The 70,932-nt window shown below is 45.2% G+C and overlaps 4 protein-coding genes across 5 annotated transcripts in view; 2 read left to right on the top strand and 2 right to left on the bottom strand.

The window, feature by feature from the left end:
- Positions 1-750, bottom strand: part of LOC144100148 (uncharacterized) — a 3,934-nt gene extending 3,184 nt beyond the window's left edge. The window contains exon 1 of the mRNA XM_077633177.1: positions 621-750. The gene's annotated coding sequence lies outside the window, so the exon portion shown is untranslated. The remainder of the gene's footprint in view (positions 1-620) is intronic.
- Positions 751-10,953: 10,203 nt separating this feature from the next.
- On the bottom strand, positions 10,954-28,921 carry LOC144101139 (uncharacterized). Its single transcript, XM_077634175.1, has 5 exons — positions 28,751-28,921; positions 27,488-27,537; positions 24,777-25,145; positions 16,566-22,207; positions 10,954-11,438 (listed from the first exon to the last, which is right to left on the bottom strand). Exons 2-4 carry the CDS (start codon positions 27,525-27,527, stop codon positions 21,990-21,992), a joined length of 627 nt encoding a protein of 208 aa, XP_077490301.1. The 5' UTR covers positions 27,528-27,537; positions 28,751-28,921; the 3' UTR covers positions 10,954-11,438; positions 16,566-21,989.
- Positions 28,922-29,047: 126 nt separating this feature from the next.
- On the top strand, positions 29,048-37,506 carry LOC144101140 (uncharacterized). Its single transcript, XM_077634176.1, has 4 exons — positions 29,048-29,071; positions 32,978-33,024; positions 33,818-34,186; positions 35,326-37,506. Exons 2-4 carry the CDS (start codon positions 32,988-32,990, stop codon positions 35,544-35,546), a joined length of 627 nt encoding a protein of 208 aa, XP_077490302.1. The 5' UTR covers positions 29,048-29,071; positions 32,978-32,987; the 3' UTR covers positions 35,547-37,506.
- A 3,553-nt stretch (positions 37,507-41,059) lies between these two features.
- Positions 41,060-52,679, top strand: LOC144101138 (uncharacterized). 2 transcript variants are annotated; one of them, XM_077634174.1, is made up of 4 exons: positions 41,060-41,259; positions 42,585-42,712; positions 50,969-51,221; positions 52,251-52,677. In XM_077634174.1, exons 1-4 carry the CDS (start codon positions 41,220-41,222, stop codon positions 52,460-52,462), a joined length of 633 nt encoding a protein of 210 aa, XP_077490300.1. In that variant the 5' UTR covers positions 41,060-41,219; the 3' UTR covers positions 52,463-52,677. The 2 variants fall into 2 exon arrangements, with proteins under 2 accessions (XP_077490300.1, XP_077490299.1); XM_077634173.1 differs by lacking the exon at positions 41,060-41,259 and adding an exon at positions 41,408-41,495 and having other exon boundaries at positions 52,251-52,679.
- Positions 52,680-70,932: the final 18,253 nt, after the last annotated feature.

Genomic DNA, 70,932 nt, shown 5'->3' with positions numbered 1-70,932 from the left:
TGTCCTCTGCCGCCTGTTTAATTAGTTGCGAATTGGATAAGGCCGCCACTGGTTTGTGGTGAAGAGCTGTCAAGAAACCTGGTGGGAGCGGATCGTATATGGGGCAGCATTCGTGCGATTGTTTAAGCTTCATGAAATGCTCTATTCTTAATTTTGGGCACCCACTTGCATATCGCATTTTTTGTCTCCATTCAGCATTGTAGAATAATGATTAGGCATGCAATCGACGACTTTGTACTAATGATAGCGCAAAAACTCTTTCACCTTTCCATTGGATGGTGCCGCTCATTTCGTCTATACGCTGAGTAATCATGTGAAACCGACTGGCCTAATTTAAATAGACCTACCCAAGTATGGCCGCTCTGATAAGATTGAATGTAATGGCCACCACGTAGCTATTGCTATTGCTGCTTCCACCCGGATTATACAGTAATGGTCCGAAATGTTTGTAAACTATCCCCCTTGAAGAGGCGGATATATCGAACATATCGAACATTTCAGACCTTCAATATAGACTGAATCGGGGTTACGGCCAGTAAGCACTTTGATAACTTTTTGCCGCTTTTAGGGTTCTCTGGTTTTTTAAGTATGTCACAAATTAGATGACAAGGAAAACTTACTTGGTATTGCCAAAATTTGTCTTATGTATCTCAACAGCACTGAGATGAACACGAGGCTTCATTTTCAGTCACCGTGTACTAAAAGAGTTGTAAGATTCACAGAAACCACGAAAATGTGCTGGGTGGAGTTATCTTGATGTAAAAAGCCAAGCCCTGAAGGCGAGTGCATGTTCCGGTGTTGCTTCGTTTGATTAAAGAGTAATATATATATTTTTTTCTTCTTCAAAAGATTTGAAATCCAGGCGCACCAGTTGCAAACCGCCAAGGCGGTTTCGCGAAGTGGGATTCACGATCCTACCATCTGGCAGTGAAGCTTTGTGCACGATCACAAAGCAGACCCGACCAAGAGGCACACGGAAACAATAAGGCTGTATTTTTCGCCGTATTGAGCGAAGTTACGACGCGGTGAGCAGATTGCGAAAAAACAAACGCACAATTTTTAGCGTTTGAGTCAAAGCTGATGCAACGAAATTTTCATCATGATGCAGTATTTTTAACTTTTTCCTCATGTTTACATCGTCATCTGCGAGCGTCACGAATATGCTGAATACAATTAATTTTTACGTGTGTTGTACTGACAGAGTTTAGGGCAGCACTCTTTTTCCTGCCCAGGGAACATTTGAACACAGAACAGAGAACGGAGATGGGCTATCGTAAAACCTTGATTAGATTTCAGACCGCTTTTCTTCAAATACATACATCAAAATGGGGAGGGCAATGGGGAGTTATAGACACTTGGTGTGCTTAAACAAGTGTCAGTTCCCAACGGCATCTTAGAAAATCGGCCTCGCCGAGCTTTCGATACATACATTCGCATTATTTATTTGGTTGTTGTTTTCGGCAAACAACAATTTGCGCTCGCAGTCTGAGCATATTTTTTGTTTTTGGAAATTTGTGAAGCCTGCTGAGCTGGCCCTACAACAAAACACAACACAACGCAACACAACAGAAAACACAACAGAAAATTTTGTGTTGTAGAAACAGATTTTCCTGTAGTATTTTGGGACCTGAAAACAAAAGTTCTTGTTGCAATAACACGATTTTCTGTTGTATTGAGCAGTCTCCTGTCGTAACTCCAGAGCCAGTTCTGTCGCAACAACAAGGACGACAGAAATATTTTTTGTATTTTGGCACGAGCACTGTTGTATTTCAGTGACGTTTCTAGTGGCTCACTTGAGGCTTGAGCATCCGAATTCACGCCTGCGTTGTCGTAACACATCACGTGACTGTTGTGGATTCTGTAGCCGTGACAGAGTCGCGTGACCGGCTCCATCACTTCAGGGGACTAGTAACGTGACGAGGTCTGTCACGCTAGGTCATCGGCAGTGAGAAGACATCCGGGAGCGCTATGCAAAAATGTTAAAAATCCTAATTTGCAAAAGTCTAAAACAGTTGCGCTAGTAACGCCCATTAATGAGAAAGGGTAATCGTAAAGGAATTTTTGGCCCCCTTTCTCGGTACACGGCAAGGAATCGCCGCGCTGATCCGAGCTCTTTTGGGCAATCGCCTTAACCAATGCTTTAGGTACCTCCCAGAAAATGACTTCTAGAAAATGACTTCTATGGATATTACTTGCTGTGGGCTACAGGCCTCTCATAATTAAAGAGCCTAACAGGAAAGGTTATTATATTTAATAATTAATTTATTCATTCATTAATTTATTTACTTTACAATACCTCCAGTGCCCCGATGGCATTATTGTAGGGGGAGTGCAGAAAAAGCACGGATCAAGAGTAAATCGTACATACATAGATACAGACCCTGCGGTCATTGACATGGTCAAAAACACTTCACTTTAAACATCTAATAAAAGAATAGATTGCTATTAGATATATTTAATACGCACGCTGTGCACGACATAATAATACATGTTAAAACTAAAGCAAAGGAAAGGACCATGCAATCTGCACCAACGCTTTCATCACAAAAAAACAATTAAGAAGAATTTAACAATTAAATATTAGCTAACCAGCCTACCAGATAGGATGTCTTAGCTGCATTCTGATATATTGCACCGCTGACAATCCTATGCCGAAAAAAGCGTTCTTTTAACTCAAAAAGTCTATTTTAGAAACTGTGTGAAGTGCGTGTGAAACACCTTGTAAAGCACTCAAGTTGTGTACGAATGCATGCCACCGGATTCACCACAAGTCTAGTTCAGGAAAACTCTCAGTTGAAAAAAAAAATACGACAAAAATGTTTTCAGTGAAACGGCCGGCAGTTCGTCCAGTCGTAGACTGATTCTTCTGCAGTACTGCAGTATTTTTCTGCAGGTTGTTGCTGTATATCGGTCGCTACGACAAGATAAAATGCTGTACCACAACAAATTCTGATTTTAATACAAAATTTCTGTTGTTGCTTCAACGTCATGCCCCATAATACTACAACCTTTTGTGACAACACGAAATGTTCTGTACTGTTTTTCAGTGGAAAAATGACTCTTACTGTGGAAATGAACGTTCTATAGTAACTGTCTCCGGTTCCAGTAGCGGCTATCTTTTCTCCGCGGACGTCCTTTTACATGCTTCCACCCACCCAAAAATACGACAGAGCCGGTCCCGAAATACAGCCGAAATATTGGTCGTCCTGTCGTTAATACAGATATTTCTGTAGTATGGCGAAGTTATCTATTGTACGACAGAGCTGGCTCTGTCGTTACGACAGGAAACTGCTCAACACAACAGGAGATCCTGCTGTAACTACCGGAATTTCTGTTGCCAGATACAAAATACTACAGGTAACTGCTGTGACAACCGAAAATTTTTTGTTGTGTTTTTCAGTGGAAAAATGACTCTTTTACTTTGGAAATGACTGTTCTATAGTAACTGTCTCATGTTCCAGTAGCGGCTGTCTTTTCTCCGCGGACGTCCTTTTACATGCTTCCACCCACCCAAAAATACGACAGAGCCGGTCCCGAAATACAGCCGAAATATTGGTCGTCCTGTCTTTAATACAGATATTTCTGTAGTATGGCGAAGTTATCTATTGTACGACAGAGCTGGCTCTGTCGTTACGACAGGAAACTGCTCAACACAACAGGAGATCCTGCTGTAACTACCGGAATTTCTGTTGCCAGATACAAAATACTACAGGAAACTGCTGTGACAACCGAAAATTTTTTGTTGTGTTTTTCAGTGGAAAAATGACTCTTTTACTTTGGAAATGACTGTTCTATAGTAACTGTCTCCGGTTCCAGTAGCGGCTGTCTTTTCTCCGCGGACGTCCTTTTACATGCTTCCACCCACCCAAAAATACGACAGAGCCGGTCCCGAAATACAGCCGAAATATTGGTCGTCCTGTCGTTAATACAGATATTTCTGTAGTATGGCGAAGTTATCTATTGTACGACAGAGCTGGCTCTGTCGTTACGACAGGAAACTGCTCAACACAACAGGAGATCCTGCTGTAACTACAAGAATTTCTGTTGCCAGATACAAAATACTACAGGAAACTGTGTTGTGACAACAGAAAATTTTTTGTTCTGTTTTTCGACACACCCTGCCGCCTTATGTCGCCCTCTGTCACACTTCATCTCTTGGAATCATCGGTGTGTAATGCTATTTTAAACAGAGAAAGAAGCAGCTACCAAAGCAAAATTAGAGAACAGGTGAGAGGCGTCAGCTTTAATTTACGGGTATCACACACACGAAAGAATGAAAGGTCAGTCTTGCGGTGCAAATGGTTCTCGTATTCCCTTTCAACTAAAAAATAACAAACAGCGAAATAAACTAGCCGCCGTATACGTCTAGATGTTCAACTGAGTGAGCTGTCACGGTCACACTGAACATAATTTTACAAAGCGCGCCTATTTGAAAAAGAAAAAAGAAATGTACATTGAATTGCAGCGTTTTAGCCCAAGTGTCTGCCGCATATGGAAAGCCTTTTCACCAGTCTCCTTCCAGTGGGCAGTTGCTCACAAAATGCTGCTGTATAACCACGAAAGCAGATACTCTACGTGTCTTCTTCAAACTTGAATATGTAAGCCGCTTAATGTAGCCGCCGCAGTATTTTTGCAGACGCTTGAAAAAAAAAGATTTCTTTCTGTTGCTTTTAAACATGTGCGTCATTTTTCCTTTGCACAACGAGACCCAGACTCTCCGACGCGTCGCCGTAATTTTTCTTGCCCTCCAGTATTTTTAAAGCCTGGTTCAAGTGGTGTTTCGCAGAACATCCAGCACATAAGAGGCGGCGAGCAGAGAGGTTTCGCTCAAAATGCCGTCGTTCTTACTCTAGAGCATAAAACGAAATTATGTTCACGCCAAAAGGTAGAACAGCTCGGAGATCGCGCTGTGAAGTATATAGGCCCCAAGATTTCCCGAACTACCGTTTTTTTGAAAAGGGAACACCTTTCGTGAATTCACGAATCTGAGAAATTGGACGGCGATTTATTCACATTTGTGTTCGCAATCGCTTCAGAGGGCCTCTAAATCCTAGTCCACACACAGAGTGCCGTAGAAATTTTTTTTTGTAACCGCATTTGCCATTCGCGCTCCTGATTCGGGCCGTTTTTCGGACATCTGCACAAAATTTGGCAGTAATGCTTGGGAATAAGCCGATAAAAGCAAGGAAGGAAAAGTGTGAAGTGCGTTTGCTGAATGGCTAAAGGATTGCTCTACTTGAAAAACTATTTTTCCGTCCTAACATTTTTTTTTGTTTTATTTTAGTAGGTAGAATATATTCAACGTCTTGTGGCAGGAACAGCGCAGCACGAGACAAAGAAGGGACAGGTGGGACACGACGCGGTCCATGTACCAACCAGCCCAACTTTTCACCTTGCTAAAGATATGCAGCGTACTCCGATTCGTTCGTGACAACGACAGTGACAGGAAGAGGAAGACTTAGCGTACGAAGATGAAAGAAGGTGAGGAGAGCGAGTGATGTATGAGAAAAATGAAGGATGAGTAGTCGACTTAAAGCGGTCTTCAGGAGTATTCCCAGTCCCCCCTCTAAGCAGGGCTATGTAACAGCAGGCGCGGGATCCGTTCTATCTACCCAAGGCGGTGAGTTGATCAACTCGTCGTGTCGTATATATAAATGTGGCAACAATGTTTAATTCACTAGAAACACTTGTCACCTCAATCTAAACTGCGTTGAAAAAGACAACAGAGATTGTTTACTACCTATGAATCATTGCGTAAGCACGGGTTTTTGTTCTCTAGAAAACGACGATGAGAGGCAACGCCGCGGGACGGAGTGCTCGAGCTAAACGAACAGACCACGCGAACAGGCAAGGGACGATTTTGCTCGGAGGTTGGTACCTATCGGGTTAGTGCTTAAGCACTATTAACAGTCGGGCACCGGCGATTGCACAGAAATAATAATCGGGCGATTCCGAGCACATTAGACTAAAACGTTGACTAAAAAAATATTGACTAAAATATTGACTAACACGTTATTTAATATTTATAATTAATTACATTTACCGATTTCAAATATTACGCGGTGGTGGTCTGTGCTACCACTCCGAAGCGAACAATATTAAATTTTGTAATGACAGCCATGCCATAATACTACATGAACAACTGACAACCTATGAGATTTGATTTCTGTGCAGTACGTCAGCATTCTTCGCTGGCCTCGGTAATTCGTATTTTTCGCTATAGCTAAGCTTTAGATGGCAGCCTTTAGCCGAAACTAATAGCGCGGCCCAGCAGAGATAGCTTGTAATGTAGCATTAAATAAATAAGTTGGTTTCGATAGAGAGGATGAACAAAACTGGCGCCTGTGCGCTGTCAGTGCGCGTTAAAGATCCCCATGTGGTCGAAATTATTCCGGAGCCCTCCACTACGGCACCTCCTTCCGTTTTCCTCAATTTGCTCCCTGGGTCGGAATCTCATGCCGGAGGTGCTGTGTTTTGGAGTAGTTATGTGGAAAGGAAAGATACAGTAATTGCGTCGCTGTCGGCGAACACCTCAACTATCCCGAGAGGAACAAAAATGAAGCAGACAGTGGAAGGAGGAAGAGAGAGAGAGAGAGAGAAGCGTAGCTTGCACGACCGTTGAAAAGAATTTCGGCCAATGACCCGCCGCGGTGGCTCAGTGGTTAAGACGCTGGACTGCTGATCCGGAGTTCCCGGGTTCGAACCCGACCGCGGCGGCTGCGTTTTTATGGGGGAAAAACGCTAAGGCGCCCGTGTGCTGTGCGATGTCAGTGCACGTTAAAGACCCCAAGGTGGTCGAAATTATTCCGGAGCCCTCCACTACGGCACCTCTTCTTCCTTTCTTCTTTAACTCCCTCCTTTATCCCTTCCCTTATGGAGCGGTTCAGGTTTCCAACGATATGTGAGACAGATACTGCACTATTTCCTTTCTCCAAAAAACAATTATTATTATTATTATTAATATTATTATTATTGGGGTTCTTTCACGTGTACTGACATCGCACAGCTCACGGGCGTTTCAAGGCGACAATTCCAGTACCTAAGATGTATTAAAAATAAAAGCTAGAGTATCCCGTACTAGTGGTAAGTCTATGCGTGGTGCTATATTAAACGCATTTTTCTTTATATTCCGCAGGTTTCCGTGAGGTCAGAAAAAAGAACACTTGGCAACAAAACCTTTGAAAGGAGAAGGCAACAAGAAAGCGAGGACAGATGCTGTCATCGAGGGTGGCCAACGGCCGACATCTCGCCTCCGTACCCAAGGTTGCGACTATGACGATCGTGGTTATTGCGATCATCACGCTTCAAGCGCCTTCGCTGCTGGCTCAGCCTGGTGCAGCCATCGAGTGCGACCCTCGGTCGTGCGATTGGTACTGTCGGCACCAAGGTTTCACGCACGGCATTTGCTATAGGACCGAAGATCCGAACAGCGTCCCTTCATGCCACTGCCAATACGACACCGTTGAGACTGATCCGGAGGCGGGTGGTTTAATGTAAATGTTCGGCCAAAAACACGACACCGATTCGATCGACCATGTCTATCCTGCCAAAGCTGTGAGGATTATGTGAGCCTGGCAGCCTTGAGAAGAGTGGTTTCTTATTGGTTAGAGTAGGGATACTAATTTCCTTGCTGCCTAATGAAGCGAACAATACTAATCAGGCCTAATGAAAGTCACTAACCGTAAGCCACCCTATTGCTTGGTAATAAATGGAATCTGTGAGAGCGACTGGCTCTAATGAAAAAAATTTATGGTGCTCATCACCCCTCCTTCCTTTCTCTTTTCAATCCCCTCATCCCTCCTCCCCAGTACAGGGTAGCCAACCGGGACACCCTTCTGGTTAATGTTGTTGTTTGCCTCAAAAAATGGCACATAACGTCCCTGCCTTCATTCTTCCTATTTATCCCTATCTCTTTGGAATGTGACTTCTGTTGCTGCAAGCACACAGTGAACAAAGGGCAGGAGAGAACGTTTTGACAGCAGGTCTTGTCTTGGCGTCAGATTAGGTGAAGACAAGTGCCCTGGTAGAAGTATTGACTAGAAAACTGAACTTTCCCTGCCATCCATTCTTCTTTTTGTTCCAATACACTGTAGCGCAGCAAAAGACGAGGACACAAGAGACGAGAGACGAACACCACGTCTCTTGTGTCCTCGTCTCTTCTGTCTCGTCTCTTGTGTCCTCGTCTTTTGCTGCGCTACAGTGTATTGGAACTATGTACCAACAAGCCCAAAAAGCCACGCTTCTTTTTGTACTGTCAAGAATTCCCACATACCTGCACTCTGTCCACTGCTTTGTTGAAAGCGATACTGGCCATTTGTGAAAAACTTTTATTTCATTGAACGGAAGGGGGACTGGAGGACCGGTACTCGTGGGCGGGGTCCTCAGTCCAGGACTCCGGAAGCTTCTGATATACTTGGGGCGTCGTGGCTGTATGAACGGCAGAATGACGGGTACCGTGAGGGGAAGAACGTGTACTTGTATGGTGTCACTTTTATGTGCTTGGAGCGTAAAAGCAAACGCTAGAAATGAACCAAGAATTAGGCTGTCAAGTGCAACTGAAGAAGTGTAATGACGGCGTGGTCCAGACAAGAAGGTAAGGGATGAAAAATGACATAGAAATAGGGAGTATGTAAATAAGACGCTGCGTGATGACACTTATAACATGACAGAGAAATGCAAGGCGCGCTGAGAGCACTAATAGCACCTAGGTATGTAGCATGAAACGTGGTGCCAGTAGGGTAAACATTGTGCAAATCGCATTAACTCGATCAATTTTATGTGCCTGCAAAGCCGTACACCACGGTGGAAAGGAAAAATGAAAGTTATTGCCGACCCTATGACAGGGCGTTGCTCTATCTCACACGATATAACGAGGATCGCATTGTATCTATGTGAACGACGGAAGGAAGGAAGGCCTCAGAAATTGCTGGCACATGCCCACTACGGGGGAGTGGCCAAGACACAGGCGGTTAATTGCTGGATACAGGAAAGTTTTGACGGGAAAAGGAGTGGTAATAGTATGTAGTCTGAGAGATTGGAAGAGGGCAGGACAGGGGTCCTGTTAACTTGGAGATCGAGGACGGTACAATGGCTTAATGTGCATAATAGTATACAATGCCTGTAATGTTGCAATTTCGAACTGACTGATAGCGGGAAAAAGAAATCTACGTAGCTATGAGTATTAGCGATGGTAGCTGATTCGTCTTCTATTTATTTCATTGTTTTGAGAAGAAACTCTTTTCAGTATTCGTTTTCAGCGTGCTTTGTGAATGTGGAACCCACACTCGACCAGTCGTCGAAATCCGCTACTTACATTAGTTTCGGATTAGCGAAACTGATGCATCGGTTAAACCGGTAACTAGTAGGATCGCACTGTCAGTTATTGTGCTTTACTTTCTTCTTGGGCATCAGAAAATAATGTTACAGACGTGACGACGACTCCGGGAGCTGGGACGAAGACGAGGACACAGAAGCGCAAGTTGGTTTTGGTGGGTTAGTGTCTTCCAGCTAATGGCTGCCGGTCTCTGTACGTGTGCTGTCTCACTTATTGTAACGTTTCGTACGTTGCATTTTGGTGGAAGTGCACGTCACAGCCATCATTCGCTTCCTAAAACCGAAATGGGAAAAAAAATTGGGGGTGGTATAGCTTTCGTTAATCCTGAAGTGACGATATAGCTACAGCTGGGTGTGTGGAACTTGGTCACGGGACCAACCACGCGACGAACCACGTGATCAGCCACGGCGCCGCGCCGCCGGCAGCTGCTCCGCACCACGTGACCAACCACGTGACAGCATGGGGGCGCAGCCACGCTGAAGGCTCGAAAAGTTACCGTATAATGTAGCTATCGCTACAAAAGTATCAAGAAGAAATTAGTCGAATGCCACGTCGAATACCAAGAATGCAGTCGAATACCACGAGGTGAACCACGCATTGTAATTGCTAACGCGTCATTTGAAAGAAGAAAACAGGCAACTTAAAGCCTGCACTAAAGAGGAATCTGAACTGGCCTTTTTACCACGAGAACTCGATCTACATGTTCTGAGAATTCTTATAAAAACTTAGAATTATTGTCCTGTGCGGCCGATTGTCCTAACTTAAATTGGATTAAACGTCCCGGCTCCCGCCTTTTTTTTTAATTCAACGCTGAAGGTACGTGTCAACCAACACGGTTGAGTGCCTTTCAGCCAGTCCCGTGGCGGCTTCGCTTTCACTATTATTTTGTTTTCTAGGTTCCCGTGAATAAATAGTTTCAATCGCAGGCAACGTAGCCGCAGATTAGGCCTACGAAAATAAAAGCACAGGTGGACTCTTATCTGCGTATCACTTCGCCGATGGCAGAGCGGCAAGCCGCCACGGGACTGGCTGACGCGTTGGTTGGCTCCTCCTACCTTCAGCTAGAGTGAACTAGAGGCCTCTACTTCAGCGTTGGGTTACAAAAAAAGGCAGGAGCCGGGACATTTAATTTGATTTAAATTAGGGTCCCGCCGCGGTGGATCAGAGGTTAGGGCGCTCGGCTACTGATCCGGAGCACCCGGGTTCGAACCCGACCACGGCGGCTGCGTTTTTATGGAGGCAAAACGCTAAGGCACCCGTGTGATGTGCGATGTCACTGCACGTAAAATATCCCCAGGTGGTCGAAATTATTCCGGAGCCCTCCACTACGGCACCTCTTCCTTCTCTCACTTCCTCCTTTGCCTCTTCTCCTACGGCGCGGTTCAGGCGTCCAACGATATATGAGTCAGATACTGCGCCATTTCCTTTCCACAAAAACCAATTATTATTATTATTATTTAAATTAGGGAAATCGGCCGCACAGAACAATGGTTCGAAGTTTCTAAGAATGCTGGGAACGTGTAGATCGAATTTCCGCGGTAAAAAGACGAGTTCAGATTCCTCTTTGGTGCACCTTTAAATTTAGCGTCTATACTCCCTTAAGTGATAACAGCACGGTGTCATGAGCAAGATGCTAATCCATTTATTCGCACAACCTCCTTCACTCCATTCATGAGGTGCAATGCGCCTTCGTTTCTCCGCTGTCGTCGCCGTCTTCAGTACCACGGAGTCTGTGGTCTCTGCGGCGGCATCGGCGGTTGTGTCTTGTGGCCGTAGTCGAACGACATGATTGGCGCCGTATCGACGTACGTGGGGGGACCCGAGCAGGTGCACATCGTGTACCCGGGAGCGTAGAAGCTGCGAGGCTTGCAAATGCCCCAACCGAGACCCTGTCGTCGGCACCAGAAGTTGCAGGAAGATCCGGTGCAGGTTCCCCGGGCCAAGGACAGCAACCCCAAGAGAGCCATGAGAACCACAAGCTTCGCCGCGGCGGACGGGCGCCGATGGACAAAAGCATGAGCAGTCTTCTCGGAAGGCATGGTGGAAAGCTTGAGAGCTTCCTCTCAGAACGACGTGGAAACTTTGAGCAAGTCTACCCTTTCACCTGTAAAAGGGAATGTAGTGCAGATATACACACCGTAAACACTAAGTGCAACCACTAATAATAATATTAATTGGTTTTTGATAAAGGGAAATGGCGCAATATCTGTCTCATATAGCGTTGGACACCTGAACCGCGCCGTAAGGGATGAGATAAAGGTGGGAGTGAAAGAAGAAACGAAGAAAGAGGTGCCGCAGTGGAGGTATCCGGTATAATTTCGACCACCTGGGGATCTTTAACGTGCACTGACATCGCACAGCACACGGGCGCCTTTGCGTTTTCCTTCCATAAAAACGCAACCGCCGCGGTCGGGTTCGAACCCGGGAACTCCGGATCAGTAGCCGAGCGCCCTAACCGCTGAGCCACCGCGGCGGGATGCAACCACTGCAGAAATGTTTCCCCACAGATTACTCGTAGAAACTTACGAATTCTGCCAAGACAATTTTCTGCTTGGTCTATACTTCTTCCGCGTTTTCATAATCTTTCGAAGTAACCCTAATAACGTGGATAATCTGCTATCATTCTGCTAAATGACCATGAATCTAGTTGACAAGGTCGCCAAGTATAAAAGGGAACAATGCAGCGCGTTACTTTAGCGCTTCGCCAACCGCTCCTGTCGACAATCGGCGAGAATTTGCGGCACCAAGCGCATGCGCGGGAATTGAAGCTGGTCGTGCTAACTGCGCATGTGCCTTTGCCGCAGATTCGCGCGGGCTGTCGGTGGCAGCTTTTCGCGAAGTCCCGGAGCCATGTACTACTGTGTTTCCCTTTATATTGAGCGACCCTGTACAGTTTCTAGTAGAAAAACGTGTGGTCTTTATTGCTACCCTGTTAAGCTGTGCAGTAGAAACGGGCACGTGCTTAAACGAAAGGCAGGTGCGAAATTAGGTCCGCGAAAACTGGGGTGTAGTTCCCATAATGCTCTGATGCATTACAAATAAGAAACTTATAATTTAGGCTCCCTCCTTCTCTGAAGACGAGGTAGGTAAATTTTAGTTTGTCCTTCGTTTCCGGAAAGGCTATCTCAATTGAAGGAAGGTATCGTGGAATGTAAAAAGGGTTCTGCCCCGTATAAAGTGGGGGATGCCTTGACGATGAAAATGGAAAGGAAGTAAATACAGGGCAGTTGGAGGGAGTAGTCAAGTAAGGGAATCAAGGAAATCCCGAGATAAGACTCGATTAATGCCAGGAAAAAAATTCTCTCCAGGAGGCGAAAGAAAACTCAAAGTCGAAAGGTGGAAAAGGGACTAAGGATGGTGGTAATAAGAGTATAGACCCGTTGGTGAAGATATAAGCGAGGGGTTCGAGTGAACTGTTTCCCGGCAAAGACACCTGCTTCAGTCAGTGCGATCACAAGCGATGAGTTTGGTGGGTCTTAATTTCGATGGCTGCCTCTCGGCCGTGTACCAACCCATCTTTCAGTTCCGAGTCAGGAGTGTCAAGCGTGCACATTACTCGTTAAACTTTGTTGAAGAAGTGCCGCCAGGCTGTCTTGAGGTTGTGCACGTACTCCATCACATCAATCGGCGCCCTCCAGAGGGAGTGAGGCACTGGAACAGGGGCTCAAACATCTCAGTAAAAGGGGGAGCCGGAGGGCACATCCAGGCGGCGGAGGCCGGCTCATGCCCTTACAAAAATTTCTTTATATAGTCTATGACTGGACAGTCTATAGACTGTCCAGACTGTACAGTCTATAGACTGTCTATAAACTTTTGTCTGTGAAATCTATAGACATTCTATCGAATAGATAAATCCTACAGATAGATGCACAGTCTATAGACAGACAGATAGTCTATAGATAAATCTTATACTCGGTAGGTAAGCAATACAATTCCAGATTTCTGCCTACCCAGAAAAATGTTCAAACGTGAATTGCGGGCAATTTTGTTTTCTGTTGAGATTGTTAAGTAACAATAATAAATGTAAATTTTGTTTTCAATTGATGACTTCTTTTTACGTGTTTTTGTGATATTTGAGCGAATCGTGAATGTGATTTAAAAAGAAAAACTGTCCATAGTGCTTAAGTACAGCCATGTTGTATAGGATGCATGCGTGTACTATCTGTAACGATGCTTCTCTTTTTTGTACCAGCTCTGTGCTGTACTGCTGTAGGTTGCTCCTTTTGTTGAAGGGGCAGATACCTCCTCAGGCAACCATGCCTTTAGTCTCTGCCACCCGCAGGATGTTGTGATTTTCCTGAAAATAAAAACTGACTGACTGACTGACTGACTGACTGACTGACTGACTGACTGACTGACTGACTGACTGACTGACTGACTGACTGACTGACTGACTGACTGACTGACTGACTGACTGACTGACTGACTGACTGACTGACTGACTGACTGACTGACTGACTGACTGACTGACTGACTGACTGAGAGACAGTCTATACACAATCTAGATTCATGGACATACACACTTAGTAGACTATTGTCTATAGAAAGTCCAGAGTCTATAAATAAACAAGGAAATATCTGTAGGAAGGCAATAGAGTCTACAAGAAGTCTATAGACAGTCTATAGACTATTTCGATTAGGATGTGACGTCCCAACTTTGACGAAAGAAACTTCGCAGTTCATCCCAGAGTATTGACGCTGCTTTGCAGCGCGGGAAAGCGTGTTCCGCTGCCTGCAGCTTGCCACTCAAGAGGAAATTAATTGACACCCCACTGGAGAAAGAAACTCCGACCTCGTTGCCGCGCCCGCACTGGCAAGACTTCAGTGCGAAAGTAAAATTGAAAGCACGTTGGCACTGCGTGCATTCAACCACGTCTCAAAACGTCGGTCGGGCCCAAACCTCTAGGCGTAACCAGAGAACCCGAATTAACACGTTTCTACCCTGTGACTTCTTGATCTGTAATTTAAAGCTCTTTGTTTCTCAGTTCAGCTTTCGTGCGTAAACTTAAGAGGTTAGCTTTCCAGTCCTTTTTTGCCACTCTGAGTGGGCGCTCTATCTGCACAAGTATGCAAACACCTTAGTCGTACACTTGTTACCATCCAATTTCCTCATATGTTCTTCGCATATTTTAATCTCAGCATCCTGTGCTTGGAGCGATGCCGAGCCGATGTCCCCCTTTATTGCCTCATTTGTGGTTTTGCCGTGAGCCCCTAGTGCTAACCTGCTAACAGCTTTATGATTTACTTCTAGCCCCAACCAAGATTCGGCCCTTAAGCACACAACCACATTCCCAAAAGTAAGACCTGACACCTTTATACCTTTCCAAACAGCTCTCAGTACTTCTTACCTGTGTCGTTATTATGCTTTAAATGCTTCATTAGTAATACTTTGGTGCTATTTCATGTATACCTGTCCTTCTTTTACCCATCATCATCATCAGCAGCGGCATCAGTCTTACAACGCCCACTGCAGGGCAAATGCCTCTCCCATGTCTCTCCAATTAACCTTGTCATTTGCCAGCTGCACCCACCTTATGCCCGCAAACTTCTTAATCTCATCCGCCCACCTAACCTTCTGCCGCCCCCTGCTACGCTTGCCTTCTCTTGGTATCCACTCCGTTACCCTTACGGACCAGCGGTTATCTTGCCTTCGCATCACATGCCCTGTCCAACCCCATTTCTTCCTCTTGGTTTCGACTATGATGTCGTTAACCCGGATTTCTTTCCTCACCCACTCTGCCCGCTTCCGGTCTCTTAACGTTACACCTGTCATTGTTCTTTCCATGGCTCGCTGCGTTGTCCTTAACTTAAGCTGAACTCTTTTCGTTAGCCTCCACGTTTCTGCCCCGTAGGTGATTACCCATACTCCTTTTACCCATATTCCTAGATATTTCCTTCTGCCAGCCTGGTCATCTCATTGTCTTGTATTGTCAGCATCTGATCTGTGGAATGGATAAATAATATAAGCCCTTACTTAATGGCGCTAAAATTGAAGCCTACAGCATCTCCTTCTTCACCAAACTTAACTGGTAGCTGCGAGTATTCCTGCTGATCAGCTCATACTGCAATATCATCCACATACATTAAACACGGCAGCCTCTTATCTATGCTCATACCGCTCCTAAATGGCTCAGCTAGAACTGAAGTAATGTATCTCAGAGCGTCGTCGCGCTCTGAAGAGTTTTCGTTGGTCTCTTGAATTAGTTCCTGCTTTCCCTGATTCTTTTTTCCCGGTCAGATTTTATGGTTGCAGATTTTCCTTGGCCCACTTTTAGTTGCATCGCTAACTGCGGCCATACAGCGAACAGTTCACTCCTCTTTTTTTTCTTGACCCTGGACGAGGATCCGTATTTCCATTTTGCTTTCTCGACACGATTCCCATTTATCGTGTTTCATCTTGAGAAAGCTGCGAATCTTTTGCCTCTCTGCGTTCTCTCGAAACCAGTCGTCGCCGTTTGATTGCCTCTTTAATTTCCTTATTGCTCTAGCTTTGTGATCCCCTCTTTTTATTTCCAGAGGTTTGAAAATTCAACTCCTTTCTTTTTCGGATGAATTAGTCGTTGTAGTTGATTATAATAGTCCCCTTTCCATACCTCTCTGCGTTGTAAGCAATTTAATTTCAAGCCTTTTCGTTAGCATTCGAGTTTCTGGCTCATGAGTGAGAACTAGCAAGATGAACCCAATATACTGATTACCTTTGCGGGATAATGATAACCTATTACTCATGACTAGCACATGTACTGCCTCTACATTCAAAGGCAGTAAAGAAATCATGAATTATAATCTTATTTTATGCGATTATATGTTTTTTCTCTTTAGCCGCCGCGGTGGCTGAGTGGTTGCGGCGCCAGCCCGAAAGACGCGGGTTCGATCCCGGCTGCGGTGGTCGAATTTCGATGGAGGCGACATTCTAGAGGCCCGTGTACTGTGCGATGTCAGTGGACGTAAAAGAACCCCAGGTGGTCGAAATTCCCGGAGCCCTTCACTACGGTGTCTCTCATAGCCTGAGTCGCTTTGGGACGTTAAACTCCCATTAAACTAAACTAAACTAAACTATGTTTTTCTTTCTGTATTTTTTTGCTTTGTTCTAAATTTTGGTTGAACAAATGATTATCGGTGGATAAGATTTGACTTCATTAAACTTACCTTCTGTCCGGGCTCCACTCCCTGGTCTCCGGACATATCACACCGCCTATAGCTTCGGGTTTGGGTCAAAAAGACACCCACTCACCTCGAAAAGATGTCCAGTGTTATGCTTCTGCAACTTCAGCTCTTCCCGGTATGCCTCAAGGGCCGCAAAAAAACAACTGTGCAGGTAGGAATGAGATGTTTGCTCGACTCATGCTCCAAGGCACCAGGCTGTGTCCTTTTATTGGATGCGCAAGCGGCTCATACATCATACAACTTTCTTAGAAGACACCGCCAAGGTCACGAATCCCTGAGAAGACACGAGAAATACTTTAGAAAAAAAGAACAAAAAAAAACGAAACAAGACAACTGGTGTTTTGTGTTTGTCACAGACGGCGCCACCTGGAGGGCGAGAAATGCACTTCCCAGCGTCAGAACGTATACTGAAACCTCTTTTCGTGCGTGTATCTTGCCTCGTGACTCCTTTTTTAATAGGACGCGATGAATCACGGAGCTCTTGGAAAAAAAAAATCCGGGGTTAAAGAAAGCAGCACGTTCTCGAAAAAAATTTTGCAGGTTTGGCGCGTGTAACGCTAGAGATGAGCAAGATAAATGATGCATGCTATACCAAGGAGACGAACTGACATTTATTATCCGAAGTGTATTTCATGGTGCAATAATTATAACCATTTCAGAACCCCCTATTTCGCAAAATGATTACGAATGGCTTCAAATTTCAAGAATTCACGCACGTTGGAGCCTTCTACGCTCACGGAATCGCAGACCTATGTTACAAAAACAAAACAAAATATATATGTCTAATTAAGTATTATTGTAAACATCCCTAGCTGTTTCTAGAACGAAAACGCGGCTACAGTGTCCTTTAGTAAAGCATTCCACAATGTTAGCGAAGGAAAAAGTTACAGAACCAGACAGCGCTACTTATAGGCGCAACACAGACAAGTTCCAGGATTTATTGGACATGAATTCTAATTATGAGGAAACTGTGGAATATCGTAAGGTACTGCTACCGAAATTTGAAGGTAATGATTCATTCTTTAGATTCGTAGCAAAATCTTTGTTTTAAAATTTGTCCATCGCTCACAGGGAGTAGTTAAGACTGTCATGGGAAACAGTCGGGAACATTTCTGCGATCTGCGAATAAATTGACTGCTATTGCGGAATGTAACGATGTATGAAATAAAAATTGCGTTCAAAAACAACTTCACATAGAAAAATGTGCTCCTCCAGTATTTTTTGACACGTGTTCGTAGCGTCCATCTGTATTTCTAGTTTTTTAAAAAAAGATCTTTTTCTAGGCACGAAATGGCCCTACCGTTTTGTCCAGAAGGGGATATCAAATGTAGCCGGCATCACAAAGATTTCGAAGACACCCCTAGAAGCTACGAAAAAAAGATTCAAAAGTCGTGTGCACAATCGTACACACCGTGCTGCTAAGTAATATTATGTAAAGTGGAGCAGGATAAGAAATCGCCTTCTTTCTTTGAAGTTGCCGGGGGATAAAATGGGTTTAACTGTGGGACACAGCGTCCGTACTCTGTTTGCATGCATACATAAAAAGCATGTTCTTTTGTATAGAATGCTCTCAGTCACGAAACGTTTTATTTCGGCTTCTCGGGTTTCTACGTGTTACCATGCGTGAATATGCAGTCCCGGGCTAATAACCCGTGTTATGTTTTCGCTTTCCGCGAAATGCGGGGAAGTGAAGAACTGTGGAAGAGTTTTACACCCAGAAGGGCCATACAGGCGGACACAAAAACGTGAAGCACCGTACAGACACAGGAGCTAAGAGTGGTCCCGCTTTTTTCCGAAGATGTGAACGTTTCTAAACTGTTGTATAGGGACGAGGGTACGCCCTTTTCCATTACGCTGCTTGCGCCGTTTTTTTTAAAAAAAATCGTGCCAGAATGCCACTCAGTTATATTTGCAGCAAGGGCAGAAGACAAGAGGACTGGTTTGAGAGTATTACTTGGAGAGAAAGGCACAAAACAATTTTATCATTCGAACTTATTGTCGAGTTACCACCTTGGCAGATTCGGTATGGCTTTTATCCTTTCACGACTAAAACCAGGGGAGGTTTTGGCGAATTCCATGGGTGTGCGTTGCACGGTGTTGTTATAGCCTTGCCTTTTTTGCATACGCCAGCTACCAAGGCAGCGGATTTCCGCCAGGAGGGAGGCAATAAATATTTAAAGTGAGGAAGAGTGCAGAGGTGTGCCGTTGTGGAAACTCGATAGGTTCCTACTGGAACCAAGTGGAGAGAAGGAGAAATACAGATATATAGAGAGAGGCCGAAGTTAAGAGGGAATGCTGGAAGATTCAAGTGAACGTATGCATGCGATGCCGAACCCTTGCAAAAATTGCTTTAGACAGTCTGTAGACTGTCCACAGACTTCTGTCGATAAAATCTACAGACATACCATAGAGAACAGTTTATAGGCAATACAAATCCTATAGACGGTCTAAAGATAATCTATATATTTATGGGCATACACGTCTAGTTTTTTGTCTATAGACAGTCTATATACTATGAGTAGACAAAAATAAATATCTATAAGAAGGCTATAGTTTCTATAAGAAGTCTATAGACTGTCTATAGACCATTTCTATAAGGGAAGAGTGAGTGCACACAGCCTTCATACAGATAGCAAGCTTCAAAGATAGGTGTACTTCAGAAACGGGTGTTCAATCAAGCGCCACACAAGAACGGGAGCGTCTCTTTGTGCCCCAAGCTTGTTCACTTTATTTCTTACCGCCTGAGAAATCGTCCTTGAATAGGGCATTATAGTTCAGGACATCAATATTCCATCAGGTGTTAGGTACGTGGGTAAGGAGGATGGTTCCTAAGAGGACATTGTGTAACTGATTGTCTCTAGAGCCCTTATAACAAGTGTGTTCATTGTACATTAGCGATGTGTTTTGAAAGCATTAAAGGAAGCCTATTCAAAGCCAAAAAGAAATATATGCTTCGCAGTTTACCTATAATGCTTAATGCTGTTTAGACACAGATATCTGAGTCTTTCTTCGTGAACCTGCGCGTCTGCCATTGCGATTATTACTGTTGTGAGACAAGTGTCAGGTCTGTGGAAGATAGAGGTATTCATCGAGGCTGCAATTTTGCCATGATTAGTCAAACGGAAGACGGATTGACCAAGAGTGTCACGAGTTAACAACTGGTGTATGGCATGCTGGCTATTGCACAGAAAGTGCTTCGTCAAATTCGTGCAATCGGTTCGGACCCTTTCTCGCTGCTACAACGCTTCGTGGTTTTAAAGGTAAATAGAGGGAAAGAAAAGGCGTTTTAGCAAAATAAAGTGTGACTGTCTGAGCCAATAAACAAGCAGCATCTTGTTATGTGACTCCATGCCTAACATTCTTGGGCAAAAGTTCTGAATGTTAGAAATTTGTAAGCTAATGTTATGAAAATATCGAAGGTAATGGTCCATTCTTTCGATCAGCAAAATCTTTCTTTTAAAGTTCTTTAGTCGCTCGCATCGAGCAGTCAAGACTGCCTTAGAAAACCAATAGGGAACGCTTTTGATGATAACAAAAACTCTAATATCAAAAACATTCAAGCCTGCCGATGAGAGATCTGCGCAGTGAATTGTTACAATACATGAAAAAATTTATCTCACGAACTTTTTTCCTTTCAAAAACGCTTTTCTCCAGAATTGTTGGAGATGACGACCTACGCGAAGCTAGAGGGTGCACAAAAAGAAACAAGATCTATCCTTTTTTTTCGGAGTCAATTCTCGTTTCTAATGCCCTGAAAGAGCAAAGGAAATGCTGCGTCTCTAAAATTTATTCTGCTATTATAAAAATTAGGAGGTCATTATGGGAATACCTGATTGACATACAAATATTTTAACCGGAGGAAAATTGACCTTCGAAAGAAACTGTCTTTTGTGTAGCTTTATTTGGAAGTCTGCTCAGTATAGACTCCGATTCGCCGGCTGAAACTTTTACAGATGCCGGATCCACAAACCTAATCACCCGGTACAACGTTTCATGATTTATGAGTGCTTTACCTATCTATCGCGTGTTATAATGCTTGAGCAGCATACTGGCGCTGCTGAGTATCTTTTCTAAACATGCGAGGCCTGATTGCCTAATGTCGCCAAGGGCAGGCGTCCGCTTACAAGAAGAAATAAGCCTTGCTATAGCCGTTCAAATATGTTCAGAGTCCGTAATTAACCGTTGATTCGGTGATTGTATCAAATGGTGTCCTTGGTGCATAGGGTGTGTGGTACGGGGTGCGCAGAGATGAGCGGCCAGTAATTTCGAGGTTAGAGTAAACCTGCGGACCGTGTCAAAATAACTACCGCGCTAAGAACAACATGCAGAGCAGTGCACGCGTCCTCAGAGGAAGCCTTCACTTTGCTCATCACGTGGTGTAGAAGAAAACCGCGAATATTTAGTCTGCAGCTGCAGTAGCCCCACATCTTCAGGCGGGATTTAAGAAATAAAATAAGAAATTAAGCTTACGTCAGGATGCCCGTAGCCTGGCTAATATACCCACCAACTCTTCAATTCTGCTATTCCGGTCGGTAATTTGGACAGTAAACTACAGCGCAGAATAACGAGAGAAAGGTGAGTACAGTTATAGAGGCGTTAAGGTTGATTCGAATAACAGAGGGAAGGACAGCACAAGATGAACGCTGGAGGGTTGGAAGCCTCAATCCGTTAGCCAACGTTTCGACAAAAGCACGCCTCGTCTGAGAGGATAAGTCCTGTTAATGAAACTTTTGATAGCGGATTCAGGTTTCCCTGCCATTCTGGGTCTTTTTTTTTTTTTGCTGTGCCATCAAAGACCCCATCTTCCCTTAACGTGTTTACATGTTAATTCGAAGGAAACTAAAGTAAAAAAAAAAAACGAGGAATACCAGACTGCTAATACAGCATCAAAAAAACTAAGGCACACGAAGTGTTCGGAAAGGCAACAGCGGATGTATTACTGCGGTGTAAGCAACGAAATGAGACCGAAACAGGCGTAGAGGAAAGCCCGGAAACAGTACTAAAGAACTATAAACGTTAAAAGGTCATTAATCATTTCCTTCATTTTTTTTTTATTGTTCTTCAATCATGATTGAAATATTACTAGGTAAATATCAATTTATTTCATTCATTTGTTCTTCGATCATGTACGAAATCATCTCAAGCTCAATACATTTACTTCAGACGCACTCAAAAAAGAAAACCAAACCACAGAGATGATCAGAGCTTTTCATATCAGACATGTTTCTAAAACAAAAGCGTTTCAGGTGAAATTTCAGCAACAGCAGTTGCCAATCTGTTACGTTATCATAAGTAGGATTCTTCACGCAATACTGCCTCAAGAAATGGCATTCTTTTCTATCGCTTCATGTATAGCAGTTGTGAGACTTTCTCACACGAGGGGAATGTAGTAGGCCAATACAATGATTCTCAATATTAAAACGTCCCATCGAAAACAACTGGGGCTCCGTAAATGAGAAGAGTGAAACTATGTGACCGCGTAAAGCGGCTTTTACGATATAACGGGGGGTGTTCTTATGCCTCCCACAACTCCTCGCATCATGGCGGCGTAGGAGTCCACAAGCGCCTCCCACAATGTTCGCTCCACATTCTCGGACGCTTTCTTGGCAAAGATTTCGTCGACATCTGGATGAACCAGGACGCTCCCCATTTTCTGCATCGTCACGTTCAAGAACTGCAGCCCGAAAGCAGTCATCTGCGTCCGCCTCCCTGTTTGGGAAGAACAAAGGCGACATCAGAACACTTCCAGGGAAGTAATAATATGTTTAGCATTCTTGGAAAAGAATTCCAAATACTGGAATATTGTATGCTACTGGAATGGAAATATTGAAGGTAATTAAGGGTGCATTCTTTCGGTGCGTAGCAAAACCTTTCTTTTAAAGACTTTCCATCGAACGCAAAAAAAAAAAAAATTAACGGTGCTTTAGCTATGGTTAAGCCGAGTGAGAAGCGGCAGCTTCACGATGGCTCAGCCCAGCAAAGTCTTGTTATGCTGAATCGTTGAGCTCTTCTTTGGTATTTTCCAGGCTAAACTATCGCGAAGCTAACGCTTTTGACTTGGTTTAACCAAAGCTAAAGCACCGTTAGTTTTATTCCTAGGCGCGCCAGCACTCCTTCCGTCATGTACTCGGTTAAAGATGGCGTGACGTCACGCCCTATCACGCAAACACCCCGTTTAGGCTGCTCGGCGAGCCCAACGTCGATCACGTGACCAAAATATTGGTTGACCTTGACGTGACCCTGACGTCACCTGCTTGACCTTTAAATGACCTTGACCTGCCCAACTCCTTGACCAATCACCATCCACCGGTTCTTCAAAGTTATAAACTAGAGGTCTGACTTTGGCTGAGCCTCGAAGGTCATCGGCAACGCAAGGTGATCTCAGCCTGAGACCTACAGTAATACGGCTGCCGCTTGAAAAAACAAAAACAAAAAAAACGCTTGTTTGCAGCAAACACAGCAAAATCAAATAAAAAGGACATTGAAGCAATCTCTCACAGACAGCTCTTGCCTCTATGTGAGTGAGTACTTCAATATATTTGACATTTGCTTTTGCTGTGTTTGCTACAAAGAAGCGTTTTTTTGTGAGTGAGTGCTTTAATAGCGTTGTTGTTTATATTTGCTGTGTGTACTGCAAACAAGCTTATTTTTTGTTCTTCGGTCCTTGTTTATTCATATCTCTTATGTATATTGAATTCTGTACTGTTGTGTTAACAATCACGGAGTTTATGTTCGCTCATTAATAGTACTTGCCCCGATGCTTGTTCATTTGTTTTATACGTTGTGCACTGTTGTGTTTGTGTGATGTTATGGTGAACTGCATATCGTCGGACCAAGTGGTTTCTATGAATTTGTGAAAAGGAGTAGCCGGAGCCACTATGCGGAACCAACCTCTCCTTTAATGTTCATGTAAATAAAAAAAAAACTCATCGAACAGTTGAGACTCCCATAGAAAACAAATGGGGAACGTTTTGAAAATAGCAAGAACGTTAATAGCAGAAAAATGCAATCCTGCTCACGGGAGGCCTGCGGACATATTGATTTTTATAGTGAAATCTTACAACGTATGAAAAAATTGCGTTGAAAAATGCTTTTGCCCTGAATTGCTCAGCAAAATACACCTCCCGACAGATGGAAGTTCATTCTGACACCTTGTCATTGTTTGCCCGTGCCTTCAATAAACGTGGCTCAGTCGCCGGACACCAGCGTTTATTCATGCCTGTCTGTACGTATTTTGCTGCAATGGTATGCGTTATACGAGAACTGCATTTCACAACATTGTTAAGCTTGTGCTTATAATTCTGGAAATGCGTGCTTGTCTTACACGTGTTGAATGCACGTGCATAATTCTATTCAGCTCATTGTTACTTGGTTGTAGATGTAATTTTCATGATGAAATATTCAAATACATTGTATTTAATGCACGTATGAAAATATTAGCGCTGTCGAACAATAAATGGCTAATAACCTCGTCTGGGTGCGCCAACAGCATTTTTGTTCTTGTGCCGGCATTTATTTATTTCTACGCTGAGGGACGCCGAATAAAGGATACTGATAAATGAATTGAGCACATCACCAGTGCTGTTACCGTTGGCAGTCACCCTCTCAACATCACGAGCTGTCTGAGCGCATACTAGACCTGTGAAAGATTCCATTTAGGGATAGATTAAGCTTTACTCTTTTTATGCTTTGCAATTGTTTCTTTTTCTCTAGCGTTAGTGAGTAGACGGACCTGTCAACGAGTCAGCTTCTGTCTGCTTATATAAAGAATCGAATTCCTTGGTGTACTATACGACATTCTAACGTCTTCTAATATATGACAACAATATATGATGATGGCGGTGAAATGTTTAGGGGAATCCCCCTAGGTGAAGTAGATTCGTAACAAGGGAGTAATTACTCATTGGCATCCACCCAAGCGCAGCCGTACGGCTGCAGAGGAAAGCTACACAGCTTTCTCAAAAACTTCGTAGTTAAATAAAAATTCGTCCTAGTCCGAGGTTCGAACCCGGGACCACCGCTTGACCGCACCAGCCGCTCTACCAACTCAGTTAACCAGGACGGCAAGCTTATGGTAGGGCGAGAGCGAATTGATCAATAACTCGAAGTGGGAACAGCGTTGGTCAAATGTGTAGGAGAATCCAATGTGTATGCCAATGAGCAATTACTCCCTTATTAATCTATGATGATATCTTCTCGATACATGAAAAGTGCTTGCATAATAAAGCGTGAAAAAGTATCAAACCCCAAAGTTCGTGTGCCTCTGTACCAAGCTCACCAGGTGTCGCGGCGACCTCCATCTGGCCTTGCCCGTCGTAGACGAAGAAATGCACGCGCCGACTAGCGACACTTGGCGTCTCGGATTCGACGGTGTAAGAGACCGTCAGTCCGGCAAAAGACAGGGGGCAGGTTATGACGTTCGCGCCACCAGAGCGCGCCGTGCGGCAGTCTCCAATGCGCTGGACTCGGCGGCGAAACCGCATAGCCGTGCCGTTGACAAGCTGGAAAGGGTAGAACTCGAGAACGGTGTCGTTCTGGACGTCCACTTCGAAGTCAGCGTCTCGAAGTGGGAACACGTCTTTAGGTGCGGAACGTAGCAAGTTGTCCATGAAGTAGTTGAGCGACGACTGACCGGATTGCGCCCCGTCTGTCCGAAGAAACGACGACACGAAAACGTTAAAAGAGCGTTACCATAAACTCCACAGCTCTTAGGTGAATGTTTGAGAACAGAAAACACAGCGCGTTGTGTAGTCTACTTCTTTCTGGCCCTGTGCTTTGCGCTGTGCGTTCTGTTCTTAATAATGCACCAGCCTGCCCAAGCTCCGACCTTAAGACGGTTCAATGGAATTTTTTTTTTTTTGAAGCGATGTTTATAGCCTCAGGACATAAAAACTATGAAGTGAGAGATGAGTAATATGCTTAAATAAATGAAAAAAGTTGAGCTGAACTGATTAAATCAAGAAGTGAGCGATTATATGGACCCTGTGTCCATGCAATATATTGAATCCGGATTGTCCGGTGAGAGTCCCACTGACGTCAGGTGCCGAGTTCTCGTCGGCTTCAGCGCTAGGCAGTCCCACAACAGGTGGCGGATATCCGCCTCACAGTCTCTGTTCTTGCAGACTGGACACCCGGGGCGGGGATTATAATCTTTGAAATGCGGCCACTTGCGTGTCACAGATGGAGTTAGGGCCACCCCGACCCGTATCCTCCGAAGCGCAACCCCCTCAGCACGGGTAAGACCACAGGGGAGGGTTACTGCACACAGAGGGATTAGAGCACGTGTGCGGCACCGGAGGTGTTCCTTTCTTGTTAAAAGGAGGGTGGTGTCATCCGGAGTGAGTATTCGAGTCAAAGACGAGGTTTCAATGGAATTACTCCCAATGTGGAGTAGATTTGAACTAACCAAGTAATTACACATTACCATCCATCCAGGAAGCACCATAAGGCTACAAAGGAAGTTATGCTCTTACCGCGAGATGGTCAAGTGCGTGCTAACTTATTTCTCTCACAATAAAACACTCATAGTAACCCTCTAAAAACAAAAGCCGTAGTCAGACACTCATGCATGGCAGCACCATTAAAAAATGTGCACCAGTTCCGAAAGCACAATATTAACTAGCTATCTCTAATCGTCCGCACTAGCAGGGGTGCAAATTGTCATTAATTTTTCTTTCTGTGTTTTTAAAACAAGGAAATTGTCAATAGACAAACATGAAATCCAGAAGAGCTGTTGGGCGCTGGGCAGCCTTTTTCCTTTATCACGCTCTGTGTACTCTTATTTATTGCTCACAATTTACAATGCGCAGCCAATGAACTCTCTCGCCTCAAAGGTCATTGTTTTTAATACTGAAAGGTGTATGGTGAGTCGCTACGGCTGCAATTGAAGTTGACGTGGTTGTGGCTCGCAGTACAGTTTTAGTGTATGGGAAATTTACACGCTTTACATCTTTTAAAGGTAACTGTACCGACAAAAATTCCGATCAAATTTAGTTTCCCGTTTATGCGGCGTCGGTGTCGTTACAACTCTCCAAAGCGATAGGTCGCAATTTCTTGACATCATGCACGAAGTCATGACAACCCTCCATGTTGGTTGGCCAGAATGCGAATTACTGATTGGCACGAACGCAATGACATTACAATGAACAGAACACCATTCCCATTTCGAGTTGATCGATTCGGGTTGCCCTTCCATCTGCTAGGCGTCTCGGTTAGCTTAGTTGGTAGAGACTTCCCCGGGTAGTCGGTGGTTCCGGGTTTGAACCCTGGAACAGGGGAATTTTTTTTTGAAATACGAGGTTTATGGGCAATTTATATAGAGCTGTCTAGTTTGTTGCCGTATGACTGCGCTTCGGTGAATGCTAGTAATTACTCCCTTACTACAATTCCATCCCACATTCGACGATTCCCGTAAATAGCTGTCTAACAATGACGTCACCTGTCGCTTAATGCATTTGCTAAAGCTTACCCGTGGTGCTAATGAGGAATCCTACATCACTGCCTGTATAGAGCTACGAATAGCCCCGCTGACAATAGATTTCACCCTACTCCAGCTGTCACAGAAATTCGCCTTACCACAAGGAGAAATGCCCCGTGAATTTTTTAATTTGATATCATTAGAAGCCTAATCGAGAAAGAAATGTGGTGTCGGTTCTAAAATTCGCCCATTGGCTGAAGGGAAATGACATCACCAGACCTCCATTACAGTCGTCCTCCTCCTCCTCCTCCTCCTCCTCCTCCTCCTCCTCCTCCTCCTCCTCACCAGACCAGCTAATTCCTTTTGAATGGAGGAAAGTGACCTTAGCAGATCAGATCATTCACATTGCTTGAGGAAACCGACGTCGCTGGACCGGACTTGACGTCACTAAACCGGAAGTGACAACACTTCCGGCAAAGGCATGAACAGCTTGTAATGCTATCGCGCTGCCAAGACGTAATGTAATGAGGCGTCCCTGTGAACTTTTCTTTGGAAACAAACAAAAGACTCACGAAAGATGAGAACAACGGCCGCTACGACTCGAAGCAGCATCTTCTTAGCTCTGAAAGGAACGAATCAAGATGCATTGTAGTGTATTTAACGCCACGCTTGAAGAAAACTTTTCGCCCATAAATTTTTCAGCCACACTTTAACTGCAACCTTGGGCATGAAGACTTCTGTACACAAGCGACTTCGTCCGCCAAGCCTCACTTTCCTTACGTGTGTGCACGCGTGAGATCCCGGCTACGTTGGCGAAAATATGTGTAAGCATGGCCTCTGCCAAAAGTAAAACGCTTAAAGAGTTCGCTTCTGAGCTATGTAAAAGAAAGCCGGGGGGGGGGGGGGGCGAATGGAGGGGATTGGCTGTAGCGTTCGAGTAAGTCCAAAATTTCTGAGAAGTAAGCACGAGCGCGCATCTCATTTTAAGATTGGAGTGCTAGCCATGCATGACGAGCCACTCAGCATTAGTCAGAAGTGGATCTCTTAGGACTTTATACTTCAGACTAAGGCAGAGCATTATCGAATAATTACGCAAAGATATATTTATTATTTAGGTTGGAGAATCGTCTACATTCTACGTCTTCTATACAGGATTTCTAGTTTTCTGTTTAGGCAACCATAACAATCGCTTACAAGAGGACTTTCTGCTATCTTTGCAACGCAAGCAGTTGCTCGAAATATGCGACGTTTTGGCTCATCTGCTGCCCCAACTGCATTACAGATCATTACGGAGCGGATTCCATGAGAAGGCAAGCGTAGCATGGGCGCCGGCAGAAGGTTAGGTGGGCGGATGAAATTAGGAAGTTTGCAGGCATACGGTGGGTGTAGCTGGCAAAGGACAGGGTTAATCGGAGAGACATGGGAGAGGCCTTTGCCCTGCAATGGGCGTGGTCAGGCTGATGATGATGATGATCGCACGCCGCTAACCGCCTATATATGTAAGGCGCCTATATATTTATTTCATGATCGTATATAGGCGACAAACAGAATGAGATCAAATGCTCATTTATCTGATCGTGTCTGCTGTACTAAAATTTTTTTCTATAGACCATGAAATTAACCTCGACAGTGCACTAGTCACGTGGCAGCGATGTATGGCGGTGGCAAAATTGCGAACCGAGCTTTGGGTTTAGTAGCACATGCTAGACTCTCAGAAACCTGAAATTAGGCTCCTTAAGGACGTCATTTTTCATGACCCCTTTTGTTGTCTTTCGACACATGTACTGGAGACACCGTAGCAAATATTTGGTTGAAAGCACAGAAGACCAACTTACCTTGCAGCGATGAGTTCCGATGGTCCGCCTTCGTGAAACCGAAAGCGAAAAGCGCGTTGTCTCGAATGTTAATTCGTTTGCTTGCCGCTACCGCGCGTGGCGCGTAAATAGGCAGTGACGTCACTTTTCTGGCCCAATTGTCCGCCGATAGGAGAACAGAGTATGAATAAGGGTCTATCTCGCGGGGTAGCTCAATGTCGAGGGCTTTATCGGCGCGCACCTTTGTACGAGGACCCGTGGCCCGCCCTTGTACGAGGATCCGTCCGTCACCTGCCCTCTCCACGAGCCAACAGAATGCGCGTACCTTGAACACGGATATAAGTGAGTAGCGGTAGACTGCTGATAGCGCAGAATATCCGCACGTGCTGACGATGTTGACGTTGTCATTCCGTTGGTTGTTTGTTGTGACTTTTTGCTAGTTTGCTTTTTTAGTCTTTATGTGCGATGTTGTGCGTGCTTGCAACCAGAGCTGAGTGTGTTGCAGTGCATGCATCCACCAACACGTCCGGAAAAACTGGTGCTCAGTAAAACCCCGCGGTTTCGCACGCTTTTGAGAGTTAAACAAAGAAATGAAAACTCGTTGCTGTGGCAAGGATTTCGTATTAAACTCGATGAATGATAGCGCGTAAACATGTAGCACAAGTTTCTGTCATAAATTTCCTGTCTTTTTTTTTTACTTTGGGGGGAAAAGAAAGGTTCACATTCCGCCCAGATGCCGGGAATACGTTTAGGTATGAAACACTGTTTTCTACGCAGCCACTGTTAGAATGTGCAGTATCATCTTCTTGCCGTTTTCTTGCCGTTTTTTCAGACACAGCGTGCGTCACAGTGGCTAACTCTTGTACTAACTTCCTAAACCGAACTCAAGAAGTAATGGCAGTTGTCAGCGATGCTCCAAATTGGGCACTGGCCGATGCACATTTAGGTTCTTTCCTTATTTATTCCTGTTTTTTTTTTAGTTTAGATGCGATTCGAAGTGATGACGTTATTTTTCGGTGGAAGCCAATCCTTCTTTTTCATATTTTTCTTCGCATCGAACTAGACGAAATAGAAAAACTGATGGCCGATCAACTAGATTGATGCGGAGGAATTCTTCTCTACTATCGCCTGCCTTGTGCTATCGTTCGGCCGCATTGAACACTAACTGCACCACTACGACCACTAAAGCTACTTGTAACTTCACTAAGCTACCATAGTCGCTAGAACCCAGCCACTATCACATATCACTGAAGAGTCCTTACCAAGTTGCTGTCTCTGCTATGTAATTAGAATCGGTGTCTCGTTTTTAGTCGCTGCTATAACAGGTGAATGGTGGAGAATGGGAACTTCCCATAAACGCCCCTTTCCGTCTGCCATCTGGTGGAGGCTTCACACAGATGCCTATGCCGCACAGTTCAAACTGTCATGGCCCTCCTAACGCAAAAAACATTAAAAAGTGAAGAAGAAGCTAGGAAAAAGGAAAGTGGAAATGCATCATAATGAAATGGAGAGGACCTTGTCTGCCCGCACGTAAATCAGTGACGTACAAAGGAGGCTTCTCGGCTTCTTTTGAATTTCCTCCAGAACTCGGATCTGGACTCCATATGCTGAAAGCAGGAGTTGACTATTGAATATTGTTAGTGATCTGTGTTTAGCGTTGTAGCTCAGCCGGGTTTCAGGTTTCTGCGGATTTTAAAATATAAATGTTGCTACTGTGGAGCAATTGCCGGCAGAATCCGAAAGGCTAATCCCCCCTGTAGCTTGCATTAACCGCAATCTCAGGAAATGAAAGGCGGGGGGGGGGGGATTTAAAACAAACAGAAGATGCTACAAGTAGGTATGTTAGGCAGTGCTCTGCAAATATAGTCGTACAACGTATAGGCATTACCCATGATCCACAGGTGGAAATGGGTGTTAAGGCCCGAGTGCAAACCAGCATGCTCGTTCTCTCGTCTTGTAAAAAAAGGCGCTGCACCAAAGTGCGGCGTGAGCAGGATTCTGAAGGGTGAGAATCAGTTACGTGCAATCTTTTCACACGAGTACTGTCCCTGCGCATAAAATACTTACACAAATGGGAGAGAATTCATGAGAACTTTAGAAACAGTCTACATGTCTGGTAATGTCAAGGCAAAACACGTACCCCACTTGCTGTACACTGGACATTAAAATCGTGAAATCTACGTATAGCCGAATCACCGTATTTGGAATTCGAAGGGGAACAAAATTTTGTTCAAATTACGTGCAGTTAATTGAAAGGCGCCCAACCAGGTTCCCTTTAACGCACGCAATGTTCACAGATGCAAATCGTCAGTTCGAATGAACTGAAAGCTTGAATTACGCCATTTGGGGTAAAGATTTTCATGTGTATCGAGAGCACACCAAGTTCAATGGTTGTAGTGGCATTAAATTTAGAAGATGGATGCACATTGTTTTAACTTTTTACTTTATTTTTCTTCTTCTATCTCTTACGAGCTTTTTTTTATTTTATTTTCTCTTCTTTCTATCTTCTTTCCGTTCCATGTTCAGCATTATCGGACAAAAATTTGAATATTGAAAAATTGTTAGGTACTGTTATAGAAATATTGAAGATAATGGCCCATGCTTCTGATGTGTAACAAAATATTTCTTTTAACGAGCTTTCATCGATCGCAGCGAGCGGTTAAGACTGCCATACAAAACCATTAAGGAACGCTTTTGACGATAGCAAAAACGCTAATAGCAAAACAAATTCAGGACTGCCGTCGGGTGTGGCTGGCAGGTAAATTATTTGTTATACGTAACTCTTATATTATATGTAAATATTGCGTTCATAAAGTGTTTTCCGCTCAAAAAGCTTTTGTCCAGAATTGTTGGGTATGTTTCTCCCTTATTAGGTGATGATGGTGATTGAACATTTATCGAAAGCAAGAAGCTTCGGAGGAGGAGGTGGGGAGGGGCGCAGGAGGAAGCCTCACAAGGTATAAGTATAAAAAATATAAACGGAGGACGGTATTTACAACCAGTCGTACTGGTTCGCCCAAGGGAGTGGCTCTGAAAGATTGCCGTGATATGAAACCAGAATCCCCCGCTTGTATTCGGCAGCCAATCACGATTCATGATTGGTTATAGTGTTATTTAGCAGGTTACAGCGCTGCCTTCCGTTGCCTGGCCAGAGCCCGCGGGTACTCTTTCCAGCGACAAATGAAACAATCGCAAAAACAAGATATTGTTTTTATTCATGTCCAAAGGGCACTGTGCGCATCACTGCAGATAAGTATGCACAGTATGCCTCGCCACGTGCATTCACTTCAACTGTATCTCTAATCATATACCGCCAGCTTTCATTTACACATCAGTAAGTAGCACCCAGACTTCTTATCAAACAGCGCTACTCCGTAGGGAAACCCCGACCCGTTAACGTCAGGACTTCCAGACCGACAGCTCTTGTTGGCGGCTTCATTGTGCTCGCGGAGGATAACGGGGCCGGGCCCATTATCTACGAGTCATCCGGCTTTATCTGCTTCCACGTCCTGAGCCAAAATGATGGCAGATATCAGTGACATAGGCACCGAGTGTTTGTTTCGCAGTCCTGGAACACGAAGGTGAGTGCGAGAAATTTGCCAATAGGATACTTAGCATGACTGCATGACGAATCGAGATCCTCGTTATAGCGTTATTAACACAATGAGGAAGCAGTGATCCCAAAGAAATCGGCGAGGAAGACAGTTGCGAAGTGCTTGTCTTCCGGTTAAGATGGTTAGAGGACAACAAAACGATCCCAATGCTCTGCCAGTGTGCTCGCTGTTGTTGTGTGGTGTTGTTGTGTTGTCTTGTATCTGAGTGGCCAGCTCCGGATTAACTCGCGATGTAAGGGCACGGGTCTCCCTTTTTTCTTCCAACCTTTGCGTAGTGCTGCCCACATGCTAAGAATTCTCGGTAAATATCAGTGAAATTTTCTAAACGATACAGAGGGAGCGTTCTGACCACCACTGACAACAGGAATAAAAAATGGCTGCCTGTTTAGGATTCATGCAGTCTCTACATTGTAGCACGGAATTTCTCAGATCCCTTGTCAATAATGGATGTGGGTCCGAGATTCCCCCCGACACCTCCCTTAACTTTAAATACTCATTGCATACAAATTAAGCGCATGAGCACGCTTATCACAAGCTTTGTCAAGAGATGAATAGCTTAGGCTAGCAACATTCGTTAAGAAGACAAGTTCCCACAAGGTGAATGTTGCCTGATTGTTTTCTGTTGTCTTTGTAGGTCCAACAAGATGCTACTCATAGCTGCAATGCTGCTTCTGCTGTTTTGTAAGTAGGCCTTTGCTCATTAGTGCGACAAACTTTCGTAAGTGTGAAAAACGATTGTCTCTGGAGTAAAAGGCTGAACAGTGCAGTTAATTTAAATACAGCATGTGCTGGCCGAAGAGAAAATGCTTTGTCATGGACTTTCAGATAACGGAAAACAAAGCGAAAGCAGACTCCTTCATGAAAAGTGTTTTCTATAGGTATTCTCGTTACGTTCGCCACACTGATTACTATGACAACAACGGCAATGTTATTTTGTGACAGAGTTGCGTAGAAGCAGATATTTATAGAATTGACCCTGATTTACTCGCACTTATATCTATCTCCTTAGTTCGGTTAAAAGAAGACAATTTGATACTTTTGCGTATCAATTGTACAAAAACGATCGATACATGTTATTGATATCCGAAGTTAGAGACAGCGCAATGCCCGTCAATAGCCGTGCGCCGAAGTTGTGTTGTACGCAATTCACGCATAATGGGACCTCTGAATAAAGGTGCTATGCAAGTAAGACCGTCAACATGACGAATGATTCGATCATGACAAAAACTCACACGACGGTTAGCACTCTGTAACGAGATATTCAGCGAAAGATTTCTATATAGAACACAACTCTTTGTTGGTTTTCTCCGGTAGATGCCGCGGGGTGTCACTCTGTGGTCACTCTTGAAGCGACGCGTTGCGTGTTGCAGTGGCGTCTTCGTGACGTCACGGCATGCTGACCAGCATGGTTTCGCCAATGTCGACGCTGCAAGAACCCAGCAACACAAACTTTCGTACGCTTTTTTGTCAGCAGATGGCGGGCAGTGCACGAACCCATCGCAGAACTTCTTCGCCGACAACCTACTGGATTTTGTTCCACGTGACTCGTTCCCTCTGCAAGACCTGGGGTTCGAAGTGGACGTCCTCAACGACACGGTGCTTCATGTGTTCCCTTTCGAGCTGGTCAACGGTACGGCCTGGCGGTTTCGCCGACGTGTGCAGCGACAGGGTGACTGCCGTAAGGCGTGGTCCGCCGGCACCGTTACCATCACCTGCGCCCTGTCATTCACCGGTCTGATGGCGAGATACGATCTCGAGACCATGGTGCCTGGTGGCGAAGGGCGTCACCTGCAGTTCTTTGTACGAGAAGGTCTCGGAGAGATGGAGATCACCGCTACGCGAGGCAAGACTTACTTTGATTGCGTGTATGCATATAATCACGAGTGCACGCAGCTAGCATTGCATCTAGCATGTTAAACTGCTCGAGTTAGTCGGCATTTCTTTAAAACTTCTCAAGCAGTACAGATCATCCGCCCAACATTGGCATTGTGTTCACAAAGACCGGTCCAACATAGGACCAGCCTTTGCCAACACATTTCCAATATTGGGCGGATGGCCTGTGCTGCTAGGATTGTTTCAAGTGCTCGTGCTCAGGAACAGTACACTTCGTGCCGCTCAGCTGCTCCAGTGTACAAGTTAGGAAACATGCCGAGTTACTCAAGAAATCTCTCTAGGCGCATACCGAGGGAAGGACTGCTGACAACAGCATACAAGCATTAAGGTTGACAATAGTGATGCTACCTCTTATACCTTTTAAGCGACAGTGTTTAGTTTCCGTTCGCCTAAGTTGCTGCCGTCGTTGGCATGTTAAGAAAATCTCGATTGGTCGAGAGTATCGTGACGTCAGAGCAGCTGTGGAATGAATACAATTGAACCTTGTGCCGCCGCGGTGGCTGAGTGGTTATGGCGCTCGGGTTCCGGCCCGAAAGATGAGGGTTCGATCCCGGCCGCGGCGGTCGAATTTCGATGGGGGCGAAATTCTAGAGACCCGTGTACTGTGCGATGTCAGTGCACGCTAAAGAACCCCAGGTTGTCGACATTTCCGGAGCCCTTCACTACGGCGTTCCTCAGAGCCTGAGTCGCTTTGGGACGTTAAACACCCATAAACCATAAACCAAACAATTAAGTCTTGTGTTAAATTGTTATTACGAGGTCGTAGCGTGACTCAAATATAATTATGACATATTAGGATGGAGTGTAAATAATTATGCTCAAAGGGATATTAGGGTAATTCGCTGAGACTCGAACCGACGACACTTGGGTTGCGAGCAAGACACGCTACACCCAAGCCACTGAGGCACGTTCGTTCGACTTGGTTAAAGAGAGACCTTATGAGTCTTGTGGTGCATCACGCGGTCAAGTATGCCTACTGATGAATGATAACGGATGTGTATAAAGAGGTACTAATTAGGAAAGAAGGTAGTGTCATATCCTCAACGAGGAGCTTAATTGTCTTCCTAACTTTTGTTTTTCCTGAAACAGGCAGGCCGACCCAACTGACTGCGTTTCATCTCTACTCCCTGAAAATGGCAATGAAAGAAATGGACAGCGTTCTTGTTCACCCCGACGTCGACGAAGTCTTCACGGCCAAGGCGACCGAGAATGTGGAGATGACGATGTGGGAAGCGCTTGCGATTTCATACGCAGGCATGTTACGCGACATGCTGGCAAGCATAAGCCCAGGGTCTGCCATCGGCGGGTAGCTCAGTGGTCACATCAGTTTCTCCCTTACAAAAATGGTCTACAGACAGTCTATAGACTTCTTATAGACTCTGTCACCTTCATATGGATATTTATTTTTGTATATTCATAGTCTATAGACAAAACTCTACTAAAGTGTATGGCCATAAATCTATATAATATATATAGACTGTCTATAGGATTTGTATTGCCTATAGACTGTTCTCTAGGGGTTGTCTACAGAGGATCTATACGATTTATAGACAGAAGTCTATGGACAGTCTATGGACTGTCTAAAGAAGTTTTTATAAGGGCTGCCAGCCTCATCAGCCTTTATTATTTCATTAGTAAACTCCTCCCTTATTTTTCGGCAAAGTTGTATACATGACACCACTGCCATACGCGGTACACACAGTACTAACGTCGTTAAGTTTCTTTTTTTTTGTCTAGCAGAGTGTGTTGGCCATTTCTAAAGATAGTGCATTCTCGTCTGCTGTGCCGAGGTCTGCGTTCCTTTCAGATAGATCTATACGTAGATTACTGGGACACAATAGGTAAAGCACAATCGATGTCACGGCTCATGTGCTACATCATGGCTAGGCATGTTGGTACGGACAAAGATTAGAAGTCATTTGAGTTAAAATAAGTTCATACAAAGCAAATAAAACGTAGATGGCCGAGTGTACCGAAGTATTAGAGATAGCATCAACAATGTGCTGAGCATGGGGTGATATAAATTGAACACAACTGAAAAACATGGGTATAAAAGATTAGTTAAAGGAAAGGCAATAAGAGAGTAATATAATTTTATTTCTTTATTGAGTACATACAGCAGACCACAGTGCGGTCCAAGTAATAATAATAATAATAATAATAATAATAATAATAATAATAATAATAATAATAATAATAATAATAATAATAATAATAATTGTTTTGGGGGAAAAGGAAATGGCGCAGTATCTGCCTCGCATATCGTTGGACACCCGAACCGCGCCGTAAGGAAAGGTATGAAGGAGGGAGTGAAAGAAGAAAGGTAGAAAGAGGTGCCGTAGTGGAAGGCTCCGGAGCAATTTTGACCACCTGGGCATCTTTAACTTGCACTGACATCGCACAGCACACGGGCGCCTTAGCGTTTTGCCTCCATAAAAACGCAGCCGCCGCGGTCGGGTTCGAACCCGGGAACTGCGGATCAGTTGCCGATCGCCCTAACTACTGAGCCACCGCGCCGGGTCCGAGTAAGAGATACGCATTTTAGCAAAGCACTCAGAGAGAATACAGAACACAATAGCAAAGCACATGACGGAACAAAATAATCACCAAGTGCCTTTCAAACTGTTAAAAAGTGGTTAAGTGGTTCCAATACGATATCCTATGCAGAAAAAAAAAACGGATATTTATAGCAGTCAGTTCCATCAAAGTATTGTGTTAGTGCGTCTGCATATGTCGCGTATGTCGGGTGAATAGAGAGGATAATTGGGGGGGGGGGGGGGGTCTATCTCTAACTAATGATTGAGTAGTAAATAGAGGAAATAAAGTTGGCATTTCCGTCTTCGCACCTGGAGTAAATGACATGTTACACGCCGTAAGCTCAGCAGGAGAATCAAAATGACTGAAAATAAACATATGGATTCACGTAAAATCTCGTCCTCCACAGGATATAGATTCAAGCTCTAAACCAGTCACGAACTATGGCAGTGCAGTCTGGAGTACGCCTTAGAGCGCACCTTTTCAGAATAATAATATAAAAACACACCGTCATCTGTTGCAAACACGGAATGCTGCTATGCGCCCCAGTGCCAGAGATAACACTCACGACTAGTTTTGTAGTTTTATTTGAAGTATTTCAAATAAACAGGTGTTTTGAAGGACCTTGGTGCATTTATTCTCCACGGCTATTAGAATATAAGTGTGCGGCTGCACAGTATTAACTGTTTGCAGTGCAGCGGGACACATGTGTCCTACTTGCTTCATGTGCTGAAATAGGATATACCAACTTACCGCATCTTTGTGTGCGGAATACTACCGAGCAGTCAAACAATCCATTCAGTGTGTTTTTACTTTTCGTTAGTAGGCTTCCTTGGTGTTCTGTGTTTTTACAAGCGCTGTTGTACAGCTCGACGAGACCCATATGGGCGGGAAAAATAAATAAAAAATTGTGGACGTTTTCAGCCTTTTCTTTCAAACTGCCCCTAATACTTCTTGAAGCAACTTTCAGTACTAATACGAGTTGTGTACATCGAAAAGACTAAGGCAAGTGTACAGACTACAATTTAAATCTTTTAAGAACTGATTGGAGCAACTCTGCCCCCTTTTTTCTACAAAACTAGTGTAAACGACTTGAAAGTGACGCAATTAAATTCCTAGTCATTCTGAGTGCAATCTTACCCATTTTAGGTCTGTGAGACATGCACACAGCTTACGCCTTGCAGACGGTTAACGGATTAAAAAGCAGTGTCTCCTCTGTCAGGATGTCAGTAATTTCGGGTTCTCAGAAAATATTATTTTTCTCTCCATTCGCACAATCTATGGAAATCACAAAACGCCAAAAAAAATTATAACGGTCTTCTGATCTTTTTATGCTTGGAGCTTTGAAGGGTTGAACAGATTATGAGTCATTAGTCAAATATCTGTTAATAAAGAATAGTTCAATAAGTTTCTTAATTCATGATACACCTATAATCCCTAACGGTCCCTAACTTCCCTAACGATAGCAGTAAGTGTACCCGGAGTGTGCATGCATGCAATGCTGAACGCTTTTTCCCAAGAATGCACTAGGTCACATTAAAACCGAGAAAAAAAACGCGATTTTTAGCAGGTTCGTAACTGAGATGCTTTACCCAAAACTTGCCGAAGAGATGAGAAAGTGAGTTCGATAACTGAAAAGAATATATGCAGCGAAAAAATTCCCTTCATTGCTTAGGCAAGCCTTTGAAGCAGAAAGTTTTCCATAAAAGTCAGCACACGTTTTGAGATCCGTCTTGTCTAGCAGAGCACATGGCAAAAAAAAAGGACATTAAGAACGAACGCTGCTAAAGTCACGATCATATCCTGCTTTAAATTATTCAAGGCAGATTTGATGGATATTATAATTTGGGGAAATAAGGCCCTGAATTTGTTGAGGACGCAATGCGAAACACCATGCTCTTGAAACGCAGAGCCATGCTAGAACAGTATTTCAATTGACTTGCCTAGCACGTTAACGAAGCCGTTTTTTATGTCCTTAGTCTGCTAATAACTTTTTAATAACGGGTTGATTTATTAAGTGAAAAAGAGGAAGAAATCTAGAAAGTATACTTTTATGTAGACTTATAACTCTAGTTTCAGGCGCTTAACATAAGTGTACCTTTTCTCAGACATAACAGTAAAAGCCATTTCAGAGAAAAAGGTACATATTGTAGCAAACAAAGAAATGTACAGAACGATTTACTTCACTAATCTTCAGCTTTTCTATAACCGCTACTTCTGTGCCCTATTTGTGTATATTTTGATTAAAATAGCTGTATTGACACCGCTGCTACAACATATTTCATTATTACGAAGCCTCAAGTCTCACCCTTCCTAAACTTCTTTGAAGACTTTCAAAATATACTTCAAGGATGCTGAATATTCACGGCCAGGGTCAGTGGCAAGGGTTTCATACCTACCGCGCCATACCTACCATATATACTTCATAAAATACCTTGAAAAGAACCAGAGATCCTGACTAGAGGTCAGTTATTTACGTATATTTGTTTACTTGCACACACTAACGGTCCTAAATCAGAAAAGAGATAGCGGCGGCAACAGGAACTGCGAACAACCGGAAGACAAAGTAATCACGGAGTTATGCATAATTAGATCGGGTGCACTTTTCTAAATGAACCTGCATCTGTAACAAAGTAAGAACGAAGCATAGAGCGAGGCCTGACTGAGCAGGAAATCAACATTGCCGCGAAAAGCTTCAATATTTCAAATTCGCCACGAACATTGAATCCCACGCAATCGCTTACAATCCGTTTAAATACGTTGGTTTCACGCAAATATATTTTTTGGTATTTTTGTCTGAATGCATATGTCAAGGACTCTTCATGAAAACACGAACGCGTGAATCCCATGCAATCGCTTAGCCCCATTGAGATGCTTTGATATACCTTCTAATGTCTACACAATTAATGAGAATACAGTTGAAAGAACGGATTGTTTTAAGTACCTAGGTGTTTATCTCAGTGCTGATTTAAGCTGGAACACCCACATAAATCGCATCACAAACAAAGCATTTAAGAAACTGGGACTCATCAAACGTCGTCTATATCTTGCCAACCCCGAGACAAAGCTTCGCGCGTATACTACACTCATAAGGTCAGCTTTAGAATATGCATCTTTAATATGGAGTCCAAGTAGCGTTTCATTAATTAACCGCCTTGAGTCTGTGCAAAATAAAGCTGTGAGGTTCATCCTTTCTTCATACTCACCGTATGAAAGTGTGCCATTATTGAAGCAAACTATCAGTATTCCCGACCTTATCACTCGACGCAAGTTCTCTCGTTTATCGTTTTTTCATTCCTTGTACTACGATGGCTCCCCGTTCACAGCTGATCGCATCGCCCCTGCCCATCATGTTTCATCCCGGTCTGACCATTCCCACAAAGTGCAACCCATCTTCGCACGAACACTGAAATATCAAACATCACCCTTACTATTATCTATGGCAGAGTGGAACTCGTTACCGGCTGACATAGTTTCTGAAACTGAGCTATCACATTTCCAAACAAAACTTTCATCGCACCTTGGCCTACAAAATTCACCGTGATATTTTCGATATTGTTGAAGCATTAAGTCTTATACGCTCAACCTATGTATCTTTCAGCGACTGCAGTGATGTGTACTTGCAATTTGTATATATAGTTATTCTTTGTATTTGTTAACTACTGTGTGCCAATAATCTCTATTGTGTTGTTTTCATGCACTCCCCCCCCCCCCCCCATGTAATACCCACTTGGGCCTTTAGGGTATTTAAACAAACAAATAAATAAATAAATAAATAAATAAAAAGTATTTTTGAATTTTTTTGTTTGAATGCATATGTCAGTGGGTCTTCATAAAAACATGATGGCGTGAGGTTTACGTGAGCGTTTTTGTCTGTGATTAACATGTTTTTTTTTGGCGTTTTGCTGTGACAACTATTGAGAGCAGGCTGCTTTGTTGAAGAGGTCTGCTGGCAACTGTACTGTAATTCCAGCGCTGCAGCGCTAACGCATATTTCATGCGCTCTAGATTAAGACTGCAGTGTTCTGCAGTTACCGCGATCACATTTCTGCTTACGCACGAGTGGAAAGGCCACCGGGCTGCCGTCACGTGTTGCTGGTAAGCATCCCCCAACTCCGCACCTCATCGCCATTTTTCTCCGAACGCACCATACAAACGCTTTCAAAGAGATACGACGTGACCCTAGGTTGCTCGGAAACCCCACCTGACACGTGTCCGGAAAAGCAGACGTCGGGAGCACGCGTATTTACGACCCGATATCTTATCCAGGCATTGCAATGGGCGTCTATGCTCCACTTCGTCTGCAGCTCGTGCAAGCCTGAAATAAGAGAGGGAGACTAACGCTTTGTTCTCTCAGACAGCTCGGAGGCTCTAGTGAAATCAAGTGCAGTCTTTATTTCTCTGAGCTCGGCACTTCCACCTGTCTTTTGTTTGGTTCAGCAGAAATCATGGGTAGTGCTTTTCTCGGGCTGTATCTTGTCCTTGCAGGTGAGTTATTTTTTTTTATCTAACACCCAGAAGCGTTGCAGTGAGCATTTAGGACAGAATTCAGTATTAGAGATTCCAGGGATCCCGCAGTGCCTATGCCTACGTCCTGTGTGTGACAACTAATGCATCATATATAGCACTGCGTCCATCATGATGTGCACTTATGGAGAGCAAGCGCGTTATTTCGTCTACCTCTTCGCAGTTGCCATCAGAAGGCAAGCTACAGAAGTGTGCTGGTATTACGAAGGGTGCTTTATAATTTGTGCCTCCTGTGTTGGAATTTTGTTACTAAACTATGAAATTTAAAGATGTCAGACTAAAACTAAATCTCGTAGCGCCCTCTTTCACAAGAGCACATAACTTTTCGACGTGCAGTCCGCGCCACAGGCGACGTGCTTCGCTTAGCCGGTGCACTAGTCTTTGTCATGACGTGACAGAATGCTGAAAATTTATGGCCTGAAGAACAGATCTTGAGTCATAAGAAACAAAAGAATGTGCATAGCTTGTGATCCAACAGCACAGAAAATGAACGTATCAGTCGGCATTTCCTAAAGCTGTTCGATGTCTAAGTAAGTGACATCTTGTAATGTTGTGCTCCCTTTTTAATCGTGTTTTTAAAATTTTGGCTTCATTTATACTTCTCCCAATAATTATTTTCTTTTCGAGTTCGTTGGCTATTGCTCCATAAATATTTTAATTAAGGATGTGATTATGGCAATTAGGACGAAACAGATAGTACATAGTACAACGTGTACAAAGATCTTTTAGGCAGTCTATACATTATCCATTGAGTTTTTTAATAAAGTATACAAATTTTATGCAGACTAATCCTGTAGAATAGTCCATAGACAATACAAACCTTAAAGACATCTATACATTTATCACCATGCACTTTTAGCAACTTTTTCCTACAGACAGTCTGTAGACTGTGAATAGACAAAAGGCAATATCCGTAGGCAAGCATTATAATTTATAACAAATCTATAGAAGGTCTAAAGACCTTTTTAATCAGGGAAGCGCTGACTAACAGGAAGATTTTCTATCTCATGCTCTTTGTTTCCACCTGTTTCTCTGCAGTGTGTAGGCTACTTTAATAAGATTATTCCTCTGTTGTAACTGCTGCTTTTGTACTGTAAATGAAAAACAAGCATAGTTCAGAAGCATGCATCCTCATTACATTCCGGCATGGATCTCAAGCATTAAATTTATGCTCCGGCGTAGAAAAAGGAAAGCTTTTGCGAATAATTATGAATCCGCATTAAGATCGGGGTTAAATATGGTTAGTGCTCAAGTTTCGCTAACTCTTAATTCGCAACTCTACGTAGCATCTTCAGGAGCAGAGGCAGCATCGCCCGGACAGTCTGAGGCGAATTACTTCTTGGATGACCAGCTGCTGAATTACCCTCACGACTCAGTCCCGATTCCAGACTTTGGACTCGACGTCGACGTCTTGGTGAGTGATGAACTGTATTAGTGATTGAGTAGCTATTTATAAATATCACAGTGTGTACAGCAAGCTGCCCAAACGCACACACAGATCGCCCATTTCTGTTGGCATTCTTGAACTCGCATTCTCCTTGACAGGCTCCTAAACTTGAAATGGTATGTCTCATTCATTAAACGTCAGTCACGTGGAAAGCGATAATCTATATGTATAATCTCTCCTCGAAGTGGTTGCCTGGTCTTATGAGCAGCAGTCTTTAGTGACGTAGTATGGCCTTGGAGTAACGTAAAGAAAGCTGCCACAGACAAAAAGGAACAAGCATTTATGCATGACTTTCAGTTATGTTAGCTCGTTTCCATGAACATGTGCTAAGCACACTCCCGTCTAGACAAAATGCTCGGACACAAACGGACGCACTGACATTTAAACTTTTTTTCTCTCAAAAACCATATTTTCTATCAGGGTGCGCATGACCAAGAAGGCTAGTGTGACATTCCGTGTGTGCTACGAGGATCCACGTTCGACGGCGCGGCGTAGACGGAGACCCGTGACAGCGGCATCATCAATTACCCAGCCATGCTCTGTGAGTGACGACCAGAAAAACCGGTCCCGCCGCCGCCCCGGGGAAACAGGCTTTATCCTCCCCAATTTCCGGTTACATTCCAGGACAAGGGAGCTGTCAGCGGGCCAGAGCGCGCCGTACCACAGCCGACGCTATGCGAAACCGCGAAGACGACATTCTTTCCCTCCCCCCCCTTTGTCGTGGGCTATCGCCGGGAAGGCACCCACAGCTTCCCAGAAGGGCCGCGACGGACACCTGTCATGGCGGACAGGCAGTACTCGCCAAGAATGTGGAAAGACAGGCGCTAGTGAATTAGCTCCGAAGAGAGAGCCTGTGTATACTCTCACTTGAGAGAGAGTGGTGGCGTTTTTGTTGTTTATTTAGTTTGTATTGTTAACAGACTCTGGGTTCGAGGCTAAGCCCAACCCAAAGGGGTGGTCCCCATCTCGCATGTTATTTTGGATTGGAGAATTGATGCTTTGGGCGGGCCACTGGAAATGACCGCCCTTAGTCCTTTGTTAATCAAGTGCTTAAAAGCACATGTAAACGGATGCAGTCCAGTCTGAGCTGGGGCTCCATGCTTAGCATGTAATGTGATGCTACTTAGGCACTAACCTGCCCGGTCGATGAGTAAAGTAGTGCAAAGTTTGTTCTGTTGTAAAATTATGCTCTGCTGTCATCATCTACAAGCTCGCCTCCTGTTCATCTTCCAAGCCGAACGACACTAGAGGAAGGGTTTGTGAACCATCCTCGAAGAAACGGACGACTACTGAAATTCTACTGCATACACGCTCAGGACGACATCGTTCGCCAAGAGGGCCTTCAGCGCCGAAGCCCGACGGCGTGCAGCTTCTGCCAGCAACCGCTCGAGCCCAACTCCGGAGCCACTCCATCGCCCCCATGAAGTCGTCGGCACGTAAGCTCGGACGCCTTAGCCTCTGATGTATAACCTTAATCATGTGTAATTATTGAATATACCTGTTTGTTTAAACTGAGCCATACGGTGTCTCTTTGCCTCTCCGTCCCGTGTGGACCTGCGCATTATGGGGGTCATCACACTGGTGTCAGAAGTGGGGTCTCAAAAGCAAATGTCCTCTGAATGCTGTGACATTCATGACTTCTGGGGAGGCTGTGCTTCGTGTATATGGATGACATTATCATATACAGTGGCAGTTTTGATAACCATTTGCGCGATATTGAGCAGGTTTTGGTGCGACTAAGAGCAGCGGGTCTCAAACTGAAGCCCTCTAAGTGCCAATTCCTCAAAAACGAGGTGAAATACCTCGGGCACGTTGTTTCAGCTGACGGCGTGCGACCGGACCCTGAGAAACTAAGGTGTGTCTCGGATTTTCCATCCCCGACTAGCGTCCGCCAGGTCCGGCAGTTTCTCGGCCTGATCGGTTACTACCGAAGGCACATAGAGGAGTTCGCCAAGCTCGCTAAGCCGCTCACCGCCTTAACAGCCAAAAATGTCGCCTTTCGTTGGGACGAAAACGCGGAGAATGCTTTTGGGGCCCTGAAAAGGAAGCTAATGAGTGCACCGCTGTTACGCCACCCGGATTTTAGTTTGCCCTTCGTTATGGCCACAGATGCGTCAAAGTTCGCAGTTGGTGCCGTGCTATCTCAGGTTATCGAGGGCAAAGAACATCCCGTTGCTTTTGCTAGCCGACAGTTGAGCCCCACAGAGCAAAAGTACGGAGCTACGGAAAGGGAGTGCCTCGCCGTTGTCTGGGCAGTAAAGCACTTCAGATGCTACCTTTACGGCCGCAAATTCAAGCTAGTCACAGACTGCCATCCTCTGAAATGGGTGATGAGTGTCAGGGACCCTAGCTCGCGACTCGCTAGATGGAGTCTACACCTGCAGGAATACTGCTTTGAAGTTGAGCACAAGTCAGGAAAGACACATCTGAATGCTGATGCACTCAGCCGCACAGCTGCCGTGGCAGCTATAGAAGAGTTTGTCCCCGTAGTCGACCCCGCCGAATTACGCACAGAGCAGTGCAAAGATCCTGACCTGAAGCGAATAATCGAAAGCTTAGAGGGCGCACCGTCTCATCCCGAACAGCTAGGTTATTTCATTGACAAAGACGGCACCCTGTGTCGGCGCACGAGGCCAACCAGGAAAGGGAGACCAGAGAAAACCGCTTGGGAGAGAGTCGTCATACCTCGGTCGTGGACAGAAAGGGTTCTTCGCGCGTTTCACGATGCGCCATGCGCCGGTCATTTTGGCGTAGCGAAGACACGCAGGCGTGTGGAGCGTTTGTACTTTTGGAGTGGCATGCGACAGGATGTTAGAGACTACTGTGCGAAGTGTCATTCCTGTCTCGAAAGAAAAACACCCAAGGGACGAAGACCAGCTCCAATTCAGCCGTTCCCTGAGGTTTCGGCTCCCTTCGAGCGGACAGGTATGGACATAATGGGCCCATTGCCCACGACCACTTCCGGAAACAAGTACATTTTAGTATTTGTCGACCACCTTTCAAAATACGCGGAAGCGGTAGCACTCCCAGATCAGAAGGCAGACACGGTTGCAAGAGCATTTGTCGAACAGATCGTGCTCCGACATGGACCCCCGAGGCAACTCTTGACAGATCGGGGAACGAACTTCATGTCGCAGCTAATGAGGAGAGTTTGCGAGCTGCTTAAGATCGCTAAGAAGCAGACAACACCGTACCATCCGGCTTGCAACGGCGCGGTGGAGCGACTGAACCAAACCGTGGCCGGGTTCCTGTCGCATTTTGTTTCGCGCGACCAGCGGGACTGGGACTTGTGGCTCCCGTATGCAATGTTTGCCTACAATTCCGCAGCACACGAGAGCACGGGCGAATCGCCATTCTCTCTTCTCTACGGCCGAGACCCGGACCAGCCTAGTGAAGTGCCAGAGGGCCCCCGTCGTGTCCCATACGCTTCACTGGACGACTATAAGGTTGAGCTAGAATCGCGCTTGCAAGTGGCGAGGGACATCGCAAAGGAGTCTTTAAAGAAAGCGGCGAAGCGCAGGAAGGAGGTGCACGATCGCAGTGCTAGAGACGCGCCGTTTGATGTGGGGGACAGCGTGTACATTGAAAACTGCCAAAGGCAGATTGGGCTAGCTCGTAAGTTCCAGACGAAGTGGAGAGGACCGTGCGAGGTTGTCGAGAAGCTTTCTCCGGTAAACTTCAGAGTCCGAGACGTGAACCGGCGTTTGATAAGGATACACGCAAATCGCCTCAAGTCGGCACCGGTTCAGTATTCACGAAATGAGGAAAGGGAAAGCGCGGATTTTGATGGGGACAGAAGTGAAGCGGAGCGCGCAGATAGTTCTCAAGAAACGCCCTCTCCTGCATTTGTTCGGCAGGCGCCCGAGGTGACGGCCGGAATGCCACCGGATTTACTTCATGCATTGCTAGAAGAAGAAGCGCGCGAGGTTGCCGCGCAGATAACGCCAGGAGAGGCCCCTGCCACGAGCCCTCGCGAGTCCCAAAGCAGACAAAGGGGCACAGACTTACTTAGTATGACTCATGAAGGCCGATATCCGCTGCGAAATCGGAAAGCTAAGTCGGACTAATGGCGTAAACATAGCGGAGTTGTGAACTGGTTAGAATTGTGTAATGCCGCAGCTCATAACATTGCTATGTGCTTATGTGTTAAGTTATCGGAGTTGGTAGTTAAACCTTTCTGTCATTAAGTAACACCTGCACAGGAGAGCATGCGAAGCGCATGCAGAACCTGCCCTACTTCCTTTCGTTATCTATATTTTTGTCTGTGCCGTGATCGTGCTACAAGTGGGAGCTCCTTTGTAACTGTGGTAAATTTATTTCGTCCAGTTTGGACTAGAAAGGAGAGGCTTGGGTGCTGAGTTTCATGTTTATCTGTAAAAGAAGATCAGTGCTGCCCCTGGAGACGCCAGTATTGACAGCGGAGGCATATGGTGTTGTGCAGTGGTGTTGAGTGCAGCGAAAAGTGTTTTGTCGGACGCACTGTGCGAGGCGATTCAGAAAGACAAGGGGAGCTGCGTGGACTCAAATGTTCGGAGAACATTCTTCTGGAGGGTGAGCGAGTGTGACATTCCGTGTGTGCTACGAGGATCCACGTTCGACGGCGCGGCGTAGACGGAGACCCGTGACAGCGGCATCATCAATTACCCAGCCATGCTCTTTGAGTGACGACCAGAAAAACCGGTCCCGCCGCCGCCCCGGGGAAACAGGCTTTATCCTCCCCAATTTCCGGTTACATTCCAGGACAAGGGAGCTGTCAGCGGGCCAGAGCGCGCCGTACCACAGCCGACGCTATGCGAAACCGCGAAGACGACATTCTTTCCCTCCCCCCCCTTTGTCGTGGGCTATCGCCGGGAAGGCACCCACAGCTTCCCAGAAGGGCCGCGACGGACACCTGTCATGGCGGACAGGCAGTACTCGCCAAGAATGTGGAAAGACAGGCGCTAGTGAATTAGCTCCGAAGAGAGAGCCTGTGTATACTCTCACTTGAGAGAGAGTGGTGGCGTTTTTGTTGTTTATTTAGTTTGTATTGTTAACAGACTCTGGGTTCGAGGCTAAGCCCAACCCAAAGGGGTGGTCCCCATCTCGCATGTTATTTTGGATTGGAGAATTGATGCTTTGGGCGGGCCACTGGAAATGACCGCCCTTAGTCCTTTGTTAATCAAGTGCTTAAAAGCACATGTAAACGGATGCAGTCCAGTCTGAGCTGGGGCTCCATGCTTAGCATGTAATGTGATGCTACTTAGGCACTAACCTGCCCGGTCGATGAGTAAAGTAGTGCAAAGTTTGTTCTGTTGTAAAATTATGCTCTGCTGTCATCATCTACAAGCTCGCCTCCTGTTCATCTTCCAAGCCGAACGACACTAGAGGAAGGGTTTGTGAACCATCCTCGAAGAAACGGACGACTACTGAAATTCTACTGCATACACGCTCAGGACGACATCGTTCGCCAAGAGGGCCTTCAGCGCCGAAGCCCGACGGCGTGCAGCTTCTGCCAGCAACCGCTCGAGCCCAACTCCGGAGCCACTCCATCGCCCCCATGAAGTCGTCGGCACGTAAGCTCAGACGCCCCAGCCTCTGATGTATAACCTTAATCATGTGTAATTATTGAATATACCTGTTTGTTTAAACTGAGCCATACGGTGTCTCTTTGCCTCTCCGTCCCGTGTGGACCTGCGCATTATGGGGGTCATCACACTAGGCAAGATCCATTTCATATGAAAATATTGCTTCAAGAGGTGCCGGAACAAAAAACATTGTAACAAGCACGACTAGCCTAGAGACGAAAAGACCACAAGTCTGAAAGAATCTGCAATACAGTTTTTGACGGCACAACAGGGCGAAAAAAAAACGAAAGGCTGTGATGGAGGCCCTAAAACGGTAAAAAAAAAGCAACGCGAAGAAGACATGATGTTGAAAACTAAAAGATATAGAAACATCAAAGACAAACAAAAGTACGCAAAAAAACATCAGCGAGAAAACTATGCTAAAAACTAAGTGTAATGACGCGAGCAAATAGTGAAGGACATTTAGAACAACAAAACGAGCATCTCAAGAACCAGGAAACATTTACATGGTATTAAGAGAGCCAGTGCTGCATGACTAAAATCTGGAATCCCGTGACAAAGCGGTCGGGTTACCTTACCCTACTAGAGGGCCAGCAGGTTAAGTCAGAGTTAAGGTTTTGTAGCGATAGCTACATTACGGTAGCATTTCGAGCCTTCAGCGTGGCGGCGCCGCCACACTGTCACGTGGTTGGTCACGTGGTGCGGAGCAGCTGCCGGCGGCGCGGAGCCGGGGCTGATCACGTGGTTGGTCACGTGACCAAGTTCCACTCAGCCAGCTGTAGCTATCGCGTCACTCCCGGTTTAACCAGAGCTAAACCACCGCCAATTTTTATTTTTCTGACGGTGAAACTCTAGGTTTACTTATGCACTGCTCTTTCAACGATAGTATCATGGATGCTTCTATGATTTCACGAGTCAGCATATTTCAATTGCTCTCTGCTGTCCTCCATTCATGTTACTAAATAAAAATTGCAAGTTCAACGGTTCCTCTTATGTCTCCTTCCTCTTTCTAGTCCGATGTGTTTTGTGCTCTGATTGATCAAAATAATTTAGAGCATCGGAATAGCTGGAGAGAGAGAGCGTGTGTCTGCACAAGCTATATAAAACAGGCCTACAAAGGTCGGAGTTCAAAGTGATAACGAAACAAGATTGATGTATTTGTGAACTACTACACGAAAACGCGGACAGTTTCAAAGTTATTTCTTTGAATTTTTTGAGCTCGTTTTTGTGCTAGGCGATGCGGTTAATATATTGAGTACCGACTTGTTCCAATGGCAATCGACTCATGTAAACACTCAGTCACGATGACACATATGCTTCGGCACGTGGGTTGAAACACGCAGACCTAAACTCTTAGCCCTTGTCCTGAGCGAAGCAATGAGGGCAGTATAGCTCTACAACGAATAAATATATTTTACGGACATTCCTTTTGAATCAGCGTGGAAGCTAGAGGCCCACCTTGCCTAGCAAATTTAACTGTCGAAATACTTGGTGTCAATGTCCGTGTTGCACTGTACACGAAAGACATCTTTCATTCTGAGTCGCCACTGAGTCGAATAGAGCGACGTGTTCAATAGGAACGTATCCTGAATTATTCTTCTCATTGCTCCCTGCTTTGTCTGAGCTAATTTATTTCTTGCTTTCCTAGAAACGTTAAGTCCCGTTTTGATTCTTTGCGATTCCAAGCTTTTCCCTTGCTATGATCTAAGCTATATTATATCCATTTCTTGGACGGTGCGTGCAATTTTTCCACCCTGCCTCCGTTTTACGACACCGATGCCTACCCTTACAAAAATTTATTTAGACACTCTATAGACTGTCTATAGACTTCCTCCTATAACATCTATAGACAATCTACAGAAAAACCCCAGAGAACATTATATAGGCAATACAAATCCTGTAGACAGTCCATCGAGAATCTATAGATTTATGGACATACACTTTTAGTAGACTTTTTTCTATAGACAGTCTATAGGCATGAATAGACAAACATCAATGTCTATAGAGGGACAATAAAGCCTGTATGAAGTCCATAGACAGTCTATAGACCATTTTATAATTGTAAGCTACCGCTGGCTACAAAAACATCGTCTCCCTGCCCTTGCTTTAATATTGCTTCGTTCTAGGTTGACCTGATTTGGCCTCGAAACAAAAAAAATGAAAGGCCACTGTCTCTTGGCATTACTATTAACAACTTTTCCCTCTGGAATTTAATGCTTGCTTCCGGCCTACCCCTTACCACTCCAACTCAACCAGTGCTACATCCAGTCCGAGGGCGCAGTGCTGAATGTAACCGTACCTAACATATTCTTGAGGATATGCACATACTTCTGAAAGACAACTTCTTGAGCAGCAGGTCAACAGACATCGGCCCAACTTTACCACAGCTTGGAATCATTTTTTTAGCACATAGAAAACGTGTTTTAGTATGCCCTTAGTAGGCGTGCGTGGTTGATAGGACTCCGTGCACCCACTTTAGCGCATTTTATTATCGCCGATTATTTTTATCTGGGTTGGGGAGCCATCTACCACCTGGTGTAAGGGCTTTGTCCTATTCGGCTCTTTACCCGCTGTTTTGTACGCATCGTCAGGACTGATTTCAACCAATTCCTTCATGCCTCCTTTACTTCAACTTCTTTACTTCCTTCTTCCGCTTCAGGTTGACGACTTTCTGGAATACGTCCAGTTCGAGTTCTCCAACGGGACTGCGAACCGCTTTCAACGACGTGTTCAGCGCCAGGGAGACTGCCACAGTCCTTACGGACAACGGATGGTCTGTCGACTAAGCTTCGCCGGGCTCACGATTCGCTATGGTTTCGTCAAGGCCTCACGGCCCAGTGGTGACAAGATAACCACGGCTGATCTGTTTGTCAGCGCTGGCTCCGCCAGCGTAGAGATGAGCTTCCCTCGGGGTGAGTCGATCACGAATCTACTCAAGTTGTTTCCTGTGTACACCATTTAATTTATATCGCCATCAGGAAAGCGGTAATGTGCAGCACGAAGTTGTAGCAGTGTCTTCAATTGGCACAAATATGCATTAAAACCTTCTGACTTCTTCCTGTTTCCATAAAATCAGCTATATGAAATAAAGTCACCAGGGGATTGCCAATGTGGCCTCATGGAACTATGCAAGACATCAGGTGTCAAGTCGAAATTGAAGTTCCTAAATGCTTTCTCGTAAATGCTTACTTACGGGAGAGTAATCCATGGCCAACGTTCTTGGACAAAAATTTTGAATATCCGAAAACTGCAATGTACTGATAAGGAAATATTGTAGGTAATAGTTCATTCTTCTAATATGCAGCAGAATCTCTCTTTTGTAGTCTTTCCATCGCCTGTATCGAGCAGTTAAGACTGCCACAGAAGAGCAAATGGAGAACGCTTTTGACAATAGGAAAAACATTAATAGCAACAAAAAAAAAACGCAAGACTACCGACAGTAAATCTGTGGATATATGGTCTGTCATAGTGAAGTCTTGCAATATATGAAAAAAAAATTGCGTTCATAGACAATTTCCCGTTCAAAAATGCTTTCGTCCAGAATTATTGGTTATATGATGCGCGCTCTTGACTGTACCGGATGTTTAAGCAATTACTACCACTTATTGATCCCGGACGCGGAAAAAAGTCCCACAGCTTGATTTTTTGAAGTGGTAGCTTTACTATACTAGAGATAACCGGCTGAGATATCCGTGTACTTCCCATGGCCTTCAAGGCTCAGCCAAGGTCAAGCCTTCAGTGGTTTGGAGAACCAGTGAATGGTGAGCGGTCAGACCAAAGGTCAAGCCATTGCAAAGGTCAAAGTGTAGTCAAGGTCAAGTCAAGGACAAGGTCACCCAAAATCGGGTCATAACAAGACTGACAGGCCAAACCATCGTGAAGCTACCGCTTCTCCCTCAGTTTAACCAAAGCTAAACCACCGTTAATTTTTCCTAACGCAGGCGGGAAGAGTAAGTTGGAGTCGTTCACGATGAACAGCCTCAAGATGACCATGCGCCCCCCTTCCCAAGTGCTCGTCAATCAAGATGTGGACAAGGTGTTCGTGCAAAAGACGATCGACAACTGCGAGCGCATCCTGTGGAGGATCCTGCAGACTGACTACGCGAGGGCGCTGGCGTCCCGGATAGCAGAGAAGCCGTCCATAGGCATTTGAAGCGGAACTACTGCTGTCCCAGTAGTGGATTTGATGGAAACGTCTGACAGTTTTAATTTAACTTGTTCATATCTGTTCTGACTATAACATTGAAGCTGGGAAATCTGGGCATATTCTCAGCGAAATGCGTGAATACGGTCCAGCTTGTGCCCGCGCAGATGTCAGTATCAGGAGAGTGCATCAATGTGTGTTCAAATAAACAAGAAAAAAACATTTTTTTACACCTGAAATATACATTCTCCACCTCGTAATACAATTCTCCTATTCCGTGTACTTAACGGTATATTGGTTCAATAAGCTGTTCAACAAATACACCGGGTGTTCCAGTGAATACCAGAGAACCGGTCAATCGACTTAAAAAAAGTTAGTTAAATCGAGTTAAAATCGAATTTAAAAGTTAGTTGACGCAAATTAGTTAACCAGCTTAGTACTTAACTAGCGCATATAGGCCATTGCTTGCAAATGGAGATTTGTGATGGGTAGTTAGTAATGACTATATCAATTTTTTGAATCTCGAATACGTGATTACCCTCCCTGCTGTGGCTCAACAAATTTTGAATGCATCGTGCGGAAACACATGCGCTCTCAAAAGATTGCAGGCATAGCAAGCCTCTTAGTGCACGTAACTAGTCGAAAAAGCACAATTTGTCTAGCCGCAGCGTTGAGGATGATCGCGTTTCCGAAATTCTGAAAACTGATACACGCTATAAATAACGATCAGCTACAAATCTCTAATTGAAACAAGGCGCCTAACTCTACTAGTTAAAAGGTAACTATTAACAACTAGTTAACCATTCTACTACTTAAGACGATTCAACGGTTTTCTGGTGTCCGCGAAAACCGGAAGTACTAAGCTGAAAAAGCCATATTTTTACCTCAAAAAAACCTATTCTTGAAAAATTTTTAAAATCTTTCCTGAAAAATCTGGTACAGCCCTGATAGTTTACGAGAAGATGACTCAGTCATTTTACTCAGTCGAAACATCAGCAGCAGCAGTCATGCAGGCATTGTAGAATCGTACTGTAGGAGACCCTTATGTAGATAACAGGACGATATCTTTAAAGGCTGCACAACTGAGATTGTCATGCATAAAGTCGAAACAAAATTTCAATAGGGAAGGGTGTCATGCAGGGAGGCAGGCTCACGCCAATGCTATTTTGTTTTCTTTTTGTTTCACAAGATGTATTGAGAGGCCTGCGTCGCTAACAGTTCGGTAACTACAGTTAATAGAGAATACTTTAATAATTTGCTATGCGTTGAGTACATTGCCTCGCTAAGTTACTAAAGAGATGAACTGCAAAGCATGATCAATGAGTTAGGAAGCCGAACAAAACAGTGCACCTAAAAATGAATGTGCAGAAAACGAAAGTAATATTCGATATTTTCGGAAGGGAACAGCAGTTTACATTTGGTAGCGAGGTGCTGGAAGTGGTAAGGAAATACGTCTGCTTAGGGCAGGCATTGACCGTCGATCCGGATCATTCAGTGAAATAACTAGGAGAATAAGAACGAGGTGGATCGCATTCGGAAAGTGTTTCTCCCACAAAGTATGTTAATTTACCAGTATTCCTCAGGAGAAAACTACGGGGCAGAAACCTGGAGGCTAACGAATAGGTTTCAGCTTAGATTAAGGACAACGCAGCGAACTATGGAAAAAAAAATGTTAGGTGCAACGTCAAGAGACCGGAAGTGGGCAGAGTGGGTGAGGGAACAAAAACATGTTAATGACATCCTAGTGAAATCAAGAGGAAGAAATGGGCCTGGGCAAGGTATGTAATGCGAAGGCAAGATAACCGCTGATTCTCAAGGGTAACGGAGTGGATTCCAAGAGAAGGCAAGCGTAGCAGGGAGCGGCAGAAGGTTAGGTGGGCGGATGAGATTAAGAAGTTTGCAGGCATAGGGTGGGCGCAGCTGGTACAGGACAGGGTTAATTGGAGAGCTATGGGAGAGGCCTTTACCCCTGATGTGGGTGTAGTCAGGATGACGGTGATGATGAGGCTACTGCTCTGGAGATAGCGCCGGCAAAGTCTGTAACCATAGGCGAGATGGTAAATCGTGACGTCACGAGGGACTCTGATGACAGCAAACGTGGAGAACCGCTACGGCGTTCTAAGGAAAGCCGTAAAATCCTAGACTCTGTTCGAGATGGCTACCAGCAATGCGGAGAGGGAGCCTCCAGAGATAGCGTCTAAATTACACGAGTGCGAGGATTCTCCGCCGAATGGGGTAGAAGGGGCAACGGAGTCCACTGCCGGGATTCTTAAGAGCGGGGTCGTTTCAGTGGAGTTGAAACAGGCGACGAACCAGCGCTTCCGCAAAATTAGAGATTTTCGCAACGGAAGGGGCTTCGAACTTGACAGAGAGGAAAGCCCTGTAGCAAGCATTAACCGCTGCAAGAGCAAGACGAGGTGGCAGTGTGGCATCAGCCTCAGGAGAGGTACCTTGTAGGTGCTGGTGCTCGCAGAAGGCGAGGCTGTCGAGTAGAAAGACACCAGCAAAAACGAGGCTTTTGGAGCAGACAGGAGCTCAGTTATGGCTGAGCAGTGCGATTTGGAACTCGGCACTTCTAGCGAAAGGCAAGTGGCAGAGGATTACACAAAAAGGGATGACCTGGGAAACTCAAAGGGGCGGGGGGAGGGGGGGGGGTGCAGCTTAGAGTTCCTGTCTCAGCTGTATGGAGAGGACTTTCTTATCCGAAGACAGAGAGGTCAATTCCGAACTTGAAGAAGAATCACGAAAGGCATGTCAAAGACCGGAGCAAATGGTTTTCGTTCATACGACGCGCGCGGAAAGCTTTTATCTAAAGAGGAAAAGGGCAAGAACCAACAAGAAACGAATGGAATCTCAGGCCTTTAATTCAGTCGTGCTGAGAGCTGCTCGTGTTACACGCGGGAGCTGGTGTGGGAAGACTCGCAGGTGGTTCTGAAGCTGACCGCAGTAACGGAAACGAAAGCGAGCACCTTCCAAGCCGAACAGGAGAGAGGTTTTTGAAAGGCATTCTGCCTGGAGGACGACCCACACCACGCCGTCCTGAAAAAAAAAAAACGCGGCAAGAAAGCAGGCAAAGCGGCCCTGATCAGGAGGCGCTTGGCTGCGCAGAACTTCGAGTATGCGAGCGCAGGGATCGGCAACAGAGACCATGCATGCAGACGTTTCCTGCACGCGCACGAGAAAAGGGCAGGAGAACTTCATGCTTAGCTCGTGGACAACGAGGACACAGCTCGTTGTCCACCGTCGGCTCTCCCCTTTGCGGGCGATACCAAGGCTTTCTGAGCGCGTCCAGGTGGTCAAGGGAGCGCGGAGACCACAGTGGGTGTTCAGGGGTGGTTTTATTTTCCGTTGCCTTTTCTTCTGGCTGGACAGCAGTAAAATCATTCAGAGCTCGACCCAAGAGGGCGCGTCTGAAGCCAGGCTTCACCTCCGCGTAACCATTCGCAGTAGCTGTTCTTTCTTTTTTCGTGAAATCATAAAGGAATAATAAACTTTGCTTTGGGATAAATATTTCGAGTTGGTCGGGGATATCTCCATCATCATCTGCCTGATTACGCCCACTGCAGGGCAAATGCCTCTCCAATAGCTCTCCGATTAATCCTGTCCTTTGCCAACTGCGGCCACTGTACCCCTGAAAACTTCTTAATCTCATCCGCCCACCTAACCTTCTGCCGCCCCCTGCTACGCTTGCCTTCTCTTGGAATCCACTCCGTTGCCCTTAGGGACCATCGGTTATCTTGCCTTTGCATTACATGCCCTACCCAAGCCCATTTCTTTTTGATTTCGACTATAGTATGTCATTAACGCGCGTTTGTTCACTCAACCACTCTGCCCGCTTCCGGTCTCTTAACATTTCACCTGTCATATTTTTTTGGCATTGCTCGCTGCGTTGTCCTCAATTTAAGCTTAATCCTTTCTTAGCCTCCACGTTTCTGCCCCGTTGGTGAGTACCGGTAAGATACAGCTGTCGTGCGAGTCTTTTTTCTTGTAATTGCAACATAGGTTATTGTGTCGTTGGGGTATAAATCACGAGCTTTAATTTCCCATGGTGCCAAGTCATAAAGCACTCACAGGGGTGCACGAGTCCCCATGCAGTCTATCGCGCGTGCAAGTAGTATGTGCGCTCTAGTTATTTGGCGCGGATAAGGGAACAGTGAGCACCAAACCACGGAGGTTTTTCTGACGCAGCAAACATGCCTAAACTCTTTACATATGTGCTAATAGCAGCACCTTAGGGGCAGGGAACGTCCAATGGGCAGAATGTTATTGATATACGCACGTACAGGTACGCACAAAATTAAACGGAGCACGATAATGGCTTATAACATTTTTCACGCGATGTCTACTTGAAACTGGGAGCTCTGGTATGTTAAGGCTGGTAGAGGCCGCATGCGGGCTTGCTCATGGACAAATAATATTTCATGTCCGATAGAAAAGGCGTCATTGCATTTAATACGGAACAACGTGCTCCGCTTACGTGTGTTCGCACCTGTACGTTCGGCAACGGCCCATTAGATATGAGACAGACTACACAACCGGTTTACTTTAACGCGAGAGCGCGAAGCTTCCCGTTTTGTACAAAATCCGGTGTCGTCATCGGCGGTGGCGGCATTGTGAGTGAAAAAGCAGGTAGCCGACCTGCATCCCGGGCACGTCACCTTGTGACATCACAACCTCTCAACTGAGGTGGGTCGCAACCTGCCAACCCGATTATCAGCAAACTGCTTCCTGGGGAGGTGACAGTAAAATTACTGACTGGTCACGAGAGCTAGGTGGCTCGGCAAGAGCACCCTGGCCTCACAATCTCCAGCGAGAGCTGTGTTCGAAACAGACATATCGCTTAACCACAGCAGCACTGCGCTAGGGATGGTAGAGGACTCAATTTTTTACAGTAAAGTAGAAAATGACCACCTCCGCATATATGGTTAATGATTTATGGGGCTTTAACATTCCAAACCGACTCAGGCTATGAGGGACGCCGTAGTGAAGGGCTCCGGAAATTTCGACCGCCTGGGGATCTTTAACGTGCACTGACATCGCACAGTACGCGGGCCTCTAGAATTTCGCCTCTTTCGAAATTCGACCACCGCGGCCCGGATCGAACCCGCGTGTTTCGAACTCCGCATATATGTGCATTGTGCATTACCACATTAAAGTGGTATTAATACAATAACGTCTCGGTACCGATGGGGTGCGAAAGAGGCTGCTTCATGAATTTTGCCCAGCAAGAATGTTTTTAATTCGTTTTGGAGAACCACAGTTATCTACAGCCAAAATTCGAACTTCAGCGTCTTCGCGCCTTTCCCCCTCTTCACGCCACCTTTTGCTCGCTGGAAGGTCGCCCCTCCTCCGCCGGGTCCACCGCCGGGGTCGCAGCTTCCAGACTCGCCGGAGCTACGCGGCTTGCTGGCAGCAGTTATGGTAGCTGCCTGAAATTTGGAAGAATCGAACCGATAGCCATTTTCGAACTGGTACCTGCAGGAGCGGTGCTACGGAAGAACGTATGAACATGAAAAAGAAACCAGGAAGGTCTCGCCAAATTTCGCATGTCATGGTGCGTTCTCTGTTGCATTTAGTAGTGGACTATTTGGCTCAGCCCTTTATGACAACACAATACAGTGACTGAGCGAGTTGATGTGCTCTCCTCAGAAGGTATCTCAGAGCCCCTTTAACGCTGTTGTGCAATGCCCTCAAGAGGGAGCAGCAAGTATCCCCCTCCGCCCGTCCAGTTTCGTAATTTATTTTGGAATAATACCAATCACGTTATTGCATCGTCTCAGGAAGGAAGCTAAGTTACTTAACTGTAGCTTAATATCAACTTTATTCTGTTTCTGAGCGAAGGGCATGCTGAAATGTCACTGGAGGCCTTTCTTCCATGTGGCCCATCAAGTGCTCCGCGTAGTCATCCTGAAGGAACTGCCGCAGCATGTACTCGCACTTCCTTGTTGTCTCGTGCAGGAACATCTTGTCCACATCTGCGTTGACGAGGATTTCTGAAGGGGGGCGCATGGTCATTTCGAGGGTGTTCACCTTCAACGCCAAGTTCTTCTTCCCATCTGTGATAGGAAAAATTGCAGGCAAATTAACCCTGCTTTGAAACATAGGGCAAGGACACAGAATGTTAATTTGGACAGCGGTGATGAATATTTAAACTGCTCCGATTTTATAGCCCCTTTCGGATGCGTGGACGAACAACTAAGAAGCTGTTTGGCGCAGCATTTATTTTGCCCTTAGTTTGTGCCACCCCCATTTCCATCGTTGCATGTGGTCATGATGTTGGCAACAGCAACATCCAGAAGGGTCTTCGGGGACGAGGTAAAGAGCACATTTTATATGAAAAACGTTTTCTGTTGTGTTAAATCGTCAAATGAGCATTATTTCTATATCACAAGCGCTTCCACCCACTCCTTTTTGGCTACGAACTCCGCCTGCAGTTGCACTTGTTATTCTAAAAAACGCGCAAAACCACTGCGGTGCTCCGCTACGTTTGATAGCACTTATAGTGCCCATTCCCCGCATGCAGCTGCGCTTTGTTTGCCCGAAGCAAGCTTTGTGGCAGGCTACCTGCCTGTCCACCGGATCGTCCGCAACCTACCCACTATGGCAGGTGGCAGTTCAATTAATAATTGATCGTGAAATGTTGCTCGCAAGGAGCAATCGGTCTCACAAGCCCCACCGATGGCAGCAACTGCCATTGTAGGGCAGTCGTGGATCGCTTAAGCGCTGCACCACTGAGCCAGGAGTGGTATGAGGACTCTCGGGGAATCTGTTGATGTAAATTAGAGTATGACCAATTCGGCACATGGGCATCAACCCATTATCACAATCTCAACTTCCATCCATGAAGTATGGATCCGAACACCGGAACTGCAGTGGAAACCAAAGTGCTAGTTAACCTAATTCGAATTTAGCCTAACTAAGCAAATGCACAGTCATTTTTTTATTTCTGTTTTTGCTTCTTATTCACCTTATTTGGCTCTCTCTCGGCTTGCGGATTTCTACGACAATGGCAAAAACAACGGCCCTGAGCTACACGACCACTCAGGCTGGAGTCTTTGTAAAGGCTCTCCCCTTCATAAGAGATAGCAATTGCAATACAGTCAGACGCGATCATTGTCACACATGCTAACGGAGACGTAACCAGGCATTTGGGAGAAGCAATTTATTACTCCTGGTTCACGCCCGAGGTCTACAAAAGTTACACGTGGTGACACCGGCCACACTGTGTTCATATCATTCTGTTAGCTGAATTTATGAAAAGTGAAAAGGGGCAGATAATTGGAAGTGGGTGAAATTCGTATACCTCTTCAGGCCACTGTAAAACACCCTGCAGCGAAACACTGGGAAGCTGACGCCTGTATCTATACATTGGGTGCACCAGAAATACAGAAAAGACATTCGTGACTGACTCACCGGGCTCTTGGCTCAGAGTTAGCGTGGCGCGGCCTTTGTTGACGTAGAGATCAGCCGTTAGTTTTTTCGCATTGAAGCCGAGGTGATCTTTCAGCACTCTGTTCCGAGCTTTCACTGTTAGCGTGACGGGTTTGTAGCTCATCATGAGCGCCTCCAAGGTTACTGGGCACACGTCCCGTACTCCGCTACCTTTGGTACAATCTCCGTCGAGAATAATGCGGCTCCTTAAGCATTACGCAGTCCCTTGGCTGAACCTCCATGTGCAGTATTTAAAGAAGTTATAAACCTGAAACGTGACAAAGGATGGAAAAGCAGTTTTAAGTATGCGAAATGAAAACAGACCGCATACTTTAATCACTAATTGACTCACCGCGCTATTGGTGCCTCGTTAGCGTGGCGTAGCCTTTGCTGACGAACAGATCAGCCGTTGACGTCTCCTCATTCTGGCAGAGGCGAGCAATCGGGCCTCTCCTCTGACTTTTTTCTGCGAGCTTCACGGATTCGTAGCTCACCATGAGCCCCTACAATTTTACTGGGCATTCGATCTTTCCAGCGCTTACACTGGTGCAGTCTCCATCGATCTGAAGGCGGCTCCTTAAGCAGTACGCAGTCCCTTGGCTGAACCTCCATGTGCAATATTTACAGAAGTTCTAAACCTGAAACGTGACAAAGGATGGAAAAGCAGTTTTAAGTATGCGAAACGAAAACAGACCGCATACTTTAATCACTAATTGACTCACCGCGCTATTGGTGCCTCGTTAGCGTGGCGTAGCCTTTGCTGACGAACAGATCAGCCGTTGACGTCTCCTCATTCAGGCAGAGGCGAGCAATCGGGCCTCTCCTCTGACTTTTTTCTGCGAGCTTCAGGGATTCGTAGCTCACCATGAGCCCCTACAATTTTACTGGGCATTCGATCTTTCCAGCGCTTACACTGGTGCAGTCTCCATCGATCTGAAGGCGGCTCCTTAAGCAGTACGCAGTCCCTTGGCTGAACCTCCATGTGCAATATTTAAAGAAGTTCTAAACCTGAAACGTGACAAAGGATGGAAAAGCAGTTTTAAGTATGCGAAATGAAAACAGACCGCATACTTTAATCACTAATTGACTCACCGCGCTATTGGTGCCTCGTTAGCGTGGCGTAGCCTTTGCTGACGAACAGATCAGCCGTTGACGTCTCCTCATTCAGGCAGAGGCGAGCAATCGGGCCTCTCCTCTGACTTCTTTCAGCGAGCTTCACGGATTCGTAGCTCACCATGAGCCCCTCCAATCTTACTGGGCATTCGATCTGTTCTCCGCTTACATTGGTACAATCTCCGTCGATCTGAAGGCGGCTCCTTAAGCGGTACGCAGTCCCTCGGCTGAACTTGCATGAGAAGTACTCCAGGGAGTTGTTAACCTGAAACGTGGGAAGGAGTAAAAAGCAGAGTTTTAAGTAAGCAAAACGAAAACAGACTGCAGCGTAATCACTGAAGTGACGACGGTCGAAAGCCTGTCATGGTGGTCTGTGTTTATGGAATACCAAGCTTTCCAAACGTGTTTCTTTTGTTTACCTAACCGAAAAGTGTAAGGAGACCTAGAAATATCTGAACGGTGCGTGCAAACTGGAGTTACGGACCTGGAGACAATAATTATACAGCACCAAGATTGTGGAGTCATTAATCAACTAAGGAAACCAAGAAACTATTAGCAACAAAAGAATGCGTTAAACTTTAACCGAAGTGTGTGGGGCCTTTCGAACCCAGTACCTGGACTGTCGGCGTCGTGGAATTGTTTTCCGACGCAGTATTATGAGGAAAAAAGATTTGCTCAGATGTTTGCCGTTTATTGTGCAAAATATACTGTACAATCGTCGTGGGAGGCCAGCCTCAGTCTGATAGCCAATATTCCTACAAGGGGACTTGACTGCGCAGTAGTTGTGGTAATTAAAACTTGAGTTACAACTAGGCTGTCGCGAAATATTGATGCCCGTGGTCATAACCTAACCTATTCTAACACCGTACCAGTGGCAGTGTTCAGTGCTTGGGGTAAATTTAGCGTGCAAGATAGATGTGTGTGATGGTAGTTAGAGGTGGGCAGTAGGCGTGCGTCGTGCTTATACTGACGCATGAACGACGATCCATGTATGTAAGACCAGCCTCTATTGAGACAGGCGCTCAAGTGGCGCCGGAATTTAGAAGAGTACGCGAGCCCTCACTTCCTTCAGTTCAATCCAGTGAGAGTGCTGCATTTCCATGATGTAATCTGTGCGGTACAAATGTTCCGATGAATCAGCGCAGAATGCTGCACTTGTTTTCTCTTCCTCTCCTTTTCCGTTCTGGCACTTTATATCGATGGCGATGCAAAAACAAGAAACGCAGCTTTAACAGCTATCGCTGTAAAACCAAGTTAAGATAAAGGCAATGGTAACCTGTTGAGTTTTAATTGTTTGCCAGACAGCAGCTAACGGCTCGTCCTGACGGCGCAAGGAGCTTGTGCCGCGGAGGAAGCTATCGCCTTCTGCACGACCCATACCTCTTGTAGTAAGGCACTACCTGTTTTATATGTGTTTTACTTATCTAAGGGTGCAGCGTCTCCTACAGGAATCTTGATAAGGACATCCAAAGGCTAGTTCGAGCATACGCGCCGTCTATCTCTCTCTTTGTAGTCCGGTAAATTGAATGAAAGGAGTAGTGTCCCTCCCCTTCACTGGGATGTAGGTAATCGCATGCGCAAACAGCACAAGTAATTGAATGGGACAAGTTGTCGGGCTTGTGGCTGGCAGCGCTTAGACACACGGCCAGGGAAAAAAAACAGGTAAGTCGATGGTACAGGCGCTGTGCCGTCGCCTGTGCCATCGCCTTTCCTGTTTCTATCCGCCGTACACGTGTCTGAGAGCTGCCAGCCACAAGTAATTGGCCTAATAGTTGGAAGGATCTGGTTTCACACCCGTCTTTTCTAGGCCCAGCTTTTGGCAATAATTCCGAATAAAGGCAAGTTTACCTGCGCTGCCTGGGTATAAGTGCTCGCCCCTGCCGCTCCCATCGGCGACGAGAGAACACATTCACAGCCATAAACTACGCGCTGCAGTGTCCCGAGCACAGTTTGGTGCATCGCCCAACGACGCGGACTCAGGATAAGCGTGACGAGGAGCGGAGTGCTTCCCGCGACGGTTGATGCGCGAGCACACGGACCCGGTTCCGGCTGAGGTGTCAACTTCTAACAAGTGGGAGACTCGAGCGGTTTCAACCTCTGTGTTCATGGGGCTCACTGCCCTTGAGTCGTAAATATCTGCATCATACTGTGTAGGTATATCTTGCATTTATGCAAATACTTAAATACAGACTAGGTCGTTCGCCATTCATCATCAGCAGCAGCAACCCGGCTACGCCCACTGCAGGGCAAAGGCCTCTCCCATTTGTTTCTCCAATTAACCCTGTCCTTTGTCAGCTGCACCAACCCTATGCCCGCAAACTTAATCTCATTCGTTCACCTAACTTTCTGTCACCCCCGCTACCCTTACCTTCTCTGACCAGTAAGCTGAAAATATTCATGTCCCGATGTTTCAAAAACTAACGAGTGAGCTTAAGATCACGCCTTATTCTTCGCAACAGTTTCTTATTCCGCAGCCTTGTTTGTTTGTTTTTGTTTTTTACGGGAAGGCTTTGCGCGAGAACACAGCACGAGGGAAGAAATAGGGGCCGACGAACTCGTCCCGACTGTTCCCACTGGTCCTGGTGTTCGAGCTAAGCCTTTCTGTGCTAATGCGATACCAACTAGCCAAAAGCTCGATGTCGCACAGCTTTTTAACATTTTATAATTAGTGCTAGGAACCATAGGCGATACGACTTCATAGACATTTTAAAATTAGTCTTCAAAAATATCCTAGGAGGGAAGCGGCTCCTCTAAGAGTCCGACGTATCATTTTGTGTTCAGACAGCTTGTCAAGAGAAGCAGGCGTTATTTTGATGCTTTAGAGCACCTTGACGTTTACGCTTTTATATTCATAGCTGATCGAATGCTAAGCAAGGTGCACCAACCTCCATGTCAGCGTCGAAGACAAAGCTCTGCATCGGGATGCAGTCGGTAGGAAAACTGCCGAGCAGGTTCTCAAAGAAGTAATTTGTGCCGGACCGTCTGCCCCAAATGGACTCCGTGCCTGAAGATGCTGTGTAGAAGTGTGAAAATAAAACTACAGAAAAAATAAACAGCAATTGATTGCACAATTTCCTGTTTACACTGAGATTCATTTATCAATTGCATCAGTTTTTTTGCCCTGCAGGAGCACAGCGTCAATACTTAAGATGAATATTAGAAGTTAACAGACGTGTGCTGTTGAAAATATACCGTTCGTTCTTCACTAACTAGAAAATTGGTAGTTGAGATTGAAAATGAAACAGTTTACACTAACACGTGGAATGACATCTCAAAAGCACAAATTCTTAGGAAAGTACAAATGAAGCCGCAAGTTTACAAAGATAGCGAGAAATGGCTTTAACTTCCCAGATTTAGGTGTTTATATACTCTATATACTAAGGAAAGATGACAAAATTAAATGAAGGGACATGCTTGGAACCACAGTCTGCTAGATAACGTTTTGAGAACAGTACTTGATTTCGTCTGAAACGCACCTTTACTGATTTCGCTTTCCGTCGTCAAGAATCCCATTTTCCAGCCTTCTCTGTAATTTAAGAAAGACTGTTAGGCTTATACATCTGTCTTCAATGCCCCAATTATCCATTTATCTTCAATGCGCCTATCAAGAAGAAGAAGAGCTCGTCCAGGGCTACGCCGCTTCTGACTCTCGGCCGCTTAACTTTAACGTGACAATATATTCATTATCAAAAGGATTCCATTACATTTATAGATTTCCCGCCCTTTGTTCATCCAACCGTCGTAACATCCGGCGTTCGCTCTTCGCTACTGCCTGTAGGCCCGGGAGGGGCGCCACTTAAGAGCATTACCGAGGGCGTAATAATAAAGATGAAATTGAATCGGAAAGAAGCGTTATATTGCCGCGAAGCTTTGCAGTGTTCCTTCCGTTACCTGTAATAGACACAGAACCATATAATACTTTATTGATTTCCAACAAAAACGTACGGCGCCGCCCATTGGCTCTTTGAAGGCGTCGTCAGGAAGTATTTCTTTCACTTGCTCCCGTGCGGCTTGTAGTTCTTACGGCGACACAATACATACCAGCTTCGAGGAAGAGGTCGGATGTGCCCCTCGGTAACAGTGTGATGTTTTGCAATCGGTGGTTGTCGAATATTTGAAGGCGACCAGAAGCAATCGCTGTAAATTTGAAGAATACTGCATATATGGTCATGCGTGTTACGTGGCAGGACTGGGTTTATTTCGAAAGTGGGAGTGTGGTTTTCCTTAGGTGAATCTTCTGGAGTTAGGCCGTAGAAGGCGGAAGTGTCGCGAACGTACGATAATTCATCTAACAAGCAAGTTTCATGTATCTGTTGATATGTCGATATTCTTTGCGGGACTTTTTCAGCAGTACCTCTGCCTGTCCATTGCACAAACTGGTGATGCCTCTCGCGATGTCGCGCCCTCGGTCCGAAAGCAACTGCTTATCTCGATGACGTCTTCGGTACTGACAATGTCAGCAGCCACAATTTTGCACTTGCCGGAAGAAACCATGTGCTTCCTCGGGTTACGGCCAGCACAAGGGTTTTCATGCTAATAAACTCCATTAGCACTGCACAGCGTCAGCCTCAACCATCACAGCCCATGCAGAAAACTTCCTATTCTCCGTACTCAAATGCGTACTTTGCCGATTCCTCTAACCACTCCGGCATTCCTGGCCCATGCAGACCAACAAGACAATCTCATTGATGCCGTTTCTAACGTCTCCCCAACCACGGTCACAGTGCAGAAGATTCTTGGCGATTCTGGGATTAGAAGCCCGTGAAATGGCACAACAGCTCACCCAAGAAGCTCTCATCTAAGCTTTATGATCATTGGTAATGCACTATGACCCGAATCATCAAGGCACACTGTACACATCGCCGTCACTCCTTTCAGAGGGTCTGCAAACTCCCCCTTTAATTCAGTGTCGCCATGGCTGTATCCTCCTCAACCGCCACGCCAACAACCATAGGCGTGCGCAGTTGGGTGGGGGGGGGGGGGGGGGTGGATTAGCCTTCCTTTCTGGAGTACATGCACTTAGAATGAAGTTCTATTCTACGGTACTAATTAAACATCAGTCGGATGAAAAGGTCGACAAAGCAACACGAACCGCTGCCTCGGTTTGTGAGCGCGTTTTTAGCTACATTTTAAAACCTTTAAAGAATTTAGAAAAGCTGCCCGTCCTAAAATATACATAAAATCAGGCATTTATAGCATCGTAATCGTTCATTAGAGACTGTCCCCACAAAACAATAAACAGACCTCAAGTTTTTGAAGTCTCAAAATGTACACAGAACATGTATTTGTGGACTAGTATTCCAAAACACGGATAGATCTCCATACATCGCAGTGGCAAAATTCAGGAAAGAGAATGCAGACCCTTGACTATTTTTTTTTTGGTTGAGATGAGAACTTGATGGAACATTTAAATGGTATTGAAATAGTTACAATTAGGACTTAACTGCACAGAAACGCTGTTCTAAAGAGCACAGACTACAATACAAGGCTACTACTTGAATTTAGAGATGTCCCTTTTACCATCTTCCGTGTTCGTTTTCATGTTCCCAGATTTGGTGTGCAATCGTGCCTCATTAATATGGAGACTTTAAATCCCGAGCAAGACTGCCCATAAGTTCGTGTATGCCAACCATTAAGTAAAAGCATGGCATGATTAAGGACTGCTTCTGTCTTTAATTGTGACCTGCTAAGTTGAAATTATACCTGAAGTTTAGAATCCCCAAGGCCATTATACTGGCCACCATTGGGCTTGATTTAATGTGATGCAGCTTGACGCTCCTGGAGTGTCCATGATATCAGCTATATAGCAAACTCCGCCCTTGTAAAACTTCTGGAATGGTCTGTAGCAAATCAGTTAGAAGTTAACACCAACAAAACTAAGGCTGTGCTATTTAGACCGAAATCAAAGCAGGTAAATATGAACGTAGATCTTATCTATGGCACCAGAAAAATAGAAATAGTAAGTAGTATTAAAATTCTTGGGGTCACGTTTTCGCAAAGTATGCTGTGGGATATTCATGTAGATTCTGTTTGCACTAAATTGTCAAGTGTCGTTGGTATTTTATCCAGATGTAGGTCTATATTACCTTTCAGCGTAAAAAAGCTGATATATAATTCTCTTTTTTACTCTCACCTCTCTTACTGCTTTTTGGTATGGGGATCTACCACAGTAACAAACTTAACAAAGGTGTACGTCCTACAAAAAAAGATAATTAGGCTTATTTTTGATGTCCCCTACAATTCTCATACACATGCTCTGTTCATTAAAGCAGATATAATGCCTGTCTGGAAATTGTTTAGCTATAGACTAATTGTTGCCTTTAAGTACGAATTAAGAGAAAATCGAAATTTCTTTCGCAACCTAGCCAAGCTAGAAATAAAGCCTACATCCTACACTATACGTCAGTCTGAATACTGGAAGGTGGTCACTCCCAGTGCTAACTATTCTATGGGTACACTATCGTACATTTTGCCTAAACTTCTTAATGATCTGAATAAATGTGGAATTGATTTAGGTTGCACTACAGTTCGTGAACTGCGCCACGTGATATGTGATGTTTTTTGAAAAATTCTAATATTGATTTCCTTGTGACACATTAAATCGAATCAATTTTGCGTTTTTGCATGTTTGTATTCCTGTATGTTTCATGTATGCTCCTGTACTGCCTTGTAGAGGGGACCGTGAGCTCTAGTCAAGCTGTTCAGCAGCTTTTACCCACGGCCCCTCCATCGTTTTGATGGAAATAAAGCTATTATTATTATTATTATTATTATTATTATTATTATTATATTATAGATTGCGCCTCGTGGGTAAACTTCCCGACTACAGCTACGACTAACAGCATTTCACGAACCGCTGCTACTTATATCAGCACTCAGTCGGCTCACAGCTGATAAAGCCGGGTGCCTACGTGACACACACCTATCCCGCAGTTACACCTACCACAGTTATTGAGCACTACCACGGGCATCAAGATTTCGCGACAGCCTAGCTGTAACAAATTCCTATAACCACAACCACTGCGCAGACAAGTCCATTTGTCGGAACGTTGACTAGCGGATTGAGGCTTGCATTCCATGACCGTTGTTCATTATGATTTTGCACCATTACGACGCAGAGGGTCGGGAAAATCTTGTTACGTCATAATACTGCGTTAGAAAAGTATCGCACTATGCCACAAGGCCATGTGCCGAGTCTGAAAGGCCCCAAAGGCTTCCGTTAACGCATGTCATTAGTTCCTAATATATTTTTTATAAGTTGTGGAGAACCTGTTTCCCCCCTCCGTTTCGATGCGGCCCATCTTCATCGTCGGCCGTCGGGACGGACAGCCCCCGGCTGGGCGAGGAGGGAAGTCTCCCTCATGGGGGAAAGGGAACGGCGACGGGAGCGCCACCTCGTAGGTTACGCGGAATTCTGCGGAACCGGAGAGAGCCCTTCGGGATCCGGCAAGCGTCGTGAGCGGTTGGAGCCGCACGCTCTCGTCACCTTCCGCGGCAAGCACACGGGGATCCGTTGTGCCTTGCCGCTGGACTTCTGGTTCCAGGCAACGAAGCGAGCGCAGCAAACGCGCGCTCTGACCGCCTTCCCCAGCAAATGCTAGGGAATGGCTTTGCCCCAAGAATGCAGCGCGCACGGGAAAACCCGGCCGCCATTATCGGCGCATACAAACGTTCGCCGCCGATACCTTCGAAGTCGCGCCCCTGCCCCAGCCTGTAAGTCGGAAGTCCTTCTTACGTAGCCTTCTATTTCCGAGGAATGCCTCGTTGATGTTTTGTAGCTAGCTGGCCCACTCTGTGTATTAATTGCAAGTGTAATAAATAGCATATGAGTGTTAACGCTGTGTCGTCCCTTCCCTTTGTCCCTCGAGCACGAACCCCTCCGCGGTTAGCGAGCGGGAACGCTGCATCCGCGGAGTGGGAGTGCGGGCGGGGCGAAAGGCTTTGTCCCCCCGTATTTCCACAAAGTGCGCCATGAGGCATAAGCTCAAAAAGTTGGAATGGAAAGTAGGAGAAAGAGGAAGCAGTGAAGGCCAGTTTCTCTGAGGTAGTCGCACAGGTTGCCGGTGAAGTGATTGTTCCCAGTCCCTTTCATATAGTCACATTCGCCGCAAATAGTTTCTTGCATTTAGTTAGTTTGTTAGTTATATTGATTTTAATGGCGCAAAAGCAACTATGGCTATGATGCGCCAAACACAAGGTTAGGTTCTTGTTAAATGTTAAACTTTTTATACCTAGAGTTTGTTTAAAACATTGGCTTCATTAAGAAACTTAAAAATACTTGAAAGATCAACCAGTGCTTGATCACCTAAAAGCAACTTGGGGTGCAATGGGATGTATTCATTGTAGTGTGTTGTAAAATATTTTTTTTCTCAGTTGTTCGTTTTCTACATGAAATTAAAATGTGGTTTACAGTGAGTACATCGCCGCACATTTCGCAAAGAGGTTTGTCTTGTTTTGTCAGTAAAAAGTTGTGTGTAAGGTGTGTTTGCCCAATGCGTAGCCGACATAAAATAACTTCAGTAAAACGTTCTTGATGTCTACATGATTTCCATTCTCCTAAAACGGGTTTTATAGAATGCAGTTTGTTGTTTGCCTGTTCTTCCCATGCAGCCTGCCACTTAATTCTGAGTTTACTGTGCACTAATTTCAAAAAATCCCTGTGTGGTATGTTATCTTGTTTTATTTGATCAATTCGAGCTTGTGCTGCGCATGCATCTGCTCTCTCATTACCTACAATTCCAACATGGCTGGGCACCCAGCAGAATATAATTATGTTATGTATGATGTTTCCTATAATGGGTTCAGCGGCGTTTCTACAGTGCAGCGCTTTGAGCATACTCAGTGAATCGGTGTAAATGACGCTATTTTTAATGTTTTCTTTTACTATTTGGTCTACGGCTACAAAGACTGCATAACTCTCGGCAGTAAAAACCGATGCATACTGTGGCAGTCGTATCATTTTTTCATTTTTGTCTTGAATTACTGCACATCCAACATGACTTTCTGTTTTTGACCCATCAGTGTAAAATTCAGTGAAGGTGTCATATTTTTCTTGCAGTTCAAAGAATTCCTGTAGTATGAGCTGATGTGGCATTTCCTTTTTATGTAAGTGTGTCAGTGTGAAGTCGCACACTGAAGGCAGGTTGTACCATGGTGGTAAATTTTCATATTTTTGTGCAATATTTGGCAGGGCATCCAGTACTCCTAACTCTTCACATTTATCTTCAAAGCGCATTATTAGTGGCCGGATGGATTGTGGTTTATTGTTAAATAATCTTTTGGATGGGCACTTGGTAACAATGGGATGGCAGAGATGTTTAGGAAGAGTACGGGTTTTTAGGACGTATGCGCATGTCAGTGTGACTCTTCTATCCTCTAGTGCAGGCTCATTAGCTTCAATATAAAGACTGTTTACCGGGGATGTTCTATATGCTCCAGTTGATAGTCGCAGACCAAGACTATGAACAGGGTCCAGTCTTTTCAAGTAGGATGCTCTTGCTGAACCGTATACTATGCACCCATAGTCCAGCTTGGAGCGTACCAGAGAGCGATAGATGTGTAATAGGCATATTCTATCGGACCCCCACCGTTTTCGCGAGAGCACCTTTAATACATTGAGGGCTTGGGATGCTTTCTTTTTAAGGTTGTTAATGTGTGGTAGAAATGTGAGTTTCTTGTCAAAAGTGAGTCCTAAAAATTTATGTTCTGGTTTAATTGGTAGTGTGGCTTGATTCAAGTATAGGTTGGGATTGAATTGTAGGCCTCGTCGCAATGAGAACAGTACAGCTACTGTTTTTTTGAGGAGAGAACTTGAACCCATTTATCTCTGCCCAATCAGCTAGTTTATTTAGTGTGATTTGTATTTGTCTCTCGCAGGACGATATGCTGGAGGAAGTGCATGCTATCTGTAGGTCATCTACATAAACCGAATACAT

The sequence above is a fragment of the Amblyomma americanum genome, chromosome 8 (assembly GCF_052857255.1).
Source record: "Amblyomma americanum isolate KBUSLIRL-KWMA chromosome 8, ASM5285725v1, whole genome shotgun sequence".
NCBI classification, from domain to species: domain Eukaryota; kingdom Metazoa; phylum Arthropoda; class Arachnida; order Ixodida; family Ixodidae; genus Amblyomma; species Amblyomma americanum.
The sequence above is the reverse complement of the archived record's forward strand: the minus strand, read 5'-3'. Positions and strand labels throughout refer to the sequence as shown.

What these genes read in the sequence shown, in the direction of transcription:
- LOC144101139 (XM_077634175.1), bottom strand. Translation starts at nt 27,527, where the DNA reads ATGCTGCTTCGAGTCGTAGCGGCCGTTGTTCTCATCTTTC. An exon ending in GGCCGTTGTTCTCATCTTTC is followed by an intron (nt 25,146 to 27,487) that starts GTGAGTCTTTTG and finishes TTCTTCGGACAG; the next exon opens with ACGGGGCGCAATCCGGTCAG. An exon ending in GGAGGTCGCCGCGACACCTG is followed by an intron (nt 22,208 to 24,776) that starts GTGAGCTTGGTA and finishes CTTCCCAAACAG; the next exon opens with GGAGGCGGACGCAGATGACT.
- LOC144101140 (XM_077634176.1), top strand. Translation starts at nt 32,988, where the DNA reads ATGCTACTCATAGCTGCAATGCTGCTTCTGCTGTTTT. An exon ending in AATGCTGCTTCTGCTGTTTT is followed by an intron (nt 33,025 to 33,817) that starts GTAAGTAGGCCT and finishes TTTTGTCAGCAG; the next exon opens with ATGGCGGGCAGTGCACGAAC. An exon ending in GGAGATCACCGCTACGCGAG is followed by an intron (nt 34,187 to 35,325) that starts GCAAGACTTACT and finishes TTCCTGAAACAG; the next exon opens with GCAGGCCGACCCAACTGACT.
- LOC144101138 (XM_077634173.1), top strand. Translation starts at nt 41,423, where the DNA reads ATGGAGAGCAAGCGCGTTATTTCGTCTACCTCTTCGCAGTTGCCATCA. An exon ending in CAAGCTACAGAAGTGTGCTG is followed by an intron (nt 41,496 to 42,584) that starts GTATTACGAAGG and finishes AACTCTACGTAG; the next exon opens with CATCTTCAGGAGCAGAGGCA. An exon ending in AGAGATGAGCTTCCCTCGGG is followed by an intron (nt 51,222 to 52,250) that starts GTGAGTCGATCA and finishes TTCCTAACGCAG; the next exon opens with GCGGGAAGAGTAAGTTGGAG.